General features: G+C 42.2%; 2 protein-coding genes and 3 long non-coding RNA genes across 6 annotated transcripts; 3 read left to right on the top strand and 2 right to left on the bottom strand.

Annotated features, from left to right (window-relative positions):
• The first annotated feature begins 12,236 nt into the window (after window positions 1–12,236).
• Window positions 12,237–20,460, top strand: LOC307036088. The gene is made up of 2 exons (XR_013807268.1): window positions 12,237–13,278; window positions 13,676–20,460. It is a non-coding gene; the product is annotated as an uncharacterized lncRNA (long non-coding RNA).
• Window positions 18,637–26,900, bottom strand: LOC307036091. Its single transcript, XR_013807271.1, has 3 exons — window positions 26,672–26,900; window positions 20,512–20,668; window positions 18,637–19,099 (listed from the first exon to the last, which is right to left on the bottom strand). It is a non-coding gene; the product is annotated as an uncharacterized lncRNA (long non-coding RNA).
• A 127-nt stretch (window positions 26,901–27,027) lies between these two features.
• On the top strand, window positions 27,028–41,184 carry dcun1d5 (DCN1, defective in cullin neddylation 1, domain containing 5). Its single transcript, XM_079676094.1, has 10 exons — window positions 27,028–27,164; window positions 28,645–28,716; window positions 28,893–28,935; window positions 29,063–29,153; window positions 30,756–30,921; window positions 31,552–31,643; window positions 32,285–32,393; window positions 34,473–34,577; window positions 34,962–35,064; window positions 40,779–41,184. The coding sequence occupies exons 4-10, from the start codon at window positions 29,086–29,088 to the stop codon at window positions 40,832–40,834; spliced, it is 699 nt and encodes a 232-aa protein (XP_079532220.1). The 5' UTR covers window positions 27,028–27,164; window positions 28,645–28,716; window positions 28,893–28,935; window positions 29,063–29,085; the 3' UTR covers window positions 40,835–41,184.
• LOC307036090 lies at window positions 35,480–40,559 on the top strand. Its single transcript, XR_013807270.1, has 2 exons — window positions 35,480–38,476; window positions 38,509–40,559. It is a non-coding gene; the product is annotated as an uncharacterized lncRNA (long non-coding RNA).
• Window positions 41,185–46,280: 5,096 nt separating the features above from the next.
• Window positions 46,281–56,994, bottom strand: LOC307035297 (uncharacterized protein). 2 transcript variants are annotated; one of them, XM_079674429.1, is made up of 4 exons: window positions 56,944–56,994; window positions 48,589–48,731; window positions 47,651–48,050; window positions 46,281–47,044 (listed from the first exon to the last, which is right to left on the bottom strand). In XM_079674429.1, exons 2-4 carry the CDS (start codon window positions 48,728–48,730, stop codon window positions 46,819–46,821), a joined length of 768 nt encoding a protein of 255 aa, XP_079530555.1. In that variant the 5' UTR covers window position 48,731; window positions 56,944–56,994; the 3' UTR covers window positions 46,281–46,818. The 2 variants fall into 2 exon arrangements, with proteins under 2 accessions (XP_079530555.1, XP_079530554.1); XM_079674428.1 differs by lacking the exon at window positions 56,944–56,994 and having other exon boundaries at window positions 48,589–49,590.
• Window positions 56,995–72,089: the final 15,095 nt, after the last annotated feature.

Here is a 72,089-nt window from a genome sequence, read left to right as displayed (position 1 = left end):
TAATTTATTGATAATATATAATATAATCAAATATAACAATCAAAACGAAATAAGTAGTATTAAGTATTAGGGCTAAGAAAATATTGTACATGTGAAATAGTTGTATGTATTGATTTAAATTGACATGCATACGCTAAGAAAAATAGTCCGTTGTTACTGTTTGAACTAACGTACCAACGGCACTGAACATATTACATATTACCTACCATATTACGTTATATACTTCTTACCTTCGATTTCTCTTGTTCTTCTCCTCATTCGTCTTTGTTTTTCTTCAATTTTTATTGTATTTCTTCAAGTTATTGTATTTCTTCAAGTTTTTATCTTGTTGGTCGAATGCACTTAAGCGTCAGCTAAATACAATGTAATGTAATGATCAAAAAACCCCTCTATACTAGTCTAGACAGCGTGGGTAAATTACCGTACAGCCAATCACAATGCGTGACGTCGTGACGTCGTGACGTCGTGACGTCGTGACGTCGTGACGTCACTGGTAAGAGACGGACCCCGAACACATATGGTACCCCGAACACATCTGGTACCGAGACCGGCTGGCGGGGAGGAGCCAGCAGAGGATATATAACGGCACCGAACGGGGGATGGGCCTTCTCTTCTTGCTCAGGAGAGCCAGATCACAGCTGTTTTCTGCCGGAACAATATTCTGTCTGTAACACTACCGTGCCTTTTTTAACTAAAGTATCCCATTTTAATCTTTTCAGAGACTCCATTTAGTCTCATTTTAAAGCTTCTCTCCTGGACGCGAGAATAAAGAACATATTTAACAATTGGGACCCGGACGTGATCTCGTTTCAGCGGGAGAGCAGTTGCAGTTTTCAAAGGAGCTTGAACAATGCTGGCAGACATACACTCGGGCCCATAGAGAAGGGTAAAGAAGTACCTGTTTATTCAAAATCTTCAATAGATTACATAGTGAACAATAGGAGTGTGTGTCTGTCTGATAAGTTGGACACCTGAGAAAGACTGCCTAAATTTAAGTTAAAACAAGCCTAAATTGATAAACATTGGTATCCTACCACGTGGCGTTGCTTTGTTACAGGCAGGGTGAGTTCAATTTCTTTTTTTTCTATTTAACCCTGCATGCTATTCGTTTGTCTGTTATTACATGTCGGCTAGAGGCCAATCACTTATATAGGTGTCTTTTGATCCTTTTACGTTTTACGTGAATGGTTTTAGGCCATTAAGCAGTCGGGACTGCTTGAGGCAAAGACACAGCCAAAGTTTGAAGCTAAGGTTATTGGAGTGAGTGTTTTGTGTTAACAACAGTGTGAGGCTGTTTTAAAAAAGTCATTTTTCAAGGAAAAGGCCTGAGGAGTTTGAAGCTTTCAGTGGTTACTTTATTTCTGTTTTCAAAAAGACATTGCGTTGTGGATTACGGCAGGAAGTGCGACATTCGTGCGTTAGATAGACGATATTTTTCTGATTGTGTTTGGATAGCGTCCCCTTTTGTCCCATAAATAGCGTGTTTAAACAGAAGAGATGACCATACTGGCTCTTAAAGTCAAAACATTTACGTACATGGGTAGAGGGCTATGACGTAAGGGTATAAGGCCCATTTATCATTGTAAACTAAATAGAAATGTTATTTTAAACTACAGTGTTGTGTGTTGAATTTACTAGACAAAATATCACCTCACCATTGTTTCAACTCCAGGTGTTTTTTCAAATCCCTTTGTTCTTCAGGTCAAAGGTTGGAAAACCAGTTGCCATCTTGTCTTGACCTCATGTTCACAGTGAGCCACACGGCAGTCGCCATTTCATGAAATGCTAATTGAAGTACTCTGTTTGCTTTAACACACTGAGGCTAGGAATTCCATCTTCTAAAGAACATCATACTTCTTGTTAGAGATAGAACTATTGGAAGTACTTCTGCTGGTAAATGTGTATTGGCGGTTTTGTGAATATTCTTGTTTGCAAATATGTTTTGGCGGTTATGTGCTGTGTTTTTTAACCATAGTATAATGTTCTTCCTATTTTAAAGATATTTTTAAGGAAACTAAGTTTCTCCTTGTTAAAAACGAGTCAGTTTTGCAACAGCTATTCCCTAGTGGATTAAGCTGGAAATTAAAATAGCGCACTCTGGTGGTAGTACAGAATTATTACCCAAATAGAAGAAACACCATAACATTGTGAAGTATAATTTTAAGTGTTATAAATAAACACATGCTTGATCGCCAAGACAGAATTGCAAGTGGTTTCTAATTATAAGAGAAGAAACTTTACATAATACTTTTTCAAACAACAATTTATTGAAGCTAACACAAGCGGTGACATTAGCATAATTTCATACACTTCGGTATGCACTGTACACAGGAGATTTGGATTTGAACCAAATTCATATTTCAAAGTCAAAACCATACACGGTACAACTTTATTTTAACATTTCATATTTTAATTTTGCATATTTTTGATATATTAATTAACTTTATTAATATTTTACCTTAAACAAAACAAAAACAATCTATAATTGAAAAAAATTAATAAAACCTTGAGCAAAAAAAAAAAAAAAAGATTTAAAGTTCGGACGAACAGCAACGAAGGTGCTAGTCAGAAGATTAGTGCTTCATCTTTGATAAGTTCATAAATAATTAGAGAACATGTCACCAAAACAAACTAAGTTGAGACTAGACGCAGGGCCAGGCTCAACAGCAGATATCAAGGGAAGGATACAAATCAGATCAGATGCTTAACAGTTTCCAAATCTGAGACAAAAGACATGGAACCACATGGAGAAATTTTTGGAACAATGGCAAACGAGAGGAATGTATCCAGCTGATGATCAACCAACACCAACGAAAGCCCATAGAAAAGCAGTAATTGACCATGAAAATTGAAAATACCTGCAAGAACAACAAGCATGGATCAAAGCCGGACAACCCTCTTGGTATGGACCTGCTAAAAGCGCTATAAACAGAGCTGAAAAAAGAAAATCTAGAGTTACAAGTCTGGTACTCCATCTAAAATATGTCAGCCAAGAATCAACGAACGGCATGGCATGTATGTTGCTCAAGGAGCAGTGCTCACAGCAAAGGAAGATAAGAAAGAAAAGACAGAAGAAGCTCCAGTAATCCAACCTTCAAAGCTCCTTCCAAGCCTGACAGATGCGCCTCCTCCCTACATGACAGAAGAATACAGTTTCTTTCAACCCCCAATACAAGCTCCAACTCTAGGTGTTTTAGGAGGAGTATTGGAGTTGGACGGTCTCCCCACAGCTACACGTGTCAAAGACTTGGAGTATGAGGTAAGACTCCTATCTGGTGAGCTCAACAGAAGATTGGAAGAACTAGGCATAAGAATGGAAGAGGAGCTCAACAGAAAGATGGAAGAACTCAGCAAACGTATGGAAGCACAACTCAAGAGAAGAGAAGGCGAAGGTTCTCCAGACACCACAACCGTAACTGAAGCTGGAACACTCAAGAAATGCTCAACACTCACGCTACCGGTGATAGCGGCTGGAGAAGGAGGATTGAAATACCAATCATGGACTCACAGAGACATGGAAGCATTAGCGGCAAAACTACCTCCACTTAAACAAGGAGGTCAGAAGTGGGTGAATGATCTGGAGAAATACACAGTCCAAGACCACCTGTGCTTGGGAGATATGAGGGCACTGCTTGGACGGATAGAAGGAAGACTAGAGGCAAGAGCAGTGGATTCCAAGGCCAAATGCACCAACTCTCCAGATTACATTTTGTTCAACAAAGTCAGGTCGAGGTATTGGGCTGCCATTCGTCAAATCTACCCAACAACACGGAGTTTACATGCCCTCAACAGCCTGAGAAAAGAACCGGGGGAAGACATGTATGCCTTCCTGAAGAGATGTGAAGGAGTGTGGGAGGACTGCACTGGAGAACGACATGACGTTTCACCGTCTGTCGTAATGCTGTGGAAGAACGCGGTCATTAACGCCCTTCCCCAATCAGTGCAGGCAAGCCTGGGAGATGTGGTGGCATTAGACGCTATACCCATTGAAGAATGGAGACAACATCTCATTTACCACAATATGAAATACCAAGCAACCCAGAGATGTCAAAGACGTACAGGATTTCCAAACATGAACCAAATGCCACAGACAGCCTGGTATCAACCACAACAATGAGGAAGCTTAGAGGACCAGACCATCAGGTGATGCATCTTCAGCACTAGAGTATTTTGAAATCCAGCTACATAGAGCCACATATGTCACCACAGGAGGGAGAGGTTGAATGTTATTTAAAAGATAGTGAGTAGAATATTGCATTTACACAGAGCATCCACACATTAGAAGTAGCAGAGTAGAACATTTAGCAGACTATTTTTGTAATTATGAGAAGGAAAATACATTACGAGTGATGTTGTTCCCCCACACAGAAAACTATTGTGTCCACACAACTAGTGAGGTCAAGAAGACGGGCTTCCACCCAAAATATGCAAGGGGCGGCGATACACCTGACGTGAAGCTGTCCAGACCTGAAAACAGAAACTTGATTCTGCTGTGGTGAAGTCTGGCTACAAAGGGAGGTGTCCGATAGGGTCGCTTGTCTCAAACCAGTGAAGAAGTCAACAAGAACCCAGCTGAACTAGAGAGTGACTGTTAGCGGGAGAACAGTGACGGAGCGACAGAGACTGGCCCAACATTTTCCAGCCAGTACATAGATAGACCCCGTCAGAAGACCGGGGCTGTGTTTAAAGGGGAACTTCATTTATTGTTAGCCAGAAGTGCAGTTTTTAATCAAACAATTATGTGATTTATGGAGTCAGATTACATTTTTCTCATAAACACAATTTTATAATCGGTCTGAAGTATCTGTTTTAAGGCATGAGCCGCAGATTAAATAACATAACACTGATTAAGAGCTTGGATGAAGAAGTTGTAGGGTTTTTACAACAGTTTCAAGAATCAGTCTTTATTTATTTATTCTTGAGTAACTTTACTGATTTATAGTGTAGTGCGTAAGGCAATATCTCATTTTGAGTGAGGGGCACCAGCCCTTCATGCAGGTCACTCTCTGTGAGAATAGTTCATATTTTCCCTCCAGTTTGGAGAAATATTTTTTTATCATATGTTAGTTCAGCAGTGTTCAACCAATCCTCTAATCCTAGAATTATTGAGACGCATTAGCAACACCAGGGGTATTGTTTTTCGCAGCAACGATGATGCATAATACCATGACAAAAGCCATTATTGAAACAAGTAAACTATTAGAAGTGCTAATGGAAAATGTTTTGTGAATATGCATTTATGCCATCAGAAAGCCATACATCATATGATATTTTTGTACCCCTTGTGGGTACACGGAGAAGTTATATTTATTTAATGCAACGTTATGGGTTTTACATGTCCTGTTCATAATACGCTAATCATTGCAATATTAATTAAGCATTTTATGCTCAAAGGAGGGAGTGTCATGATTATACAGATGTTGATTTCAGTGACGTTGTAGTTAATAAATAATAAAATGTAGTCAACAATCGGTCTCATAACAACAAGAGGTATGCCGAAGCTTGGGCCTTCTCCAAGGAGGGAGTGGTCCAGTTTTAGATATTAGACAAATAAAAGTGGATGAATATGTCAGAACTCTGAGTAATATTATGCAAGTTTTGTCTACACAGCAGGCTAGGAAAACTACAGAGATACCAGACGAGACACCAGAAGAGATTCCTGTTCGGCCAGGTGATTGGGTGAGGGTGAAAGTTCACAAAAGACAGTGGGCTCATCCCCGGTGGACGGAAGTGTGAAAAGTTGTAACAAACTTCACACGCGCTCCGGTTTAAAGGTAAAGAAAAAGGAGCAAATTGACACCACCTCACACATTGTCACCCTTCACCGGCAACTTCCAGAACATTATTGGGAGTTAGGACTGATTTGGCAGAGCTGGAACAAAACAATAAATAGAAATAAGATAAAAATAGAAACAGCTCAAAAGACAATTTGTCTATAGATTTGTATAGATTGTACATTAATGTGGAAACCTATTTTTTTGATTTACATCTGAAAAAGAGTCCAATTTTTTTATGTTATTTTTGTACTCATTATTTAAATTCTGTAACGGACACAACCAGGGATAAAATAGAGATGATGACAAGAACAAAGCCAAACCAATTGTGGGGTCCCCTAGGGATAAGAGGCAGAATAGCATTGTTGATTGTGCTCATTACACTTGGCACCTTTCTGGTTGGATGGGGAGTACAATATCAAGTAAAACATGGAACCATTAGTTCACTCATAGAGAATGCCCACATCACTAACAAGACTCCAGCTGTGTTTCAGAGACTTTCACTTATCCCCAGAGCCAAAAGATCAGCTGAGCAACAAGAGGAGGAGTTAGAAATACTCGGTCCCAAACAAGAGGCGGTTATAATCAAGATGATTCACCCCCCCTATATGCAGTGCTTGTATCAAATGATGAGATGGGTTTAAGTGATCGTGATATGTAAGTGATGGGGATTTACAGATTAGGGGAATCTCTAAATACACTGGATCCATGTTTTAGTCCGTACCAGAAACACCCCCTGTTAAGCTATGAACAACCGATCGGTGACCTGAGCACAATTATTGAAAATGATTGTTAGACACAGGCTACTAACCCACAAGTACAGCTTTGTATGTACAAACTCTATGAACAAGATTCCCCAGCAGATAGTGGTGACATTGCAGATATGTCCAGTCACAAAAGTTACTACGGTTCTAGATAACAGTGAGATTTAAAGTGATGGAGAAAATATGGAGACGTTCTTTTATAGTGTGTGAAATATGTGGTGCTTGAAACATGTAGGTATTTAAATTTATAGAAGAAAATGGTTTCCTGAAAGAGTTAATTGGAGTAAACATGTTACAGTGGGTGAAAGCAATGTTTAGGGATATGGTAAAATTATTAGTAGACATGAATTGTGTTAAGATGACATTTAACAACTAAGATAGATAGTATGATTTGGAAAATAGAGTGGAAAAGGTTGGATTTATTTATAGTCAAATCGCTTCAGCTGATTCAAAATGATGCAGCTCGTGTACTAACCAGAGTTAGGAAAAGGGACCACATTACTCCTGTTCTGGCTGCCTTACACTGGCTCCCTATAGAACACAGGATATAATTTAAAATTCTTCTTCTCGCCTACAAAGCCCTTAATGGGCAGGCGCCATCTTACCTTAAAGAACTCATTATACCCTATTGTCCTACTAGGGCATTGCGTTCCAAGAATGCAGGGTTGTTGGTTGTTCCTAGAGTCTCTAAAAGTACAATTGGAGCCAGAGCCTTTTCTTATCAAGCTCCACTTTTGTGGAATCAGCTTCCAGTTTGTGTTCGGACGGCAGACACCCTATCCGTTTTTAAGAGTGCGCTTAAGACCTTCCTTTTTGATAAAGCTTATAGCTAGGGCTGATTAGATTCAGCCCCTAGTTTTGCTGATATAGGCTTAGTTTGTCGGGGGACATCTTACTTCTTCCTTCTCTCTGTCTATACCTGTGTACTCTCATGTTCCGATTAACCCAGCTTCCCCAAATTTCTTTCTTTTTGGTGTCTATATACGCCGGGATCCGGAGTCATGGATGATCCTGCGGTCCTGTGTCATGGATTGCGAGTCCTGGATCTTGAGTCGTGGCTGTGGTCCTGGATCATAAGTCCTGGATGGATATACTCGTGGATTCATCTTCCTATTATACACACATGCATTTCCAAACATTTGGACTACCTATGTTGCAAATGTATTATCTTTTCAATTTACACACGGCATCTATTGCACGTCTGTCCGTCCTGGGAGAGGGATCCCTCCTCTGTTGCTCTCCCTGAGGTTTCTCCCATTTTTCCCTTTAAACTGTGGGTTTTCTCTGGAAGTTTTTCCTTGTACAATGTGAGGGTCTAAGGACAGAGGGTGTCGTATTGTCATACTGATATTCTGTACAAACTGTGAAGTCCACTGAGACAAATGTAACATTTGTGATATTGGGCTATATAAATAAACATTGATTGATTGATTGATTGATTGATTTGACCTCAAGTGTGTTAGAATTAACTATAGATAATGCGTCCCGAGATCTCTCTCTCTCTCTCTATCTATCCGCCTGTCAGACCGCTACGACCCCAACTTCCAAGCAGACAAAAGACCTCACCACGGAAGACTCCTCCTTCTCCATCGAACAGACAGAGAAGCAGAGCTGAACCATCTCCACCTGAGGAATCCAGAACTACAGGTGACATAAAAAGGCACACTCTCATCGGTCCCCCACAGGACATGAAGTTCCAAGCTGAGCCACAAGATTTGGGCACAAGAGCAGAGTGTGGGACATGAGAGCGGAATACGCCCTCCATGCAACCAGTAGAGACTGTAAAGGAGGAGAAGAAATGCAAAGCAGTTGGGCCACTCAAAAGAGTTACAGCGGAAGGATCTAAGAGCAGATGGACTGAGGAGAAGGTGGACGGAGGAGAGGAAAGGACGGAGGAGTTGGCATGGTACGGCAGAACGTGAGGGGGTCGTGGCTTGACAACCAGAGGGGGAGAGAAGGAAAACGGGAGTGAGTGAGTTTACACATAAACACACTTATTCACCAACGAGAAATACGTAAAGAAAAATATTTATTAGCCATGAATTAATCAATTGGTGAATTTATAAAGAAAGAAAGAGGAAACTATTAAATAACCCTAAAAACACACTGAGGGTAGAACATATTATTCAATCTTTTCATCATATGAACAAATTATTCTTTAAGAGATTTTTATTCATGTTTGAATTTGGGGAAGATTTAATTTGTTACAGTATAGACCTATAGTTTAAAGGGATGGTTTTAGTAACCACTCTATAAAAGCAAACAAATCTTTATTTGTATGGAAAATGTTAAAGGTAGAGCTAGTACCAAGCCAAAGATAGTATTCCAATCTAAAGTATTGATTTCTCCATTGTAGCATGGTTATTACCTCAGGAGGGAAGATTAAGGTGGAAATAACATTTGTTTTTCGTCCAAGATGTAGAGTTTTAAAAAGACACTGGGCAAAGAGCGATAGCGAAGTTTAATTTTTTTAAAACTAATGTAGTTGGGAGCAATACATGCAGGGCCTTGGAGCACTCATTGTGATGGTGCATATTTGTTACAACAAACATCGTTCAGGGAGAAGGGGTCGCTCAACCCACCCTGCAGATGTTTTAAATCTTACTTGCAGCTTCAGAGGGAGCGCACGGCACCAGAGTATGAGTTTTAAAAGACAAGCGCCACCACCTCCTAATGGTCATCCATTCACCAGATGACCTGACATTTAGAGATGTTATTTAAAGGAGAAACATATCTGCCATAAGTGTAAATTCCGGAATTGAATTACAAACCATTAAATAAAATGACTTCTGCTTTAAAGTCCTTGTTAAAGGAGGGAGTAATTATCACATGCTCGGGCACCCAAGGTTCCACACACTGTAAAAGGGGTTAGCATAGCTATTTAAGTAGACAAGAATTGAAAATAAATTAGTATAATGCGTTATTGATATTCCACCGGTTCTCACACCATTTCAAGGACTTTATCACTGCATTAGAACAGACCACCCAAAGTTACTGAGTAGGAACTTTTAAGTGATGAAATTCTACAACTGTTGTAACTGACCAAAATCTTCTCCCAGAAATGACTGTCTAGAAAGCCGTACCCCAGAGTAGAACGCACAACGGCCCCTTCTAGAGAACATATTACTTTCATACCTTAAATGGTATGAAAGGAGGGAGGGTAAATTTCTCATGAGGAGACAGTTACAAATGCTAGCAGAACAAGACGACCCACCCCCGTATACAGATGTTGATGACAATGATGAGTTAGTTTAAATGATATGGATGTTCGGAGATGAGATTGATCAATGAATGTCCAGCCGATGTGATTCTTTAAATGATATCATGTGAAGAAGTGAGCAAAATTAAAATGGAGTGAATCCATTTCAATTTACTTCATACTATTCCAAGATAGTATATTTGTATTATTCCAATTAATTTTACACTATTCCAAGATAGTCCATTTTATTTGACTTTATTATTTTATACTATTCTAATATGGTAGATTTCATGTTGTATAAATCATTGCTATTCTAAAATGGTTTGTTTCTTTTCACTTTGTAAAAACAAGTGCCTTAACACTGAGCGTGGTATGAGAACGGTTTCTGTGAAAGGAGGGAGGAAGAAATGTTCTGATGCCAAGCCATTGCTGCTATTTTGAAGAATGATATTGAATGCAAACACTAGAAGTTATACACAAGGGACAACTTTTAGGTTTTAACCAGGCAAATAATTTATTTTGTATTTTTGTAAAATTAAGCCTATTGAACCATTCCATTTAGATTGTATGTTTGTAATATGAGATATGTACTATGCGAAGTTCAGATGAAGAACTCATTGATTTCAGTATTATACACACCTTTGAGGTGTGTAAGGAGGGACTGTTAGAAATTAAAATCAATGTTTTGATGGTTTAATGTAGCTTAAACATACCGTCAGTTTAAACGCTCTTTTATACTGAAAAACCAGAAATTCTTGTGCACAAGCAGTTAAGCTTTTATTCTGAAAATCCTTCATCTACGGTTAGCATTTAGCATGTGGCTAATATACGATTTCCTAAAGAGGTGAATTGAGTAGCGAAATGACATGGAGTGGTGCAAACCGAAACCTACTGATTTAACACTACAACTATAGATGTCGAGATACTACCATGCTGAATATTAAATGAAAGTAGAGTTTATTTGAATACATTATTGTTTACAGACGAGAGTAGCATGTGACAACATCCGGAAACCAAACCAGCCGTGAAGTATTTTCTGTATCTTTTAGAGTATTGATTACAGCGTTTAGAATGTGTTACATGAAAAGTGATGAAAGAGAATATGAGGAGAAAAGGCGTGTTAAGCATATGTTGAAGGTGAAAAGTACCAATCCTCTGTTTAAATGCAACAACGGACATTAGAGGCGAGGCGAGCCGGCTGGCGGCGAGGAGCCAGCAGAGGATATATAACGGCACCGAACGGGGGATGGGCCTTCTCTTCTTGCTCAGGAGAGCCAGATCACAGCTGTTTTCTGCCGGAACAAGTTTCTGTCTGTAACACTACCGTGCCTTTTTTAATTAAAGTATCCCATTTTAATCTTTTCAGAGACTCCATTTAGTCTCATTTTAAAGCTTCTCTCCTGGACGCGAGAATAAAGAACATATTTAACAATCTGCATTTTAGTATGTTTGAGTTGAGGAAAGCAATTATTAGTGCTCGTCAAACCACTCCTGGGAAAGATGGTGTTTGCTATAAAATGTTGGAATATATGACGGATAACTCTCTAGTCATTGTGTTAAGGTTGTTTAATAGGGTGTGGGATTCTGGCCAACTTCCTTCGGTTTGGAAACAAGCGATAATAGTGCCCATACTAAAGACAGGGAAAGACCCTTCAGATCCATCTAGCTACAGACCTATTGCCCTGACATCGCATTTATGCAAAATCATGGAAAGAATGGTTACAGAAAGGTTGACATATATCTTAGAAAGTAAAGCTCTGTTATCACCATATCAATGTGGGTTCCGTAGGGGTCGGAATACAATGGATTCTATATTGTGCTTAGAATCAGACATCAGGAAAGCACAGACCAACAAGGAATTAGTGATTGCAGTCTTTTTTTATATTGAAAAGGCTTATGACATGCTCTGGAAGGAAGGACTACTAATCAAGTTAAAATCATTGGGAATTGGTGGTAAAGCATATAATTGGGTTATGAATTTTTTACGGGACAGGAAAATACAAGTAAGAGTAGGTGCAGAATATTCAAGTGTGTATGATGTGGAAAATGGTACTCCGCAAGGTAGTGTATGTAGTCCGTTGTTGTTCAATATAATGATACATGATATTTTTAATCAAGTTCATCCAAGTGTGGGAAAATCTTTGTATGCAGATGATGGGGCTTTGTGGGCAAAAGGCCGCAATGTAGCACATGTTGGAAAGAAAATACAAGCTGCAATAGTTGAAGTGGAGAAATTGTCAAATAAATGGGGATTCAAACTGTCAGTAGCTAAGACGCAAGTCATTTGTTTTACAAAACGGCATAAAATTGCTCCTGTATCATTAAAATTGTATGAGCAACCTCTTGAACAGGTAAATACAATAAGATTTCTTGGTGTTTGGTTTGATGGAAAGCTAACGTGGAGCAATCATATAGGAAAAGTTCAAAGTAAATGTAAAAAGGTCAACAATGTACTTCGGTGTTTGGTGGGACAGGAGTGGAGAGCGAGTATGTCATCACTACTGAACATATATTGGGCACTCATGAGACCTGTATTCGATTATGGGTGTATAGCGTTCATGGCAGCAGCAGAATCAAACCTTAAAAAGCTGGATGTCCTACAAGCTCAGGCCCTGAGGATTTGTAGTGGAGCTTTTAAAACATCTCCAGTATCAGCAATACAGGTAGAAATGGGAGAAATGCCTTTAAGGATAAGAAGAGTAAAGTTAATGTTGGCATACTGGGTAAACCTTCAGGGGCATGGTGATAGTCATCCAGCGAAAAGTATTTTGAAAGACTGCTGGGAGCACAATGAGTCACATTTAACAAGTTTCGGATGGATTGGTGATGTTAAAGCGGCAAGTATAGGATTGAATCAAATACAGTATTGCCCTACAGTTGCAATCTCGTCCATTCCACCCTGGTTATCCCCATTGCCAAGTGTAGACCTCAATATACAAAAAGAGTTGAAGGAAAAGAAAGAAATACCAGTATGGCGCATAGTCCAGAATTATTTTGCAAGATATCACTCAGACTCAACAATCATATTTACAGATGGCTCCAAAGATCCAGAGACAGGGCGTGCTGGGGCAGCAGTTTATATCCCAGTGAGTAATTCACATATAAAGAAAAGGGTAACAGACCATGTGTCAGTATACACCACAGAGTTGTTGGCATTGGTATTGGCATTGGAATGGATAGAGGAGAAAGGAATACATAATACTGTAATTGCATCTGACAGCTATTCAGCTTTATCGAGTATACGATCAGGCAGATCTTCATTTAGAATGGACATAATAAATGAAATATTTCTAATTTTGTATAAAATGCAAATCAAAGGAATAGCAACTCGTTTCATCTGGGTTCCTGCTCATGTTGGTGTGGAGGGTAATGAACAGGTGGATATTCTGGCCAAACAAACACTCAGAATTACGAATATAGACATTGAAGTTCCGCTCAGCAAAGCGGAGGTTAAAACATTCATACATATATATTCGCAAACAACATGGCAAGATCATTGGGACCTTAGTGACACAGGAAGACATCTTTATAACATTCAAAGGTATGTGGGTGATGGAAGGAAGGTGGGGTTTAAAAGAAGGGAGGAAAATGTCATTTCTCGGATGAGAATAGGTCACACAGGTCTCAATCATACATTAAGGGTAATAGGAAAGCATCCAACCGGAAAGTGTACACACTGTAGCCAGCCAGAAACGGTTGAACATGTTTTGCTGCATTGCAGGAAATATAGTATTCAGAGGAATGTGCTCTTCCAAACACTGAAGAAAGCAAAATACATTGACTTTTCGCTATCAGGGCTGTTAGGGAAAACATCAGGCAATATGTATTGTGAGCTTATTACGTTTCTTAGAGAAATTGATACATTTAAAATAATCTAGAGTTTTGGTTTTATTTATTTATTTTTGTTAGTTTTATTTTGTTTATTGTTTTCTGCATAGTCTCTTGTCCATACTCCAGTCCAGTTGGTGGCGGTAATGCACCTAAAATTTGGTTTGCCAACCGCCAATAAACACTAAAGAAGAAGAAGAAGAAGAAGAAGAAGAAGAAGAAGATGCCAGGGGTGGCTCTCACGGGAGGAGGAAGCGTATGTGTGGTGAATGCGGGTATTCAGCGGGATATTTAAGTTTCCTCAGCATGTCTATATATGTTAAAATGCAACGGGGGAAGTAACTGAAAGTAACCGTATGTGGATATTGCATCGACCAACCTCGAAGCACGTCTCCCTGGAGAGGACGCGCACAGTGAGAGAGATTCTCTCCAACACAGGGTGAGATCGCTCCTTTGTGCCACGCCGATCATCGTGTTTTCCTTTTTTGTGGATTATAGCCTGAAAAGACCTACAAACATTTCTGTCTTTGCCGCCGACGGGCGCAGGAGCAACAGCCTTTTTTTTGTATCAATGAACTACACTATGGCCTGGATTAGGCAGTAAAGACAATTTCAATGTATCGCGAGTGGACTTTTTGTTGGGTTTTATTTGTTTTGTTTAGCTCGAAAAACTGTGAATACACTTGAATAACGCAGAAAACCTGTCTTTGTTTATTTTGTTAATGTGTGCATATAGACTTAATACATTTCCGTGGGGAGTATTTTGTGGGAAGAGCAGATTATCCGTTTATTATTTCTGTTTACCTTTTATAATATTATTTCATTCAAGAACCCCTTGTGCGTTTAATTAACACAACTATTTTTAGATAGTTGAACGTTACATGTCTGTCCCATAGAAGAACATGACAGCGCAGCGCAACTATACTACGGACGTGACTGCCCTGGCAGTGACATCAACATAGCCTGCTTGTGCTACCACACTTTCCCCTCAAAATATCGTTAAATAACGAAACTTGGAAATAGTGCCAGTCCATACAAAGTGTAACCACAATATGTAAATATGAAAGCAATCTTTAAAAAATAACAGCGTTGGTTTAATCTATGACTATTTTGACCATGTTCGTGCTGTTTTTGCCATAGAGAAGCATTGCCCCGGAAGTGCGCTTTGAACTATCCCGGCATACATAAACCACGTGACCAGCCAGCGGCGACATCAAAGAGTGTCGTAACTCGTTCTCTCTATGACTCCGGATTCGTCTAGTGTAAATATGACGTCACGTTCTCATTGTAACTCTCGTTGTAATCGGAGCGGCTCGGAAACAAATCTACAGCAGTAACATGATGCAACATACACATTCATGCAGTAGCAATATTAATAGAGAAACATCAGACATAATAGTAAAACACTGAAAGGGAACATTTTATTGCACCAGGAGCTACCTTGGGACTTTTACTGCGACAACGTTGACTTGCCTGTGAATAAAAAATAAACCATAGTGTTGGTGATCTACAGTGTTGTCATTCTTCTTTGAACACCAGCAAGACCGCTAACACCCTATTTCAACAATCACACTCTCTGTAATTGACATAATTAATAGATAGTTTAGCTTCTCGTCATCATTTGCTGTGGCCCTCTGATGTTAACGATCGTGACTGAAAGGCTGCCTGCCAAACGTAAACATTCAGCCACGTGACATTCAGACAAACTCTCGCGAGAGTTTTACACAAGACGGATAATTTCTAGCCATAACCCTGCCTGCCAACGAGCTGAAAGTTCCAGAGCTAGCTGAAGCTACCAAGCTAAGCTAACATGCTCCCCATCTGCACACTGCCGTGGCATTTTACGTTTCTAAGGTAAGCGGACATGAAACTATTCAGCAAAACTATAAATAATAATCTAAGTTATTGAGATTTTGGCATAATACTTCAGAGTCTTAAAATCCCTTAACGTTTGTATGCAATTGTGCTAAATTCAACACTGGAATCAAGCAAATATTAATATGTTTGCATGACATTAGTTATTTATATTTTTATATCACTTAAAGAGCAACTTCGAGGTTAAAGACATCTGTGAATAAATGTGTAGGAAAATGATGAATACACTAGATTTTCAAAAAAATATACAGAAATATACACTACAGTGACATCTGGTGTCGTTTTTGTAAGAAATGTTCTCTTCCGCATAAAAAAGCCTCGGCACGTGACCTCCCGCGTGTGACATAACACGGGGGACACAAGGGGGAGAGCGGACGGTGTAACGTATTAATAAACATGGATCCCAATGCTAGTTTCGACACAGAAGAAGTTGAACATGAATATTCGAATGCATATGACGGACTACAACCTTATAATTATGAGCCTGCTAGGCGTCCAAGAGACCAGGAGCAGCCAAAGATTAGAAGAAATAACGGCCATCGGAGAGAAATTGAGCTGTGGTGTGAGGAGAACCAGTGGAGAACTGGGCAGCTATCTTGGCGAGTGACCGGCTTTAGCTACAGAATGTTAGCTAACGTCACATCACAACATTGTAAAGTTAGCTATCATATATCAGGCTATAACTAAAGTAGCATTGATAATATAGTAACGTTACTGGCAGGACTGTTGATACTGATCCATAACCGAAACTAATGCGCAAGTATCAGCCGTATCTCGCGTTACCTAATGCAACTCCACACTACGGTGCTGTGTACCGGAGGAGAGACGCGAGATACGGCTGATACTTGACGATTTGACGGAGAAAGTTTGTGGAGCCTCCGTTGATATGTCGTTGTAAATGGCTTGATGGAAAGCAGGTGTGTAGTCGGGGAGGGTGCACAGCTGATTGCAGCAGGTGAGTGGAGGTTGAGCCGGCAGCCAGGAGTGACAGCCACCACGCACACACAAACAACACAGACAGGGGGAAACAAACAAACAAACAAACACAAAGGAGACGGCTGGAGCAGTACAGCCACCACAGCGTTACCTAATGCAATGTCTTACGGTGCCGTGTACCGGAGGGGAGAGAGAGAGACCAGCGAAGGGGGGGGGGAGAGAGAGAAGTAATACGGTTTCCTGATAAAGCTGTGGAGAGTATGTGCTGCAGGGAGGTGGATGCACAACGCACCCAGGAACGAATGCTAGCTCCGGTCCTTTTTACTGTGGACTCGATGTCCTGACAGGCTGGTATTTGTGCAACCTGCACAAACACAATACTGCACCATGATTACAAATGGTGAAATACAATGTAAAACTACCGAAAAATACCAGCTCCTTAAAACACAACCGCTCTACTCAACGCAACTCTACTATACCCGCGGTCAGAGAGCGGAGATGTGTCCCCTGCGTGATGTAATATGACGCGTTTTGACGTATGACCTTAAAAAAAAGCCGTTTTTAAGAGCAGAGCTCAAAATTGCTCCTTTCCCTCTGAATTCCTGCCCTTATGTCTCGTCAAACATATCAAATCCTGCATTCACTTTTTTAATTGTAATTTTCAAGCAAGTTTAAGCATAAATGTAGAATAAATAAAAACCTGCAAGATGCTCTTTAATTATACGTTTAATACATTTAAGTCAAGCTAAGGTACATGTGATGCTAGCTAGTTAATGCTCTTACCTGTGACGCCTCCTCCAAACAGCATAATAACCAGACTGTATCATTAAAACTAAGTATCAGTTCTAGATCCTTGACTTTAGACAAACAATTCAAAAGACAACATGTATTGAAAGACCAATCTTTATTTGAATGTGCCTCTTAACCTGATATATTAGTTATACAGCAATAGTATCGACAATCTAAAAAAACTGAGCAACTCAACAGTCAACTTTTATGTTTCTTATTGTCTAAAGCAGTGGTTCCCAAACTTTTTCTGTCAGGCCCCCCCTTTGGAGAAAAAAAAAAGTCGGGCCCCCCCAACACAAGTCAGGCTCAGTGGCGGTGCCAGAGATTTCTTTTGGGGGTGCTGTGGGGTAGCTTGACGTTTCATAGAGGGTGCTCAAACATTTAGGGTTTCCCATTAATGTACCGGTCGCTACAGTGGAATTTTCTACTACAGCAATCCCCACGCATATACACAACGTACCCGCAACTTTTACAATGAATGCTCGATAATCAGCTCGCCGCATATAGGTGTAAGCAGGGTTAAAGTGATATTTTTATAGGTGGTGTGTGGGCCTTACATAGGGGGGTCCAGGGGCAAGCTCCTCCGGGAAGATTTATTTTTAAATATTTAAGTTAAATGCATCAATCTGGTGCACTTTGAGAGCAAAATGAAGAGATCTATGGATACATCTCTCAACACCCATATGAAACAGAACTGTTAACAGATTTACTTTTTCTTTATGGATAGTTTACAAATCACCCTTTTTAAACGTTATTCTTTTTTTACTGTCGTATAGTATTTCATACCTGTTTTTCATTTACTCTCTTATTTTTTTATAACTATAATGATCATATAAATGTGTGCCTCGGAAATAATTATTTACATTAATGGTGACCAAAACGTTTGAGACCCACTGAGATAACACTGAGAGTCCTTTAGTTCACTGAGCCTCTCAGTCTGACAGGAGAGGACTCTCCTCCACTTTGTTGTTGAAAAAACTCCTTATATCCGTTAGCGTAGCTCGCTAGCACCAGAAGCTAAGAACAACGATCTCCGGTACCGGTGCGCTCTCTCTCGCTCGCGCACACAAAATGGCTCGTTTCACACACACACACAGAGCCGAGCTTTAATGAAACACAGAGACCCAGACGTAATAGTACTGTACTGTATCATATTATTTTCGAACCATTTTTCCTCCTGGTCTCTCGCGCCCCCCCTGTCATGCCTCTGCGCCCCCCACACTTTGGGAACCACTGGTCTAAAGCATTTGTTGTTTTCATTTTTCCCCTCTCATATTCAGTGTGGACGGATTGAGACAGCGTGGTGTCCAGGAAACTGCAGAGACTTCAGGGTGAAACCTCCGTGTGATGGACGTCCAGTCTGTTGGTTTGGAGAGGACTGAGGGTCTTTCCTCTGCAAGGAGGACCAGGCCTGATGGAGGAGCCCATGCTGGGCAAAGCTGATACCAACTGCACAGGCCTAGTCTGTCACTTTATTTGACTAAATGTGTTTATTTATACATTTAATAGTTTTACACCTTCTGTCCATATGTGCTTTTTATTTAAAACATGTTTGATTAAGTTTTGGTTCACATTTCAATACATTTGATTTGTATTTGCACTCCTTTTGTCCATTATTCTTACTGAAAATGTTACATTACACATTCACATCTGACTGAAGATTGGCCCCATTTATTTGTGACGTTGCAAACTCTGCGGTACAAGGCACAAGTGATGTGAAGCTCATAAACCGAGGCGAATAGAAATAATTAGCTGATGGAGTGTAGATGTGGAAATAGGTGCATTCGATCAGCTGACTGTTTTTACAATAAAAGTAGTTTTCTTAGTGTACTGGTCTTAAAATCTCATAGCATCAGCTTTTAATTTTCCTCTTGGATGTTCTTCTTGACCCTCAGAGAAGGAGAACATGTTGTGTCTTTCAGGCATGTCCTTTCCTAACAAAAATTACAGGAAACATAAAACATATTATTGCAGAACAAGTGTGTTATTTATGAAAGCGGTGTGTTTGTGTGTTTAGGGGCTGTAGATATAATTATTTTCAGGGGTGTAACGGTACACCTACCCGTACCGGAATTATTATTATTAACTACAATTGGTTACGCGACTGGCAATACATCAAACCTGCACACTGAAAAGGCATCACCCGAACGTGAATATCACTGGTACCAAAAGAAAAAAAGACTGAAGTGCATACCCAACTCCCACTAGCATTTAAGCCGCCACCACTCGCAAAAAGTTCAGACCGAGCCAAAGCTATTACAAACGCCAAATATCCTTATGTTGCCATGTTAGCAAAGCGCTACCTGGCTGTATCTGCTACCTCTGTCCCTAGCGAGAGGGTGTTCTCCACAGCAGGAGACATTGCTAGTGCCAGCAGATCTGCCCTTTCTGTAAGCAATGTGGACAAGTTAATTTTTCTTTAAAAAAACATGAAAATACAATGACAAGCAAGTCATAATGTCAAACTGACTGCTTAGGTACGAGTAGAGTACAGTTCAAATGATTATTTCAGTTCATCGAAATGCTGCACCTTAATGTTTATTTTATTATATTTTGTATTTATTTGAGTGAATATTCAGTTTAATAATAATTAAAACCCCAAAACTAATAGTTTATGTTTTGTGAGTACTAGTACAGTAAAGTTCAAATACAGATTATGTCAGTTCATCGAAATGCTGCACCTTAATTTTTATGTTATATTTTGTATTTATTTGAGTCAATACATTATTCACAGTTTAATAATAATTGAAAGAAAAAAAATCTGTTTTGTGTGAAAAAAAATTCTGCTTTACCGAAAACGTACCGAACCGAACCGTGACCAAAAAACCGAGGTACGTACCGAACCGAAATGTTTGTGAACCGTTACACCCCTAATTATTTTGCAATTTTAATGTTTTTATTTTATTTCAACAGTGAGCTACAAAGACAGAGTATGAATGAAAAGTATGAAGTTCATCAACATTGAAATATATCTTATTATCAAAATAATATTTAACTGTTATCAAAACGTAGTGCAACTGTAGAAGCTTGCTCTGTTGTCTCACTGAAAGAATAACTTTTACCACTTTTTTTGAACAATATTCAGAGATAAATAGTAGCAGTTTTCACTATGTGTTAAATATCTTTGCCTTTAATACATTAAATTAGAAAGCTGACAAAATCATATTGCTTGTTAACATCTAAATGTAACTTTTTGCACAGAAAAAACCCTCAACTTCACTGGTGTGTAGGTGATCTAGTATTGTTTAATGGAATGTATATCAGTGTATTAAAGTCAATACTTCATTCATTTAAACCAATATCTTTCTTGATTATTTGTACAGTGTGAAAAATAGAGTTTTTGTACCTGTGCTGAAGTTCACTGCTGTGAGGAGTCCAGTTCTGTCTCTCACTCTCTGGTCCAGCCTGTCTGCATCACCTGGACACCTTAAACCAGGGGTTGGCAACCCGCGGCCCACGGGCTGCATGCGGCCCTTTAAGCCCTCTGCTCTGGCTCCCTTGAGCTTAGACAAAAATAAGAAGGAAATAAAATAAAAGTATTTGTAGGACTATTTATATTTTGTTGCATGGTTGAAAATGTTTCGTATCTTGTATTTTGAGGTGATACTGTGACACATAAATAAAAAACAAAACGGTTTTAATTAGGTCAAATAAAATATGCGTCACATCCTGCTACGGTCCCGCGCCAGCGCCTTTTCCTGCGGGTGAATAACCTGACCCCCGGCTTGATGAGCGAACTATGGATAAATCAAAGAAAAGTAGCGGAGGAACACAGGATTTAATTCTGCGTGGACAGAGATATCTGCTTTCACAGCAAACGATGCTGGTTTACCGGTATGTTTGATATGTAGAGAGAAGTTGTCAAAGGTGCTGCAGCCTTTACGTATCGAGGAACAACACGGGAGAGGAAGACAGCTGACAATCTTCAGTCATAATTCAATGGGGTATGTAATTTATTTCAGAAAACACTTTTTGTTATATTCCATGGAATGCTCTTAACGTCCCGATAGCACTGAATATATTAAATGCTTTGACAATAAATACATACAAAAATTAATCTCTGGAAGCCGTAGCGCTGTAAAAAGCACGACCAATCATCTGAGCCGGCCCGGCTAAAATAACTGGATGGTCTACCTGCCTGTCAGCCTTCCATCTGTGCACAAACTTACCTCGTGGCCTCATCGATGATGCACGTTCGTGTGTGTTGGAGGAGGGACTCTGTAAGAAAGTCTGAAGGAAGAGGCATATTTTTTCCGGTTGTGTATTTTCACATTCTAGCGCACTCGAGCTGGTTTCTCCATTCTTACCTACCCTACCTTTAACTTTTTTTAGGGTGCAGCTATATGTTTTTTTTATTTTAAAGTGGGCCCATTTTAATTATATATTTTTTTCCTTCAAATGTGTAGAGGACTCCCCAAGTGCTGTGTTTAATTTATTTTAAAGTAGGCCTGTGTATTATTTTTAATTCTCCTTATAGGAGTTCTTTGTTTCTTATTGGAGGTTAACAGTTTTATATAATGTAATAAATAGCCTAATAAATGCAAAAAAACTGTAGTTTTTGTCTGATATAACATTAAATACAACTTTATTAGCTATCAAGCTATGAAATATGTTTTGCGGCTCCAGACAAAATGTTTTGGGGAAAAATGAGCAAAATGGCTCTTTTGGTCAAAAAGGTTGCAGACCCCTGCCTTAAACAAACAGATATATATGTAAAGTACCATGTGTACAAACAATATAACTGATTCTCTTCTGTTGAATAAACCATATTGTAATATCTAAGTAATCATCTTGAAATATGACATTAATAATTGTAATATACACACATCTTATTGTGAGGTTGGTTTCACATACACTACTACTTCAACATTAGCTTGTCTACATACTTGAGCATAGCCAATTTAAATTAACCTTAGCGATGCATACAGTTCCTACCTACATAATAAAATATCTCTCTAAGTTACAAGGATGACCTTATTTTATCAACCTCAAACAGAAGCTGTTTGTTCAACAGTATTATCCCACTTTACGCTTAACACTTCTCTATTTTGTTTTAACCTTTATATATACAGTCTATGATTTTAACTTGGAGGCTACGATTAGCATCGTTAGCACCGATGTAGCTACCACTCGCTTACACGCTAACCCAAGCCTTAACATTCATTACGTAGATTAAAATCATTAACACATAAATAAAGCACTCGAATTTCACTGACCGCAAAACCGCATTCATGCACGTCTGTTTTAACCGCAGAGCGAGTCACAATAGCCCGATATATAAGCATGAAGAACAAACAACCACGGCCGGCTTCAAGTTGTGTTTCCTGGATGAACTGACCAGGCAGAGTCCCTGTAGCTAGCTTCACGGAGCAGCTAGCAGAGAGACAAGAAGCTAGCAGCAGTCACTTGACAGAGCCGTCACTCAATGTGACCACGCCCTAATTTATGCAAAAACGTTAAGACCTAATATAAATGAAAGGGTCGCGTTAGAAAACAATTCACTCACAGATTCATAATCATGAAGGTGGAATCTAACTATATCGATCATAAAATGTATTGAGCCAGGGGTAGAAACATGTTTTTTTCTGCTGTAAAATTGGGCATTTTAACATTGGGGTCTATGGAAATTACTCCTTTCTGCAGCCATCGCCTACCGGCCAATATATGAACTGCAGTCATAGGCGGAGTTTGACATTTGCGCTTGGGGGGGCAAACCTTTTTTACTGACGTCACTCAGTACACAGTCCCAACTATTTCGTGCTCACCGCACTGAGTATGACTTTTCCACATACGAACACAACTCGTCCCGTCATGCACGCCTCATGCCCGCCGTACACACACACTCATATGGAAGGGGCGGTCACTCCCCCCAACAACAGTGCATTACATAACTGTAAAAAACGTATCAAAACTGTGCTTATCTTATACTTATTTGATAACTACTATATCCCTTGGTGTCCTACCTTAGTTCAGAAGTAGACGCCGTTTTTTACGTTCCGCATACGTCCACTATCCCCTCAGGTGACAGCTGTGCGGTTATGTCGTCCTCAATGTGAAGAACCGCAAGTGAGGAAAATCGTGTTCCTCCCAGCCAGTTCCGAATTCTCCTCATTGCAGAAAAACTTCTCTCAGAGGTGGCAGATCCGATTGGCAGAGTCAGTGCCAACTGGAGCATCTTGTATAGATTTGGATAGCTCTCCTTTTTAACAGTCTTTCGGAGATGCTCAAGTGCAACAGGTGCGACAGCAGAGGCTTTAACAAGGTCCATCTCTGCTCCAAGAAGGAGAGGGTGAATTTTGAGCAGCTGTGCGTATTTTTGGACGAGAGGTTCAATTCCTTTTTTCTGACATTTAAACACTGCTCCACATGCTCTTGCCAGCTCTATGGACTCTCCCGTGAATCGTCTGTCTAGTTCGTTGATGAGGGTGTCCAGCACAGGGAGATAGAGGTGCTGCTGATATCCAGCTGTATCACTCTGTGACATTTGTGCGCCACTTTCATCAGTTTCTCTTTGGCCCAAAGTAGTTGTAACCAGGAAACTGTCGAGGGAGGTCGGGGGTTTTGTAACCCGTTTTCTTTTGGGTGCAAGGGGACCCGGAGTCTGACACTCAACATCTGCATCCCCAGGTACTGGCACGTTGTTGTCCCGGCAGAACTGTTTCACTGATCCCCACATATTGCTCCACGTATCTGCTTGTCTCTGAGATTTGAAGTGCGCCTTCAGGTTGTCGGTAAGCGCTGCAGCTTCGGAGAGTGTGCAGCTGGAGGACTGTAGGGCCTTGTGCGTAACATGAATCACACGCAGTATGTCTTCCAATACAATAACACATGTAATGAAAGACATTCTGGTCATGTGGGCATAAAGGCCACTGGCCTCCACAGACCACTTGTCTCCCTCGTCACTCATTTCTCTCAGGCACCCTATAATTGCAGAGTAGTGAGTTTTAACGGAATTCACAGATCGCCACTTGTACGCCCATCTTGTCTCACTTGGCTGTATTATTTCAGTTTGTTTCAGATTCAGTGATTTCTGCATTTCAATGAATCGATGATGGTTTGACGGCTCTGCAAATACAGAGTAGAGTTTGTCAATGACGTTCAGGAATGTTTTCACGCTGCGGTTGACAGCACAACACTCCATAAGCACCAGATTTAGTTTGTGTGCCATGCAGTGCACGTACACTGCGTATGGGTGGGTCTCTTTGATGCGCTGCTGCACACCAGAAACGTGACCAGACATGACGGAGGCACCATCGTAACTCTGGGCAACAACTGGGATATGTTTCAGTCCACACATCTCAAGTCCTTTGTTTATTGCTTCCACAATCCCAGCCGCGTTGCGAGATGCTGAGCAATCAATAAAACACAAAAAACGCTCCTTGATTTCAAGCTGCTCTGCATATCTGATACATACTGATAATTGTTCCGTTTTGCAAGACCTGGCCTCATCTGCAATTATAGAAAAAAATCCAGTATCCTGCACTTTCTCTTCAATTTCTGCACGAACTAAGTTAGCGCATATGTCAATGACTTCGTTCTGGAAATCCGGGCTAGTAGCATTGAAATAGTTGGACTGCATGTTTTTAAAAGCAGAATCATACTTGGAGAAAAATCCACAAACCTCAAGAAAATTTCCACGCGACTCTGACTCGCTTCCCTCCCGATGCCCACGAAAAGGCAATCCGAGTTTGGACAACAGCCTCACAATATCAACAATTTTGCACAAATAAGATCTGTTCTTCTCAACAGAATCTTTGTGGCTTCGGGAAAGTTTCGCTGCAATAGATCCAGAAGATGCAGTCACTTTATAGTTATCCCATTTAACCATGCAGTTCAGATGGGCCTTGGATTGTGCATGTTTCTCCAGTTTGCTGCTTAGTTTTTTCCAGTCACTCAGGCCCTTTCTAAAGGAATCCTCCACACCGCTGTCAGTCTGGAAGTGGCGGCATGAAAAACAGAAGACGGCATCAATTCGTACTGAATATTCCAGCCAGGGATAGTTCTTGTAATAGTACGTGGAAAATGATCGTTTCGTTTTCCCAAACATTTTTGAGGGGAAATCGGATAAAGTAGGCTGCTTGGGACAGCTGTGCTTTTCCCCAAGATCATCATGACCCACTGACGGCCCCGGTGCCGGTGGTCTCCCTGCTGTGGGGTTAATGTTAGCTGGTCCTGCTAATCCAGAGCTCTCCGCTGTGGGGCTAACATTAGCTAATCCAGAGCTGCTCGTTTGCGTGTCTGCCACTTGACATTGTGACGGCTGCTGGTTGGTAAAGTTAGGCTCAGTCGGTGGCTCTTCTGTTGTTGAAGCTGAAGACGAAATTGGACGTTTTAAAAATCGCCGAATATCCATTACTGCTAATTCAATAGCTGAATCACTTGGATACAAAAAAAAGTGAGGGAACTTTTGTCCTTAACTTCACACGTCACACACACACACACACACACACACACACACGTCACAACCCTTTATATATACAGTCTATGGTCACAACATGCGACTGCTCAAAAATGAAATTATTTCAAACAAAAGATGATATTATTCAGATTTGTATTGTAACAATCATTTTATTACATCTATTAAAATATTTATATATACAAAATATTTGTATTGGAACAGTTTTAGATTTAGTAATGATATAACATATTTCAGCCACCAGGGGGGGCAATGCCCCCCCTGCCCCCCCGCAAAATCCGCCTATGACTGCAGTGTGTAGCACTTCCGTATTGGCGTCCCGGCTCTTCCCCAGAGTTTGCCGCTTGGTTCACACCGGAATAAGTCCCTGGGGCTGGATTCATGGATGTATAATAAGAACATATAATGTATGTATGTATAATAAGAAGGTGGATTAGGCAAATGAAGCTGACGTCACTTCTTCTTCTTCTGCTTTGGGTTTACTGGCAGGGCCGCAAACAACTTCACGCCGTATACTGCCACCCGAAGTCCCCGGCCGGAAGTCCCCGGAGTTGGGGACTGGCTTCAGTAGAAGCTGCTGGGACTCCCAGCAGCTTCTACTGAATGCTTCCGAGTAAATCGCCAGAACGCCGACCCCTCCTCATCTCCACCGCTCCCATGTTTTATTTTGTGTTGCCATAAGTTAGTCTCTTTGCGTTTCTGCGCTTGGCTAATGCTAATAATGCTAATGCTAGGATAATAAAATGACGGCTTCACAAAACTTTTTTTGAGTTTTACGGAGCGTGGTTTGCAAAAAAAAAGGTTCCTATTTCTCCCACGAAAGTCCCTGCTCTCTAGCAGGGACGGAAAAGGGGGTAAAAAGGTTCTCATGAACTCATTTTAGTTCCGGCTCTTTTTGGTGTGAACGCGACATTTCGGAACTATATCGGAACTAAAGTGGGAAAAGTACTGCGGTGTGAACGCGGCTAAAGAGTGTCGTAACTCTTATCTTTCTAGGGCTCTGCCCTGGGTAAATTACCGTACAGCCAATCACAATGGGTACAATGCGTGACGTCATTGGTAAGAGACGGCCCCCGAACACATATGGTACCTTCTTATTATACATCCATGATGGTACCCCGAACACATCTGGTACCGACACCGGCCCTGAGTCCCATCTAACCGACAGTACACAGCCCTCACATTATTTGGTTCTCATCGGTCAGTGTATCGGAGTCCAGAAACACATGTGAATGCTAAAAATAAAGGACTGTTTCTTTAAGAAGAGGCTGGTTCACTTTCTTCAGTCCGGCCGGTTGTTCGATATAGCTTTTATATTTATCGTGGAATACTAAATGCCTAAAATAAAACATTATTTACTTAAATCATATTCTAAATATCGTTTTCTAATAGGGTCGACGTAACAACGTGTGAATGCAAAGAATTTCCTCGTCACTGGAACGTTTATTTCTCTTACATTTACCCCCCATAAAGCAGCAGTGGTATCTTCCGCTGCCCCGGAAACGCCGGCGACAGCAGGATAGACCGACCCCGGTGTTGCAAAGCAGGTGGAACTGATTTGTCAGCCAAAGAGTAAGAAATAGGTAAGTGGTTGGAATTTGTTTAATGACTTCCTCTATGTCGATTAGTAAGAGCAATAATTATGTACTTCGTTATGAATGGTAGATTTCATGAGCCTTTGACGCCTGGGTGTTAACAAATGTGCTAACGTTCGCAGTGTAGCGCCGCTAGCTTACAGACAAAAGAAGTGCCCCCCAGCGCAAAGTGAGCCTTTTAACAGAACGAACATCACAATGTGTGTGAGGCTGTCCGTCAGGTTCCTCTGGTGCTGAACCATATCGAGGTCTGCTCTGAATTTTGAAACATTAGTTATCCTAACCTCGGTAGCCATGTTAAGCTAGCATCAACGGAAGAGTCCCACAGCCGTTTACTTTGAGTTTTAAATCAGTTATACCACAACATTAGAATAATACAGGTCAACAGGAATTATTCAAACCAAACAGATACAGTTTAAGATATTACATAGCAAATTACTGAATAGCCTAAGAACTCATAAAATGTACAGTTGCATTAAACAGGTCCGTGGTCAAGAATTACATTTTAAAATAACTTCAGACAACATTACATGTTATAATAGCTCACATAATAACTACATTTATTCTGTGTAAACTTTAAAGTGAGATTTTATTTTAATGTACTACTTAATACTTACTCGTATTATTATAGTCAATAAATAAGCCATTGAACCTAAAAATCTGAATTGATTAATTCAACTTAAATAATTATTATCACCAACATGTTGCAAGAAGTACAATAATGCCAAAGATCTACAACAAAAGTGTTATATTATTACAGAATATTATTTTATTTCATCACTAATGAACACATGTCAGAGCACTTTAATACTTTAGTTTCTCAATGTGTACTTTTTATACTACTGGCTTTAGTAGCTTTTCCTTTTAAAATACATCATCATTTATTAGGTAATATGAATAATCTGAAGTAAAAAGTGAAATATTTCCTGCGGAGATGAAGTAGAAGTATATAATTGCACGAAATACAAGTACTTCAATATTGACTAAGTACTTGAAAAAAGTTCCTCGAGTATCGTCCACCAATGGATACAATAATTGTATTCAATAAGCAAAATATGTGTGAACATAAAATGGAATTAAAAAAACCCACTAAAACATGCCAGTGGTCCTCATGACAGGGGGGCTGTTTTCAGCCTCAGGAATTGAGATTTCTTCCATTTTTAAATCATATTAAAGTGATATTTGGGTTCAGGACTGACCTAACAAGATACCAAAAAGAAATCACATTGGGCTTTGACATTTTCTTACCTTTTTTTTTATATGCCATAATCTAGACACCATCTTTTCATTTTGATGCTGTTTCTGCTCTGTAGGTATGTTTTACATTGTGTTAATGAGACTCTTTCAAAAACCTGTGACCACATTCTCAGCTAGGTTGGAACAAAAATACATGTTAAAATGTATTTTATTTTTGTTATCAAATTCATCAATCTATGAGTACTAATAACATAAGTATGTCATTATTCAGGTATTAACTTGGAGCATCCATCAGTGCCGCCTGACAGGCATCAGCTCAGCATCAGTTACGCTGGACAAGCTCGTAAGTAGTCCTGTTTTATTTTTAAATATATATATATATATATATATATATATATATATTTTTTTTTGAGTTCATTGCTCAGCCTCTGTGCTGGTATGTTCTGGTTACCCCTGACTGGATAACATATTTCACAGCGTGTTGCTTTTTACCTGATATTGTTATTTATTTTATTCTAGAATCCCTTAGATTTGAATGGCCAAGGCAGCCAAAAGTACACAGGTATGACCTTCATCCTCCACATTTCATCATATCTTTAGATGGATAATTATAAATTGTCATAACCACTTGTGTAGGGCAGATGTTTATCTCATAACCCCCTGACAAGATGTTTTTTTCTTGTTTTTAGCGAAGCCTATCAAAGGTTCAGTGATGCCTGTGAAGAAAAAGAGGAAGCTCCCTGATGCAGATGATCATGAGCGCAAATGTAAAATTACGAGGTAAATGGACTCAATAGGCCCAGGAACTATCAAACTATTCCTGGGAAAAGTACTCCGGTTTGAAAGCGCCTAATGTGTCACATATTTCATGTGATACATTAGGTTTTTTCACACCGTAGTACTTTACTTTACTCCCCCACTCTTTTTGTCACTTGCATCTTATTCTAGGGCTGCAATGAAATTAATTTAGTTCATTGTTGATTATTCTTAATTTTTGTTTGTACGATTAAATGTTCAGTCCAAGGTGATGACAATTTGTTTTTTGTTTGTTGAGCCTTTACAGTACCAATTATAAAGAATATGTATAAATCCTCATATTTTTGAGGCTAGAATATATCTTTCCTTTTTTGCACGAAGCATAGTGAGCAGCCGATGACTCGGAGGCTCTGGGGGGGGGCGGGGTGCGCTCTGGCTGAACAGGACGTGGCTGGGTTATCTTTCATCTGGCAGGGCACATACTGAACCCCTCACCTTCTCACTTTCCTCGAGAGTTTGTGTGTCTGTGTCAGAGTACTTATTTGCCGGTCAACATGTCCGTTAAAGCTGAAATCTTCCGGACAAAATTAGAAAAATGCCGGTCAAAGGTCGTCTTTGTCATTTATTGAGCTTTAAAACAAATTGATATGATTCAATATTAAACAAACTAATTATAGTAGATGAACTATTCAAAAGTGTACAGTAACTTACAATAACACGGGAATAATAAACGGAGCACTCTCTCCCTCTCCTGACAGCCCGTCAGTGTCATGCAGTTCGCGGATCAGTAATGAGTGACCCGACAGTAAAACTAAACATATCTATAACTAGATTAGGTAGTTTGAGAGGTCATTAAAATAGCTACGTGTGATATTCTAACCAGAAGTGTGTGTTTTGTCCGCTCACCGCTGCATGTGATCAGTCAGAGCTGCGTGTCGACTCGTCAGCAGCAGCTGATCTCTCTCTCCCGTCAGATTAGACTTCACTCGTGTTTATGTCCATATCGATCAGATCTAGATAGTTCTAGCTAATGATAGGACTACCTGCTTACTAAAAGACACCTAAACAATAAGCGTTGCTATGCAACCGGGTGAGGCCGCAAAGTATAGCGCAGCATTATGCATTTGTTTACATGCCCACCGGAACCCCGAGGCATTACCAACAGATCAACGCACAATCAACCCATACAGGACATCTCTTTCTCCACATTAAGTGTTAGACATTAGAATGGACTATTCTTGTCTGTCACATACTGTTTTGTCTGTCACATAAGTGGCGGATCTGATGCGGTATTGTGCTAACTAAGGGGAAATTATTTTGACCGGAGAGATTTAGATTTGCCGGTCTTCAGCATATTTTACCGGTCAAAGGCCAGTAATTACCGGCTAACGGGAACTCTGGTGTGTGTGTGTTGATGAAATGTAAGTGGTGAGCCACTAATAGCCCCCCCTTCACTGCCTCAGCATAGAAAACACAGCATGTATGCAGAGATGAGGATGTGTTTACTCCTCAAACCTCTTAGTACGGTAACGTGTTGCCTTCCACAGACAAAGGAACATGGTGGGTATAACGCACTTCAAAGCATGTTTATTAATTGAACACCTACGGGGTGTTTGTGTGTTGTAGTTTCACCAGGCCTCAGATCCGGGGGGCGCGGCCGGTCAGCGGGGACAAGCTGTTCTCCAATAAGAAGTGTCTGGCCTGGTTCCACGCGTACGCCGGCCCCGACAAGGTGGTGGGCCCGGAGGCCATGGAGAGGTTCTGTGAAGACATCGGAGTGGAACCAGAGAATGTGAGTCCTCCGGCTGCTTAGTCCTCAACTGGGCCCAATGTAGCATGCTCAGAGTTAACCCAGGACTAAACTTAGTCCTTCCTCATTCAGAGTTGAGTGGAAGCATTTAGATCCTTTACTAAAGTAAAAGTACTAATAGACTGAAAATACTCCACTGCAGGTAATAAAACCCCTAAGGTGCTAGCTAACCTTGTACCATTCTGCTCTTATGAATGATATCATTAGATTTTTATGAGCGGTGTAGAAGCACGATTTAACTTTTGGATTCATTTAGGGCGGTGCTCATTTTTATCTTTCTTTTATAGGAATGGCACCTGTTTTTTTCCGTTTATGGATTGATCTATTCATTTAGATTTTCTTTTTTTGTATATGTGAAAAATACTCTGACTGGAATCTGTTGCATTTTGGTTATACTCTTTAAGGTCAAAATGTAGTTTTAATAATATTTTTATCTTTTTAGTTTGCCATTTATTGGCAAACAACCTATTGACAAATGATGTGAATATAATAATTTGAAACTAGTTTTGTTTCTTTTAATTCTACTGCATTATGAGAGTTGTGTTGTTTTTATAACCTCGGGTAACTCTGTGTTGGACGGTCCAGTGTTGATGGAGTGGTTCTCTCTTGCAGATTATCATGTTAGTTTTAGCCTGGCATCTAGAAGCATCAAGTATGGGCTTCTTCACCAAAGAGGAGTGGCTCAGGGGAATGACGTTATTACAGTGAGTGACTTTTTCTATTTTATCTTTCACTTCATATTTAATAAACAATCTAAGGCCCTGGCTTGGAAATTGTAGTTTTCACTGTTTTCCACCAGATTGAGCCAATTCTCATGTTTACCCTAAGGGACAAGCACATGTTAATTTCCGGTTTCATGCAAAAAAAAAAGTAAATGTGTCGAATTACATTTTATTGCTAATCATGACATTTCCCAGACTAAAAATAAATAAAAAAATACCCCCTGCATTTACTAAACATTAAACTCTGTTAAGATGTACCTCTGCAGTGGTACATCTACCTAATTTTGTGACCTTCCTCTAAGGACATCATTGCACATTTTTAAAGTGGCACAGGGGTTAATATGTATGTTACGAAAGAGATAATTTTCATTATTTTGTATCAATTCTTTCTACATTGTGTGTGTGTGTGTGTGTGTGTGTGTGTGTGTGTGTGTGTGTGTGTGTGTGTGTGTGTGTGTGTGTGTGTGTGTGTGTGTGTGTGTGTGTGTGTGTGTGTGTGTGTGTGTGTGTGTGTGTGTGTGTGTGTGTGTGTGTGTGTGTGTGTGTGTGTGTGTGTGTGTGTGTGTGTGTGTGTGTGTGTGTGTGTGTGTGTGTGTGTGTGTGTGTGTGTGTGTGTGTGTCAGGTGTGACTGCACAGAGAGGTTACAGAACAAACTGGACTACCTGCGCAGCGAGCTCAACGACTCTGCGGTCTTCAAAAGCGTCTACAGATACGCCTTTGACTTTGCCAGAGTGAGTTTGAGTTTATTTCTTTGTTTTATTTGTTTATTTTTTAAAGAAGGAAAAAAAAAAGTGTCTATAAGCAAAAATGTCCCTAACTGTTTACCACTCAGCCTTAGTGTGCCCCCGTACTACACATACAGTGGGGCAAAAAAGTATTTAGTCAGCCACCAATTGTGAAAGTTCTCCCACTTAAAAAGATGAGAGGCCTGTAATTTTCATCCTAGGTACACTTCAACAATTAGAAACTGAATAGGGGGAAATAATCCAGGAAATCACATTGTAGGATTTTTAATGAATTAATTGGTAAATTCCTCGGTAAAATAAGTGTTTGGTCACCTACAAATAAACAAGATCTCTGGCTCTCACAGACCTGTAACTTCTTCTTTAAGAGCCTCGTCTGTCCTCCACTTAACTTAATTAATGGCACCTGTTTGAACTCGTTATCAGTATAAAAGACACCTGTGTCACACTCCAAACTCCACTGTGGTCAAGACCAAAGAGCTGTCAAAGGACACCAGAAAAAAATTGTAGACCTGCACCAGGCTGGGAAGACTGAATCTGCAATAGGTAAGCAGCTTGGTGTGAAGAAATCAATTGTGGGAGCAATTATTAGAAAATGGAAGACATACAAGACCACTGATAATCTCCCTCGATCTGGGGCTCCACGCAAGATCTCACCCCGTGGGGTCAAAATGATCACAAGAACGGTGAGCAAAAATCACAGAACCACACGGGGGGACCTAGTCAATGACCTGCAGAGAGCTGGGACCAAAGTAACAAAGGCTACCATCAGTAACACACTACGCCGCCAGGGACTCAAATCCTGCAGTGCCAGATATGTCCCCCTGCTTAAGCCAGTACATGTCCAGGCCCGTCTGAAGTTTGCTAGAGAGCATTTAGATGATCCAGAAGAGGATTGGGAGAATGTCAGATGAAACCAACTAGAAGTTTTTGGTAAAAACTCAACTAGACGTGTTTGGAGGAGAAAGAATGCTGAGTTGCATCCAAAGAACACCATACCTACTGTGAAACATGGGGGTGGAAACATCATGCTTTAGGGCTGTTTTTCTGCAAAGGGACCAGGACGACTGATCCGTGTAAAGGAAAGAATGAATGGGGCCATGTATCGTGAGATTTTGAGTGACAACCTCCTTCCATCAGCAAGGGCATTGAAGATGAAACGTGGCTGGGTCTTTCAGCATGACAATGATCCCAAACACACCGCCCGGGCAACGAAGGAGTGGCTTCGTAAGAAGCATTTCAAGGTCCTGGAGTGGCCTCGCCAGTCTCCAGATCTCAACCCCATAGAAAATCTTTGGAGGGAGTTAAAAGTCTGTGTTGCCCAGCGGCAGCCCCAAAACATCACTGCTCTAGAGGAGATCTGCATGGAGGAATGGGCCAAAATACCAGCAACAGTGTGTGAAAATGTTTGACCTCTGGCATTGCCAACAAAGGGTATATAACAAAGTATTGAGATGAACTTTTGTTATTGACCAATTACTTATTTTCCACCATAATTTGTAAATAAATTCTTTAAAGATCAGACTGTGATTTTCTGGATTTTTTTTCTTTCTCATTTTGTCTCTCATAGTTGAGGTGAAAGGATGAAAATTACAGGCCTCATCTTTTTAAGTGGGAGAACTTGCACAATTGGTGGCTGACTAAATACTTTTTTGCCCCACTGTAAGAGCACACCCTGAATATAACACACTTATAATGAAAGGTGAACTTCTTTGATCATTAACTATACAAAAAGGAAAGAATAAAGTGTGTGTGTGTGTGTGTGTGTGTGTGTGTGTGTGTGTGTGTGTGTGTGTGTGTGTGTGTGTGTGTGTGTGTGTGTGTGTGTGTGTGTGTGTGTGTGTGTGTGTGTGTGTGTGTGTGTGTGTGTGTGTGTGTGTGTGTGTGTGTGTGTGTGTGTGTGTGTGTGTGTGTGTGTGTGTGTGTGTGTGTGTGTGTGTGTGTGTGTGTGTGTGTGTGTGTGTGTGTGTGTGTGTGTGTGTGTGTGTGTGTGTGTGTGTGTGTGTGTGTGTGTGTGTGTGTGTGTGTGTGTGTGTGTGTGTGTGTGTGTGTGTGTGTGTGTGTCAGGATAAGGACCAGAGGAGTTTAGACATGGACACGGCTAAGTCCATGCTGTCGTTGATACTGGCGACCACGTGGCCTCTCTTCCCTGTCTTCAGCCAGTTCCTGGAGGTAAATGTGTTTCCTGTTTGCTTGCTTCATGGAAGCTTACATAATGTCCTTTTTTTTTTTTAATGTGTTCAAATCCTCTATTGATGTTTAATAATGATGCTTTTAAAAAAATACAAAATTAGATTAATCTTCATAATATATATCGTAAACGTGCCACAATTAGTCGACTAATCGCCTGAATTGACCACTATTGGTCGACAAATCTTTAGTGGAGGACAGCCCTAGTAAACACATGCTGTCATCTTTTGAATAGGCTTTTTGACTTTTCATGCTCTGGAGCTGGAAACGTTTTGGCTATTAAATGTTTGGATTTTGATTTTACAAGTCTGAAGAAATCCTTTTGACGCCACCACCAAGACACATTTTCCAATCATCTTTCCACAGCAGTCCAAGTACAAGGGGATGAATAAGGACCAGTGGTATAACGTCTTGGAGTTCAGCCGGACCATCGACACAGACCTCAGTAACTACGATGAAGACGGAGCTTGTGAGTGTTAGAGTTCTAACTTTGATTGATCCACTAATTCATAGTGTGCCACTGGTTACGGTGCCGCGTGCCAATGTTGGCATGCGTGCCAGGTAGGGATGTCCCGATCACCTTTTTTTGCTCCCGATCCGATTCCGATCATTTGATTTTGACAATTTGCCGATACCGATTTTTCCCGATCCGATCTTTATGCAATGCATTAAGAGAAAAAAAAGAAAAAAAGCATTGAAGTTGTCCCTTAAGGTTATTTTTTTATTTAAACTGGATATTCTATCCAACATGGATATAGCCTCTTTCTTTCACAGCAGCATTGGATCAGTTCAGTTGTGCAGCATTGGATCAAAACAAAATAAAGCTTTCAGTACTCGTTAGCTTACTGCTACAATTAGATACTGCGCCCTGCCCACTCGCCCACTCTGTTGCCAGATTTGAGAGAAATAAGCAACCAGGTCTATGAAAACAAGCCCCAAAGAAGCAACACATACATGATGTTGTGTCATTTGAAACCAAAACTAAGGCCTCAGGATGACTTTAAGACTTGAACATGGTCATTTTTCTTTTGTAACATTGAATACAACATTTAAAAAAAAGTATTTATAAAAAAGAAAAAAAAATCCCGATCCCCAATTTTTTTCTCCCGATTCCGATCTTTTCAAAATCACGTGATCGGCTCCGATCCCCGATCACGTGATCGGATCGGGACATCTCTAGTGCCAGGGGTTGCCGACCCCTGCTGTAGACAATCCCCACAAGAACACACACACCAATTCCATGTGTTGTATGTAATTATGAACAAATATACTAAGTCGGACATCTTCATTGACATTTTACAATCTTTCAGGGAACATCCTCTAATAAGCTCGCTAAACAAATATCAGTTCACAGAAATGTTATTGAACTTTTCATGGCAGCAGTCTCAGGACATCTGCACTCTCAGGACAGGAAGTGCACGCTAAGAATTCCAAAATAAAATCGCCACTATCAGTACAGCGCCACTTTCCAAACAGGAAATGCACGCAAATACAACATAAAATCGTATCGTGACACTTATTATATAAACGTGCGCGCACACACACACACACACACACACACACACACACACACACACACACACACACACACACACACACACACACACACACACACACACGGGCAAAAAAGTATTTAGTCAACCACCAATTGTGCAAGTTCTCCCACTTAAAAAGATGAGAGGCCTGTAATTTTCATCCTAGATATACCTCAACTATGAGAGACAAAATGAGAAAAAAATATCCAGAAAATCACATTGTCTGATCTTTAAAGAATTTATTTGCAAATTATGGTGGAAAATAAGTATTTGGCAGCGACGTGCAGTCGGGGGAGGCATTGCATACTCCAATGTAACGGAAAAACAACTAAAGAAAAACTAAATAATAATAAAATGTCTCTACTGATCTATGATGTAAGTGTGATTTATGTATGATTCCAATCGCTTTTTAAAGTCAAAATCAGCCAATTTGCCGAGCTCCGCTACAACTACGGGTAGCGATGAGAAGTGAGGCAGGGACGAGCTCTGCCTCTCGTAAGCCCACAGTAATTTGCTGGAGCACGGGCGCTAATTTAGCGTGGGCACTTATTTTGTGCCCGCGCTCAAGCCAGTTACTGTGGGGTGAGGTGAGGCACAGATGAGCTCTGCCTCACCTCAGAATGCGTCACCCTACAGAAACTGGCTGGAAAGCGGGCACTAAGCGCATGCCTGTTACCATCTCACTGTAGGTCACCAATGTAATGTTTGTAGATCCCTTTATTACATTTATCCTCGCCATCCATAGTCTCCAAATAACTTATTTAACGTATATATGATATTTAGGCTCGCTGGTCTCATCATATAACGGCAATGAAAAAAGCAGCAGGAGAGGCAGCCATAACCTCTGCCGCACTGAAGGGGGCGCACGTGAGCCCACAGGTTCTTGTTGCTACTGTTATTCTACGCAGAGACGGATAGACAGAAACAACAAACTAGACTTTTGAAACTACATGAAGATAAGGAGGACTTTTACAAAAAACTAATAGAGATTGTTGTCCAGAAGGAGAGCATGGACTTAATCTTCAAGTCAAGGTAAGAGCACAATTGTAATGAAAATGGGCTCTTACTAAGAAAGAACAATCCAATATTTAGATTTTGGGTATCCTTTTGATGAACGGTCTGTTTAAAATGAATCAAAGCATCAGACTAAAAAAGCTTTTGAAAATAACCGTATATTTTGATTAAGATCAAAATATAATATTTGTAAATCTGACTCTAAAAGAGTCAGTGCCTCACCAGCCATGAACCTCACCGCACGTCACTGGTATTTGGTCAATAACAAAAGTTCATCTCAATACTTTGTTATATACCCTTTGTTGGCAATGACAGAGGTCAAACGTTTTCTGTAAGTCTTCACAAGGTTTTCACACACTGTTGCTGGTATTTTGGTCCATTCCTCCATGCAGATCTCCTCTAGAGCAGTGATGTTTTGGGGCTGTCGCTGGGCAACACGGACTTTCAACTCCCTCCAAAGATTTTCTATGGGGTTGAGATCTGGAGACTGGCGAGGCCACTCCAGGACCTTGAAATGGTTCTTACGAAGCCACTCCTTCGTTGCCCGGGCGGTGTGTTTGGGATCATTGTCATGCTGAAAGACCCAGCCACGTTTCATCTTCAATGCCCTTTGCGGATGGAAGGAGGTTGTCACTCAAAATCTCACGATACATGGCCCCATTCATTCTTTCCTTTACACGGATCAGTCGTCCTGGTCCCTTTGCAGAAAAACAGCCCCAAAGCATGATGTTTCCACCCCCATGTTTCACAGTAGGTATGGTGTTCTTTGGATGCAACTCAGCATTCTTTCTCCTCCAAACACGTCTAGTTGAGTTTTTACCAAAAACTTCTAGTTGGTTTCATCTGACATTCTCCCAATCCTCTTCTGGATCCTCTAAATGCTCTCTAGCAAACTTCAGACGGGCCTGGACATGTACTGGCTTAAGCACGGGGACACGTCTGGCACTGCAGGATTTGAGTCCCTGGCGGCGTAGTGTGTTACTGATGGTAGCCTTTGTTACTTTGGTCCCAGCTCTCTGCAGGTCATTGACTAGGTCCCCCCCGTGTGGTTCTGGGATTTTTGCTCACCGTTCTTGTGATCATTTTGACCCCACGGGGTGAGATCTTGCGTGGAGCCCCAGATCGAGGGAGATTATGAGTGGTCTTGTATGTCTTCCATTTTCTAATAATTGCTCCCACAGTTGATTTCTTCACACCAAGCTGCTTACCTATTGCAGATTCAGTCTTCCCAGCCTGGTGCAGGTCTACAATTTTGTTTCTGGTGTCCTTTGACAGCTCTTTGGACTTGGCCATATTGGAGTTTGGAGTGTGACTATTTGAGGCTGTGGACAGGTGTCTTTTATACTGATAACAAGTTCAAACAGGTGCCATTAATACAGTTAACAAGTGAAGGACAGAGGAGGCTCTTAAAGAAGAAGTAACAGGTCTGTGAGAGCCAGAAATCTTGTTTGTTTGTAGGTGACCAAATACTTATTTTACCGAGGAATTTACCAATTAATTCATTAAAAATCCTACAATGTGATTTCCTGGATTCTTTCTCCCCATTCTGTCTCTGATAGTTGAAGTGTACCTAGGATGAAAATTACAGGCCTCATCTTTTTAAGTGGGAGAACTTGCACAATTGGTGGCTGACTAAATACTTTTTTGCCCCACTGTATATGGACACCTTGTATTGTATTTACTATCAGTACAGCCGCAGCGCCACTTTCCGAACAGGAAATGCACGCTGATACAACATAAAATCGTACTAACACTTATTATCTATATATATATATTTTTTTATTGGCGATATAGATTTATATATATATATATATATATTTATTTATTGCCTATATAGATGTCTTATTTATATATATAAATAAATATATATCTTGTATTTTAGTTACACCCGCTAGACAACAGTAGAGGGTTCGAGAAACAACCGTGTTTGCCGGGTGCACCGCGGCGGAGGTGGGGAGGTTCCAGCTGGGAACCTCCACCCCGCTGCAGGACCTGCGGGACCCCTGAGTCAGACGTTGCGTCTTGGTCACGCTTCTTATCGGCTGGCCCGGGAAGGAAGAGACACGCAGAGTGGGGGAAGTCCCCCACCCCAACGCAGCACACCCTCCCGGCCATCAGTCGAACCCGCAGTTCGGAGGAACTGACCGCCAGAGCACCGGCACTAGGCCGGGCCAGCGCGGAGGCCCTCCGACAGTGGGTCGCGTTTGCCACTTGATCAGTGAGAGGAGAAAAAAGCAACAAAAATAGTCAAAATACGTTAATATATGGATGAGTGGAGGGGGCTGGACACAGATCGTCGGGGGGGACACCCGAGACCGGGCAGTGTCCCTGGTAGAAACCGGGTGAAATAGCCTACAAAATTATAAAACCGGGGAAAAGTGAAAAAAAAGTGTCAAACAAGTCTTTCGGGGGGGCAGGGAAAAAACGTGTTCGTCAGAATCGTCACTTCCTGTACTGACAGTGCAGGTGTCCTGAGAGTGCAGCCTTCACCGGAACTGTCCTGAGAGTGCAGGCCTGCAGGCAGACCCCTCTCGAATTTTTACAAGTGGGGTGTTTGTATTGAACAGGTTATTTAACAGTGGAATTAAACTATTGGAAAGCACGAAAATGTGTGTGCATTGAGATTAACCATTAAGATGACATAAACATGAAGTCATGAACACTAACCCAGACATTAGTTCAATCAGAAGAGACGGTTTTGATGTAATAATACATATTTAATGCGCAGATACACAAATGAATGTGACAGTAGTTTTGGCGATTAGGCCCCGTTGTGCAGGAAGTATCATTCGGGAGGGTAGAACCAATCCAATGAAAACGCCCCGGGGTCTAGACACTGGTGGTAGTGAATGGATGGTTGGGTCGGTCTGAGGAGGAGTGGTTTAGCTTGACCCTGGATTCGGAGGGGGTGGAGGAGGGTTGCGTTGAGTCACCTGAAATGACAGCTGTCAGAGGGGAAAGAGCAGAGTTTAAAGGGTTTGACTGCACGCTATGATAGGCTCTTGGGAATAGAGCGAAGTGATTGGCTAAGCTGAAGAGTGACGCCTCCGGTCACTTATTGAGAGGAGAGAGAGTAGAAACATGGAGGTAGAAATACATTGATGAGTAAAGATGGTCTTCCTGGTTGAACTTGCGCTGAGCTTCATTTGTCTAACTTGAACCTAAGAAACTTGTAGCCTGTCTCTGCCTTCCCCCTTATTCCACAATAAGGGGAATGTCAACACAGACACCTGTCAACCCGCACTCTGCTGTTCCTCAGCGCCGGTATTTGAAATCATGTACGCAGCTCACGACGTAACTAGAAGTCTAGTGGACGGTATCAGTACTACAGGTAAAAAAAAATCTACATACTTTTATTATTTAAAAAAAAAAAAAATTACGTTGTTTATAAATTACTCTGAGGGCCGCAAAAAGAGGAGGTGGGGGCCGCCATTTGCCCATCCCTGAATACTGAACCCCAAATTGCTCCAGGAGGCATGTCTGCAGTATAGACGGTATGGATGGATGAAAGCGTCTGCTTGATAACATCTGTCCAAATGTCAAAACCTGATCATGCAAGTATGCGCTGTCTGGAAAAATTCCCATTCAACAGCCCCCTAAAGCAGGGTCCATGTTAATATCTGTTTCTCTGCAGGGCCGGTGCTGCTAGACGAATTTGTGGAATGGAAGAAATGCTGGTCAGCATCGTAGCAGACAACTCAACACCGAAAGAAGATGGAGAGAGATAAACAAAAAACCCATTGTTAAAGAAAAAGATCACACACACACACACACACACACACACACACACACACACACACACACACACACACACACACACACACACACACACACACACACACACACACACACAAGCATCCTCCCTGTATGGGGCAGCCCTTTCTCTCACTGAGTCGACTTTTATAGTTTTCATTTGGAGAAAAGAAAATGTTCTTAAAATAAGGAGAGATTTGGAATTTGTTTTCTTGTTAACATTTTATTTTCCATTGTGTCTTGTTTATAGATGTTTTCACAGAAATAAAAAGGAATTGGAAGTATGACGAGCTGCTTGTGGATAATTGATGTTCACAGAAATAAAAAGGAATTGGAAGTATGACGAGCTGCTTGTGGATAATTGATGAAACTTGTTTAATTCACGTCTCTTTATAAGTACTGACTGAAAGTAACTAAAGCCAATACATACATGTATTGGTGTAAAAGTACACTATTTACCTATGAGTTGTAGTGAACTAGAAGCATAAAGTAGCATTACATTTAAAGAGTAACTTCCAGGTTAAAGACACCTGTGAATAAATGTGTAGGAAAATGATGAATACACTACATTTTCAAAAAAATATACAGAAATATACACTACAGTGACATCTGACGTCGTTTTTGTAAGACATTTTCACACATAAAAAAGCCTCGGCACGTGACCTCCCGCGTGTGACGTAACATGGGGGAAACAAGGGGGAGAGCGGCCGGTGTAACGTATTAATAAACATGTATCCCAATGCTAGTTTCGACACAGAAGAAGTTGAACATGAATATTCTAATGCATATGACGGACCACAACCTTATAATTATGAGCCTGCTAGGCGTCCAAGAGACCAGGAGCAGCCAAGGATTAGAGGAAATAACGGCGGGGGGGGGAAGAGAGATGTAATACGGTTTCCTGATAAAGCTGTGGAGAGTATATGCTACAGGGAGGTGGATGCACAACGTACCCAGAAACGAACGCTAGCTCCGGTCCTTTTCCTGTGAGGGAAACTGTGGACTCGATGTCCTGACAGGCTGGTATTTGTGCAACCTGCACAAGCACAATACTGCACCATGATTACAAATGGTGAAATACAATGTAAAACTACCAAAAAATACCAGCTCACTAAAACACAACCGCTCACCCTTTGTGATGTAATATGACGCCTTTGACGTATGACCTTAAAAAAAAAAGCCGTTTTTAAGAACAGAGCTCAAAATTGCTCCTTTCCCTCTGAATTCCTGCCCTTATGTCTCGTAAAACATATCAAATCCTACATTCACTTTTTTAATTGTAAATTTCAAGCAAGTTTAAGCATAAATGTAGGAAAAAAAAACCTGCAAGATGCTCTTTAATGATGTAGACCAGCGTTTTTCAAAGTGTGAGGCGCGCCTCCACTGGGGGGCGCCAGAGAGCTTCATGGGAGGCGCAGCGGGAAAAAAAAACAACGAGAAAAGGTGAAATCTAGCTATTTAACTTCAGCTAACTTTATGCAAGCGGCAACATGGATCGATTTTTTGTGAAGTTACCTAAAGTGAGAGAGGAGACAGCGTCTGGCAGAAAACGTCACTTGCACACTTTTGGCTGTCTGTGGAGACCGAGTTCCCCCACTTCACCACAAAGGCTGTGAAAGTGCTCATTCCCTTCACCTCTGCCTACCTGTGTGAGTGCGGGTTTTCCGCATTGACTTTGATCAAAAGCAAGTACCGGTCAAGGCTGCAGCCAGAGGATGATCTGCGTTTATTCCTGTCTACATTGCATCCTGCATCATCCGCCTGTGCGCATCAAAGACGCACTCATTGTTCCCAGTAAAGGAGGCAAAGTTGACGTTCAGTGTGTTGCCGGGAGCATATAAGGATTTATCTACTACGTTTTAAAATGTTAAATGTTTTTTTTTAAATGTTTAAAACATAAAGATAACAATGTTTGAAAATGTTAATTTTTAATGCTTTAAGTAGGTGACGCTACTCAGCCAATCAAATGGGTGCAGTCAGTGAGTCAGCACGATAGATTCAAACACACACACAGAGACGAGACAGGAGGAGTCATTTCAAATGGCGGAAGGTAGACAGCAAAACTGAGCATTTAATTACACTTTCTCTTCCTGGACCTCTTTGAAATGCAATTATAGCAACAACAATAGCAATAATAATTGGGAGGGGGGGCGCGGCCGTTCTTAAGTTCTCTGAGGGGAGGCTCACCTTCCCACACTTTGAAAACCAAAAAAAACAAAAAAGCTGATTCTCTTTCTTAAAAAATGGAAATAAGGAGCCCCTCTGAGAGATGTGCTCACAGGGGTCGGCAACAGGCGGACCGCGGTCCGGACCCAGACACCGATAATCAATACATTAATAGGGGATTTTTCGGCGCCTCCCGCTTTTTTAAATCAGATTTGGGTGACTTGTGTAATTCGTGGAGAACCGAAGAGTTTTCGTGTGGGTGGGGGAGTCCGTCCATCATTCCGACAACTTCTCACTTCAAAAAAGAAGAAGAAATCTAGACCGCAAAAATAATGAAACAAGCGAGTACCTGTTTTTCCTGGCCAAGGACAGGTTCCTTGAAAACAACACGAGCGTAACGTGTCTTCACGTGGTATATAGCCGCGTTCACACCGGAGTATTTTTCCCACTTTAGTTCCGATATAGTTCCGAAATGTCGCGTTCACACCAAAAAGAGCCGGAACTAAAATGAGTTCATGAGAACCTTTTTAGCCCCTTTTCCGTCCCTGCTAGAGAGCAGGGACTCTCATGCGGCTCTCTTGTGAGAAAAGAGCTATATTTCTGACTGACTGGGCGGATTGCAAACCACGCCCCGTAAAACTCAAAAAAGTGTTGTGAGGCCACCATTTTATTAACCTCGCATTAGCCCAGCGCAGAAATGCAGAGAGACTCATTTATGGCAACACAAAATAAAACATGGGAGCGGTGGAGATGAGGAGGGGTAGGCGTTCTGGCAATTTACTCGGAAGGCTTCAGTAGAAGCTCTACTGAAGCCAGTCCCCAACTACGGGGACTTCCGCCCGGGGATTTTGGGCGGCAGTATACGCCGTGAAGTTGTTTGCGGCCTGCCAGTAAACCCAAAGCAGAAGGAGAAGAAGTGACGTCAGCGGCTTCATTTGCCTAATCCAACCCCAGGGACTTATTCCGGTGTGAACGCGATCTGTACTTATTTCATCAGAACTAAAGAGTTCTGATGAACTAAGTTCTCATGAAACTTTGAGGGAAAAGTACTGCGGTGTGAAAGCGCCTTATGTCTCGTCTGAAAGGAGTGCTGACAGAGAGCACCGGAACGCCGCTCCAGTTCTTCAAATAGCCTATTGCAGTACCCATAAGAAGCCGTACACACCACAGTGTTTACGTGGCTGTGTCTTTAGTTGTAAGCACAGTGGCGATCTGCTGTTATCCGCATCTGGTTAGCTAGCTATGCTAACAAATTTAAAGAGCTTTTCTATAACCAGGTGGAAGAGAGGGGGTCAAATAACCTCAGCTCAGTGAGGTTAAGGCACACCTTGATATGATCATTATAGTTATTAATGAGACTAAAAGAAAAACAGGTATAAAATACTATATGACAGTAACAAAAAAGTTGTTAAAAATAACAAGAATAGAGTTTAAAAGGGGAGTGATTTGTAAAATATCCAAAAAGAAAAATCTGCTTACAGTTCTGTTTCATATGGGTGTTGAAAGATGTATCCATAGATCTCTTCATTTTGCTCTCAAAGTGCACCAGATTGATGCTTTTAAATTCAATATTTAAAAAAATATATATCTTCCAGGGGGAGCATGCCCCCGGACCCCCCTAGAGGAGGTTAGGTCCCCCCCACCCCCCACACTTAAATCATGATAGGATACTAAATAAATTTGCACACATCTTGTGTCCATATCTTTCTGTTTTTGTGGTCATGCCACAACCGTGCACGTTCATGCATGCATGCATACGCGAGTCATGGTAAGATATCTGGATTCAGAGGTTGCTTTTTCTTTGCACAGCATGAAAGAAAGGCGAAATGAATGGGCTGTGATTTTAGTTTTTTTAAGCAGAGGTTAAGTTCAATAATTTGTGCGACCCTCGGAGGATGTTGTAAAAATTGAAAGGAAAAAGGTTCCCCACCCCTGCTGTAAATAATAATAAAAACCCTTGATTTATAACTTAACATCTCTGTCTCCTATTGATCTGAGTATATTATAAAGAATAATTGAAGCATTATAAAACGGACAAGTCAAATAAAGCAATCTGATTGGTTCTTAGCCGTGATATACTGAGCGTATACCACGGGTAGAATTGTAAGATACTTTTCACAAAAAGTCAGTATCCCTCCGCGTCTGAGAAAAACAGTATACCGTTGGGCTGAAAAGCAAAACTGGAACAAGAAAGCAGCGGAGAAGTAACGGGGCAGAAGCCCTCCTTTTTGCCCTCCTAAGGGGGTTGTGGACCCTCCGTTTCGCGTCGGGCTGAACCACGCCCCTTAGCTGTGATATAATGAGCATATACCACGGCCTGTCGTGAGCTATTGCTTAATTATAGCACAGGCCTTTGTCAGATGGTATATTACGCAGTTTTTTTTCTGCTTCGAATAGTTCTCTTTTTTTTCACCATACCTGTGTTTGCATCACTGTAACCAATGAGCAACTGCATGTGTATGAGAATGGCCCTGACACCATTTCAGCCCAGATTTACAAACTCCTGGCAGGACAAGCTCCAGCTCAATTCTCGCACTGAATTAAAACAAAGTGAGTGAGGGACTGCAATATAAGAGGGAAAGAAAGAGAAACTTTAAAACTTTGTGACATCCCAAAGTGCTCAAAATCTGAAACTGATTTTGATGGATCAATAGCATCACATTTTAAGAACTGTGCAGTATGACTTTTTTAGGTCTTGAACCTTGAGGTTTGGCCGCTTGTTTTGTTTCAGGTTTGCAACCCCATGGTCGTTTTAAAAAAAAAATATAATTTTAAAAGTATTTCTCCTGTAACAGAAAATAGATTATAAGGGATCGGGGCACAGAGCTTTGCAGTCGGGTGCATGCAGGTATTCAGGTAAACAGGTGGATAATTCACTCACAGCTGTTTATTGGTTGGTTGTGCTTTGAAGGCTCAGGGGCCACTGAGGTCAAATGGCATCATATTAACTTGGAGAGTGCGTACTAGAGCAAGGGTGGTCTTTCCACCAGGGAAATCTGAACATATTGCACGAATCTGCACAAAGGGGAAATGTGTCCTAGGCACACAGACAAACCTTTAAGCAGCATGCTTTCATTATTAAAGGCTAATTTCCCTAAGAATGTAAGATGTATGTGAGTTACAACATGAACAACACATTTTCCTTTAAAATGACTTCACAGTTATATCTCCATGTGGCAGCCTCCCCCCCCCCCCCCCCGGTTCTCTGGTGCCCAGCGGCTCTGCCGAGGCGGCGGCCATGATGGTGTTGAGGCGTTTCAGAGAGAGGGGGCGCTGCTTGAGCCGGAGGGTGGGGCCTGGCTCCTCTGGGGCCGGCTGTGGAAGGTGAGCGAACCTCTGGCCGTCCTCGTCATACTGGTACAGACGGAGGACACGGCTGGGGCGGCCTGCAGGGGGCAGAGTTTCTGCTCCTCCTCCTCCGTTACTTCCTGTCTCATCGTTATTGCTGTCTGTATCTTCGTCCTCCCCATCTCTACTTCTCTCCTCCTCCCCCTCCTCTCCATCCTCATTGCTGCTATTTTCCTCCCTATCTGCCTCCTCCACCTCTTCCTCCTCCTTTCTCACTTCTGTATTTTCCTCCCCTCCTTCTCTACTTTCTTTCTCCTCTCCATCTTTACTAGCCGTGTCTTCATCTGTTTGGGTTTGTCTCTCTCCATCCTCGCTTCGATAGAAATGATTAAACTGCTCTTCCTTGGCCTCCCCATCACACTCTTCATTATTTCCCTTCAAACCTTTTCCTTCCTCCTCCTCTTCCCTCATGTTGTCACATCCTTCCAGCTCAGTTTCCTGCTCCTCCTGTCAATTTTCCCAGAAGCTTCTCTGAGGTTTGGTGGGGGGGTAATGGTTGAACAATGAGCAGAGTCGGCGTCGCTGTCCCACGCCTGGTTTTCGTACATGGGCGATAGTGTTGCCATGGTGACCTCAGAGCCAGTTGTGCGTTGTCGTTGTGATTGAAACCTCATGGAGAGGTTCCCTAAACACCTGGAGAGGACATGATGGAGATTACACATCTTTTCAGAAATGAAGCCGTTTGCTTTACTCACTTTGACTGTTGTAGATTATTTTCTTTATTGACCAAAAGTTAGCATTACAAACTGCCTTATTTGCATAGTTAAACATCACTTTTTAGAAACCTCAAAAATACAAAATATCTATCAGCGATCCATTTGGGAAGTTACCTGGTGATGTTTATTATTTCACGTTTTTTACAGCCCTGGCAAATTGTATGTCATGGTTTTTTTTGGCATTCATTGGTCCTTTCATTTCAGCATTCAAATGAGTTCTCAGAGTTCTCTGAGTTAGGTAGGGAGGCCCTGAGAAGAGAGGGAGGAAGAACATCTAATCTCATGGTTTCTCTGTCCTGTGTTTATGACTTAGGAACAATAAGGGAAGACAATCTTCAAACTTTGTTCACTTGGACTCAATAATTGGCTCATACAATTTTGGAGGTCAAAGGTCAAGATAAAAAAAAGGTGTCTTGAGAAAACATAATCTGGCAAAACATTTATTTAAAATTCTGAGGATGAAAGAATAATTACCAAAAGTGTTATGAATCTGTTCCCAGTGTAAACAAATGCCTGGACTGACCTGAGGACAGGGGTCATGCTCAGAGCTCCAGCACTGAAGCCAACCACGAACGTCAGCAGAACTGAAGCCGCCACAGCTCCTGCAAAGTGAGCGTCTGAAACACCTGCCTGCATCTCTTCCAAGGACCCGACGTCCCTCCTGAACCTGAACTCATCACGCTCCTCACCTCTGCTGTGTACCTGCTCCTCTTCATCACTGCGCTGACCCACACTCAGCTCGTAGGGCCACAGTGCAGTTCCCTCTGTGTGCTGCAGGAGGCAGTAGTACAGGCCGCGGTGCAGGAGGCTGGGGTTGGGGACCTTCAGGCTTCCATCATGAAGCATGAAGACGGGGTCCATGTTACTGTGGAAACCAGGGGTCTGAAGGTTTCCAAAAGGGGTGTGCCAGTACTGAACCACACCTGCAGAAAGGGTGAGCACAAGCAGGAATGAGTCCTCAAACACAGAAGGAGAAGGAATGAGTTTTGCACTTCCAGTTTCCTTGTCTAAAAGTCCATCGTTTTTATTAAGATTATTGGAAAAAGGTCTGTGGGAAACAGTTTAAGATATTTTCAATACCTTAGTAAATACACAACTCATCACTTTTAAAGCTTTTAAGAGTCTTAAAGAAGGAGATTCCTAATAAAAGTTCAATGTGACTTCAGGGGTTTCCAGGCCTAACGCTGGTGCAAAAAAACAGATGCCTTTTCTGATACAAAGTCACTTCTCCACCTCTCTCCGATAAATACCAAATCACCTGGTGCTGAAACTGCCTTTAAACACTCAAATCAACTAAAACAAGGACACTGACATAATGATGAAAAACATTTATTTTTAAATAATAAATGTTTAACAATAAGAAGCTACAACCCATGGAGCACAGGTCACATGGTACAGCGGGGTGAATGATGCTGATGATACACTCGTGCTGAGAAGCCTGTGTCCGTCCTCTTTACTGACCTGCTTTCTTTCCGTCTCCACAGTTCAGAGTCAGCTCTGCCTCTGGTTGACCTTTGACCCTGCAGGTTGGTGCAACGCTCACAGAGCCGCGGCCATCAGCGGCGCACAGAAAGGCAGTGAAAGTTAACCACCTGGTGAACATTCTGAACATACATGAAACAATTCAGTTGTGTTTATGGTTCTCAGTGAATTACTCTTGCAGCATGAAAACTCTGATCCAGCTACGAGCTCTGTTAAAAGCAACTCCAGAGAGAGTTCCAGACACACAGAGTGACGGTGCAACATTCATCACACAAACAGGACTTCACTCTCTCGTGGTTTGATCTTAAATTACACAGTGTGCTAACATGTTTCACATTATAACTTTATAGGGAAGAAATATATATAAAAACGTAATATCACAATGAAATTAAATGTATTGTGGTGCCGAGGAAAGGGAGTCGGAGGCAGTGTGTTTAGAATGGAGTTCCTCTCTTTATTATAGGTTAACATCCAGAAGGTAATACACGTCTGCTCTGCATGACAAGCTAGCAGGACTGAATAGCTACGGGTGTTCCCACTAAAGGGTACGTGTAGCAACACAACAAGCAAGGTGAATTATGGTCCACAATATGGTGTCACCACAGTATTTTGTATTACATTTTGTATGTAAATATGCAAATTAGAAGTGTTCTCAATACAACAATTTCACTGCATTTGTGTAACAGAAATCTGAACATTTCATAAAGACAGGTTAAAAATTCTTGTTTCGTTGTTGTTGACGCATTAGAGTCAAAGGATGAAACAAAAGGGATTTTTGGACGTATATTTGTATAACTACATACCAACACTGACAACAGATATAAAAGGCTCAAAATCAGGCATTAACAGAAAGGACTGAACAACCTATGGTGTATGTTAGGGCTACTGAAGTGGAGATTTAGGCCACAGAACAATAATAATTAAAACTGTGGTCGCACATGTGCGCGCAATGATGAGCGGGCCCTCGCGTCCGTGCGCCTGTCGGGGAGGGCAGCCAGTCGTCCCGGCGTCAAGCAGACGCGCGCGAGTCCTGGAAAATGAGCCGTTTCTCATTTCTATAATTTTCGCGTCCCAGACTCCCAGGTCCTCCGGCAGCGACCCGGAAACGGATGTCGGCGCGCCGTCTCGAAGGAAAACAAATTTCTCTAAAGGCTCGTCGAGGATCGATCATCGAGGAGGCTGTCTGGAGGAGCCGTAACCGAGGATACACTGATTTAGAGGAGAAAGGAGAGAGGAATCTCTGGAGGAGCTATAACCGAGGGTACAAAGATGTAGAGGAGAGACGAGTCTCTCTGGAGGAGCTATAACCGAGGGTACAAAGATGTAGAGAGAGGAGAGAGGAGTGTCTCTGGAGGAGCTATGACCGAGGGTACACTGATGTATTCTCCGGAGACGATTTCAGCCAATAGTGATGTTTAAAAGAGGTGTGACGCATGGCTTGACTCAACCAAGCACAGCTCTGCAAACTGTTCCCGTTTTGATAAGTTATTTGAGATGATCAAATGCGCATCAGACTTTCTGCCCTTTACCGTTTGTTTACTCACTAATCACATATCCCCTGGATGTTAGGCTATTTTGTTTTTAATACAACTGCTTTCATTGTGAGGCGATGTTTACAGTGAGAAAAGCTGCTGAGGTCAGTGCAGAAAGCAGAACAGTGTGTATAATATATATCGCCCAATAATATATGTGACAGGCCTACATTTCACACTTTATTTGTAGGCTTTAGGAGATATCTACAAATAAACAGTAGATATCTTTCATGAAACCATATAGTGCTTCACATAATAAAATATACAAGGGCTGTACCCTGATATTTAGTATATGTTTTAGGAGCTCTTTGTATTAGTTGTACAATGTGTGTGTGTGTGTGTGTGTGTGTGTGTGTGTGTGTGTGTGTGTGTGTGTGTGTGTGTGTGTGTGTGTGTGTGTGTGTGTGTGTGTGTGTGTGTGTGTGTGTGTGTGTGTGTGTGTGTGTGTGTGTGTGTGTGTGTGTGTGTGTGTGTGTGTGTGTGTGTTGATGTGGCAGGCAGACAGGCAGGTGTCAGTAGGTTATCTGACATATAAATGGTCAAAAATTGTACATTCTCCGTTAGCCTACGAGCTCCCCATTCGAGCGAAGGACTATTCCATCTCAATGTAGCATGACATTGGATATGCGCTTAGCTTGTCCTGGATTGGAATTTTTCCAAACATTTCCCTAGAAGGAGTTTGCAAAAATGTGCTTAAGATGCATGGGAAACGCACATATTTGAAAATTGCCGAGTTTTTGGGGGGCGGGGCTAATGGAAGGAAATTTAAAATATGTCCAGATTCATAAGAGCAATGTGTATACTGCTTTTCCTGAATATTGGAAAACCTATATGCGAGTAGTTTGGAGTAATTTGGAGTAATTTTTGGCATGTAAATCGTCAAAAATTGTGTATTCGTTGTTAGTTTACGACCTCCCCGATTGAGCTAGTAACTATTTTCTTCGCAATTTAGCATTACATGGGATATGGGCTGAATTTGTCCTGGATAGGATTTTTTTTCCAAAATGTCCCTATGAGGAGTTCGCAAGAATGTGCTTAAAATGCAAATATTTCAAAATGGCCGACTTTCTGGGGGGCGTGGCTAATGAAAAGCAATTTGAAATATGTGTGAAATTATAATAACAATGTGTATACAGCGTTTCGTGAATATAGGAAAAACTATATGCGAGTAGTTTGTAGTAATTTGTGACATGTAAATCGTCAAAAATGGAACATTCTCCGTTCGCTTACGAGCTCATAGTTTGAGCGATCAATTATTCCTTCGCAATTTAGCATCACATTGTATATGGGCCGAACTTGTCCTGGATTGGAATTTTTCCGATCATTCCCCGAGGAGGAGTTTGCAAAAATGTCCTTAAAATGGATGAAAAACGCACATTTTTCAAAATGGCCGGCTTTCTCGGCTAATGGAAGGCAATTTGAAATATGTCCGCAATCATAAGAGCAATGTGTATACAGCATTTCGCGAATATCGGAAAAATTAGAGTAGTTTGGAGTAATTTGCGACATGTAAATCGTCAAAAATGGTGTATTCGCTGTTAGCTTACGTCCTCCACGATTGAGCTATCAAACATTTTCTTCTCAATTTAGCATCATATTGGATAGGGGCTGAACCTGTGCTGGATTGGAATTTTTCCGATCACTCCCCTAGGAGGAGTTCGCAAGAATGTGCTTCAAATGCATGAAAAACACACATTTTTCAAAATGGCCGACTTCCTGGGGGGCGGGGCTAATACAAGCTATTTACAAATATGTCCGCAACTCCATGAGGAATGTTTGTGCCAAAATTCGTGAAGTTCTGAGAAACTATATGTGACTACCACACAATAGGGGGCGCTAGTGAGCAGTTTTTTTTGAAAGATTACGTTTTTTTTTACATTCTCGAAAAGGTCGTGGGCTTTGATGTGTCTCCCAAGTTTTGCATTCCGAAGCACATTTTAGGACATCGTCATAAAAAAAAGTACAGGCCACGCCCACATTTGTCCTTCGTTGTGACACTTTAAATATAAATTCATACTCATCCCCCAGATTATGTCTAAAATAGAAATCAGTTCATGATTTATACATTCAGAGAAAGAGACAGAGACAGATGATGTGGAAGGCAGAGTAGCTTATCTGACATATAAATGTTGGAAAATGGTACATTCTAGCCCTTGAGCTTCCCGTTCGAGTGACTGGTTATTCCTTCGCAATTTAGGATCATATTGGATTGCCCCCTATAGTCCAAAATGAAAATACTTTGGTGTGCCTATTCCCCAAGACAGACTGAACCTATCCACCAAAATCTGTGGTGAATGGATACATTGTTGATGAGTTATGAGCGTTTCTTTCTAAGCCCCGCCTTTTTGCGACTACGTTTTGGTTCACGGTGGCAATATTTATCGTCTGAACATGCTCATTTTCTTGGGTAATGTGTCTGACCCTCCACCGATGCTGTATAACAATTTTGGTGTTGATAAACAGAACATTTTAATTGAAGTTAATATTTCACTGTTTTTGTAAATGATGCTAATTTTAAAAAAAGTTCCAAGAGGATTATTTGTAGAGCAGGTCCACCCGGATATGTGTGCAAAATGTCAGGTCATTCGGAGTTACGGAGCGACTTTGTAAATGTATTCCAAAATGGGATTTTGATAGGCCTCTCTGAAGAACCAGCACCTTACCGTGGTAGAGAGGTTTGTGTGCCCTGATGAACCTGGGGGCTGTGTTGTCTGGAACCTTGTGTTCCTGGTAGGGTCTCCCATGGCAAATTGGTCTCAGGCAAGGGACCAGACTAAGATTGGTTCAAAAGACCTCATGAAAGACGACACACGAAGTGAGGATACCCGGCCCGGAGGAAGCCCGGGGTCCCCTTCTGGAGCCAGGCCCAGAAGGAGGACTCGTCGGCGAGCGTCTGGTGGCCGGGCTTGCCACGGAGCCCGGCCGGGCACAGCCCGAAAAGGCGACGTGGGCAACACCTCCGCTTCTCCGTCCCGCGGGCCCACCACCTACGGGAAACAGCGATGGGGTCGGGTGCGCTGCCAGAAGGGTGGCAGTGAAGGCAGAGGGTCTCGACGGACCAGACCCGGGCGACAGAAGCTGGCTTTGGGGACGTGGAACGTCACCTCTCTGGGGGGGAAGGAGTCGGAGCTTGTGCGGGAGGTGGAGCGTTACCAGTTGGATCTGGTTGGGCTCACCTCTACGCACAGCGTCGGCTCTGGAACCTTACTTCTGGATAGGGGTTGGACTCTATTCTTCTCCGGAGTTGCTCAAGGTGTGAGGCGCCGGGCGGGTGTGGGGATACTCACAAGTCCCCGGTTGGGTGCTTCGTTGTTGGAGTCTACCCCAGTGGACGAGAGGGTTGCCTCCCTACGCCTGCGGGTTATGGGGGGGAAAACTCTGACTGTTGTGTGTGCTTATGCACCCAACAGCAGTTCAGAGTATACGGCCTTCTTGGAGACCCTGGAAAGAGTCCTGTATGGGGCTCCTGAAGGGGACTCTTTAATCTTGCTGGGAGACTTCAACGCACATGTGGGCAATGATGGAGACACTTGGAGGGGAGTGATTGGAAGGAACGGCCCCCCTGATCTGAACCGGAGTGGTGGTTTGTTACTGGACTTCTGTGCTAGTCATGGATTGGCCATAACAAACACCATGTTCGAACATAAGGATGCTCATAAGTGTACGTGGTACCAGAGCACCCTAGGCAGAAGGTCCATGATCGATTTGGTTATCGTATCATCGGACCTGAGGCCGTATGTTTTGGACACTCGGGTAAAGAGAGGGGCGGAGTTGTCAACTGATCACCATCTGGTGGTGAGTTGGGTCGAGTGGCGGGGGAAGCCTCTGGATAGACCTGGTAAGCCCAAACGTGTAGTTCGGGTGAACTGGGAACGTCTGGAGGAGGCCCAAGTTCAGGAGGCCTTCAACTCACACCTCCGGCGGAGCTTTTCGGGCATTCCTGTGGAGGTTGGGGACATTGAACCAGAGTGGTCGGTGTTCAAAGCCTCTATTGCCGAAGCCGCGGCGGGGAGCTGTGGTCTCAAGGTCCTAGGTGCCTCAAGGGGCGGTAACCCTCGAACCTCCTGGTGGACACCGGTGGTCAGGGAAGCCGTCCGACTGAAGAAGGAGGCCTTCAGGGATTTGTTATCTCGGGGGACTCCCGAGGCAGTTGCAAGGTACCGACAGGCCCGAAGGGCAGCAGCCTCAGCCGTGGCCGAGGCAAAGCAGCGGGTGTCGGAGAAGTTCGGAGAAGACATGGAAAAAGACTTTCGGGCGGCACCAAAGTTGTTCTGGAAAACTGTCCGACACCTCAGGAGGGGGAAGCAGGGAACCATCCAAGCTGTGTACAGTAAGGATGGGACGTTGTTGACCTCAACTGATGGAGTGTTAGGGCGTTGGAAGGAGCACTTTGAGGAACTCCTGAACCCGACAACTCCGCCCTCTATGTTAGAGGCAGAGCTGGAGTATGAAGGGGGATCGACACCAATCTCCCGGGGGGAGGTCACTGAGGTCGTCAAACAACTTCACAGTGGCAAAGCCCCGGGGGTGGATGAGATCCGCCCAGAAATGCTGAAGGCTCTGGGTGTTGAGGGACTGTCATGGTTGACACGTCTCATCAACGTTGCGTGGAAGTCGGAAACAGTACCGAAGGAGTGGCAGACCGGAGTGGTGATTCCCCTTTTCAAAAAGGGGGATCAGAGGGTGTGTGCCAATTACCGAGGCATCACACTACTCAGCCTCCCCGGGAAAGTTTACTCTAAGGTACTCGAAAGGAGGGTCAGGCCGATTGTCGAACCTCAGATTGAGGAGGAACAATGCGGATTCCGTCCCGGTCGTGGAACGACGGATCAGCTTTTTACTCTCGCAAGGATCCTGGAGGGGGCCTGGGAGTATGCTTATCCAGTCTACATGTGTTTTGTAGACTTGGAGAAGGCGTATGACCGGGTTCCCAGGGAGTCACTGTGGGAGGTGCTGCGGGAGTATGGGGTGAGGGGGTCTCTACTCAGGGCCATCCAATCTCTGTACTCCCAAAGCGAGAGCTGTGTCCGGGTCCTCGGCAGTAAGTCGGACCCATTTCAGGTGAGGGTTGGCCTCCGCCAGGGCTGCGCTTTGTCACCAATCCTGTTTGTAATATACATGGATCGGATTTCGAGGCGTAGTCGTGGGGGAGGGGGTCTGCAGTTCGGTGGACTAAGGATTGCACCACTGCTTTTTGCAGATGATGTGGTTCTGATGGCTTCATCGGTCTGCGACCTTCAGCACTCACTGGATCGGTTCGCAACCGAGTGTGAAGCGGCTGGGATGAGGATCAGCACCTCCAAATCTGAGGCCATGGTTCTCAGCAGGAAACCGATGGACTGTCCACTCCAAGTAGGGAATGAGTCCTTACCCCAAGTGAAGGAGTTCAAGTATCTCGGGGTCTTGTTCTCGAGTGAGGGAACAATGGAGCGTGAGATGGGTCGGAGAATCGGAGCAGCGGGAGCGGTACTGCAGTCTCTTTACCGCACCGTTGTGACGAAAAGGGAGCTGAGCCAGAAGGCAAAGCTCTCTGTCTACCGGGCCATTTTCGTTCCTACCCTCACCTATGGTCATGAAGGATGGGTCATGACCGAAAGAACGAGATCGCGGGTACAAGCGGCCGAGATGGGTTTTCTCCGCAGGGTGGCTGGTGTCTCCCTTAGGGATAAGGTGAGAAGTTCGGTCATCCGGGAGGGACTCGGAGTTGAACCGCTCCTCCTTCGCGTCGAAAGGAGCCAGTTGAGGTGGTTCGGGCACCTAGTTAGGATGCCACCTGGGCGCCTCCCTAGGGAGGTGTTCCAGGCACGTCCAGCTGGGAAGAGACCAAGGGGTAGACCTAGAACCAGATGGAGGGATTATATCTCTTCTCTGGCCTGGGAGCGCCTTGGGATCCCCCAGTCAGAGCTGGTTGATGTGGCCAGGGAAAAGAAAGTTTGGGGCTCTCTGCTGGAACTGCTACCTCCGCGACCCGACCACGGATAAGCGGGAGAAGATGGATGGATGGATGGATGGATTTTGATAGGTGGCGCGAGCAAGCACGTTGGAATATTTTAACCCATTGACTCCAGAATGTTGCAATTTTTACCGGTCCTGGCGTCCGTGCAAAATTATACAACTTTTTGAGCATCCTAAAGCCCTCAAAAACAGGAAAGATGGCGTATAATAATACCACCAATAACAATAGGTTCCTCGCACTTCGTGCTAGGACGCAGTTGGGTAAAGGTAAAGGGGAAAATCTTTAGCTAATTTATATCACTATGTAACTTCCCCAATTGATGACATTCACAAAAACAATCTTTTCTCAGAGTTATGTTTAAATATTAAAATGCAGCTTTGTATAATGCAAAACTTCTGGAGAATTTAGGGCAAATCCTGGACACAAAAAGTAGTAAGATTTACCTTTTGGATGTTTTTTTATGCTTTGTTCCACATATCTAAAGTATAGTCACTATAGAAGTGCAAAGATAAAAGAACATTTTGAAAGGGGACATGTTGAAGAGGTAAAATAACCCAAACTCAAAATGTATCAGACCATGAATAACAATGTTTTTGCTCTAGTGTCTCGCCTATGTTGCGATTTCCATTTGTTTAGCTCTCATCTAGTGAGAAACCCCAATAGATTCACCTTTCAGTGTCATAGTGGGCTGGCTGACCACAACATGCTGTACCTGTTTTAAGGGAATTAACCATTTAAGAAAAATATAAAATCCAAATTAAAAATGCACTTCTCTGAAGTACCAGACAAAATGTGAGGGATGTTCAACAAATAAAGAATATATATCATACAGAGTGCGATATTTACCTCTGACAGCTTGTGTTCTTCTAAGCGCAGCTGTGTTTCCTTAGTGTGAACATATTGTCTGATGGAAGAGTCTCCTCTGCAGAGTGTAAAGTGCAGTCCTCACATGACAGGATGATGATGATGTTAAAGATTAATAGCATCTCAGAGGCAGAGACACAGTTTATAAAGTCAACTTTCTACTGTTCTACAGCAGGTCTCTATGTTAGCTGGAGCTAAGGTAGATTTAACATGATAATGTGCCCTCCAGTTTCCCTCTGTGTAAAGAACATTTGATAAGGTGTCCTTTAAGGTTCCCGTCCAGAGAAGAAGGCATGTTAAATCTCAGCCACTGTGATATTCCAGTGGAAAAGCATAATCATTTGGGGTGCTGTTTCTGAAGAGAAAATGTGAGGAAGTGGCCTCAAAATGTCAGTGCAGAAAACATGACAAAGTGTCTTTTACATTTGAGAAGACATCAGAGGGCACTGGTTGCATTTCCAGTGGAGAACACATTATAAACTGCCCTTTAGGGAACCCTACCAGTGGAGAAAACATGAAAATACACCTTTTGGACGCAGCCCCCCTGTAAAGAAAACTTGAAGAAGTCCCTTGCAGGGCCGCCCCTGGCCAACCTCGCAGCGGCAAAACTGTGGCGCGCTTAGGTCATGGATGTATAATAAGAACAGCCCCACCCAGTGTCAGCAGAAAGTATTAAAAATAATGATTACAAAAAAATGCTAAAAAAATATATATACATAAAATATATTTTAAGATCATGTTTAATCATCTGATTCGTCTGTGCATTGCTGTTTTAGTCTGTGTTCTTCTAATTAGTGTCTACAGTTTGTGCCTATTGAGCTGTTTAGAGCCATGTTGGACAAAACCCGATCATGCCCTCCCTCTCACTGTCTAAGTGAATGGTGACTGTAAAAACTACACTGCACATGCTCAGAGTATTGCCCTATTTAATGTGTTTGGCAAAAAAGTAATGACCATAGGGGCAGTGAGCTGCCATCCCCACCATACGTCATCTCACATAATTCAGAGCTGATTGGCTGTAAGTACGTGTGCCGCGAAAAGTGTGGTGTGTGAAGAGGAGACGAGAGAGGTGCAGTGACGCGTCCTAAAATCCAGAAGTAAGCTGCGCATGGCTTCCCTCGACAAAAAAACAATGAGATTTCTCCATAGGATTTTAGAAAATAGCTCGAGATAAGATCTGTGGGAATAAATAAATGCACCTTTTGTTCAGCCGGATAATATCCACATGTCTACTCTACTTTCATAATTTTTTTATCATAAATCTATCGATTAGATTTATGATAGACTTTTGAAACTACAAGAAGATAAGGAGGACTTTTACAAAAAAGTAATAGAGATTTTTGTCCAGAAGGATAGGCAAATGGACTTCATCTTCAAGTCAAGGTAAGACTACAATTTTATTGAAAATGGGATCTTACTAAGAGAGAACAATTCAATATTTAAATGATAAAATTACATTTTTTGGGTATCCTTTTGTTGAACTGTCTGTTTAAAATTAATCGAAGCATCAAACAAAAAAAGCTTTTGAAAATAATATTATATTTTGATTTAGGTCCAAATATAATATTTGTAAACCTGAAGAGTCAGTGCCTCACCAGCCATGAACCTCACTGCACGTCACTGCAGAAGCTTATATATAGACATCTAAGTTTGTTGTGCCCCACCACTTTTGTACATATAAAAATGCCACTGATCGTTATGTACTTTTATATTACGCTGTAACAGGATCTAGGATGATATCCAAGCAACAGAGCTTAATTTAGCATGATACTTTTTTGGGTTGTACATGAAACCACTTGGTAATAAATACAAATAAGTATTTTGAGTTATGATACATTTTGAGTTAAATCTTTATCTAAAAAAATAAAGCTGATGATGGATGACTGTGGTGGAGTTAAAATAACAATAGCCTATTTCTCTTTGAAATGTGATGGAGTAAAAGGACAGTTACTGTGATTATTCATGTTAAGTACCCCACAAGTAACTAAAACATATAGTACTTGAAGGAAAGGTGTAAAATGTTACCATAAATACCAATATCACACACTACAACACAGGCTATAACACCTCTTGTTGTTAAATACCAACCATGTGCAATATATTTTTAATTGCATTTTCGTAGAGCTTTGACTTTTTCAGCTGAATAAATATTATAACTCTAGATGGTTTTGTTCAGCATTGCCAGCTTCACTGTTGAGCTTTATGTTGTGCCCAGCATTCTCCTGTCCTGTGCTCTGAAATCAAAATGTGGATAAGCATAAAACAAAAATAAAATAAACACATTACAACTTGTTTTTTGTTTTTTGAAAAAACCCAAGGTTGTGCCTTTGTGTGTATACATATACAACACACAGGCTATATACATATATATATATATATATATATATATATATATATATATTTATGTATACATATACAATTATAATTAATACAATTAATTCAACTGTTAATTTGATAAGAGCTTTGAAACATATATCTTTATTTATGTATAGGGAATGAATCAAATGGATTTTGATATTAACGAGGCGGCAGTTAGCAGCTAGCGGCTAGCTAGTAATTAGGCTAATGTTAACATAAATCTTTATGTACTTTTATATTACGCTGATGTAACAGGATCTAGTGATATCTAAGCAACAGAGCTTAATTTAGCATGATACTTGTGTGGGTTGTACATGAAACCACTTGGTAATATATAAAATAAAAAATAAAAGTATATATACATAGGCGGTGCATGAGGCTCAGGTTTGGGAAGGCTGAATCACTTTTTTTACCTGACGCTGCCCGCCTCCGGCGTCTAGAAAAGAGATCAACTCAGTGAAAGCACCGCCTGCTGACCAATCAGAGCTCAGTATGCAGAGTTTAAATCTATCAAGTCATATGACAGGATAAAGGAAATACAGTTTAAACTGCCGTATGCAGAGAAGACGCCAACGTGTCGCACTTATCATTCATATCACATCATCAATCAGATCAGCGATCTAATAATATATCATATTTCCTTATCTGAGCCAGCTTCTCGAGCCGTATCTGGCCGTTCATCACCTACATCAGGGGTCGGCAACAGGCGGACAGCGGTCCGGATCCGGACCCAGACGCCGACCTATACGGACCCGGACCTATAATCAATGCATTAATAGGGGATTTCAATTTTGAAGGGGCGATTCTATTTTAACCACTGCCGACAGGGGGCGAAAGAGACGAGTGAGCGATACAGGGAGAGAAACACAGAAGAAGAGATGAAAGCGCGGCAGATAGAAGCGGAGAGGAAAGTGTGAAGAGAATAATTAGCGATACAGGGAGAGAAGCGGAGAGGAGAGTGAACAGGAGAGTGAACAGGCGTGTTAGCGGCAGACAGGGAGAGACAAATAATTACACATGGCGCTCTCCAAGAAGAGGAAAGTGGACAGTGAGAACAGAGCTTTTAACCCTGAGTGGACTCACTCATGTTCATCCTGCCCACTGGGAGCACAGAACCAGTGTGTCTCATTTGTTCAGAGACCGTGGCGCTCATTAAAAGTGCCAAAACGCCACTATGAGACGAAACACAAAGTGTTTGACCAAACATTCCCTCTCAAGTCAAAACTGAGGTCACACAAAATAAGCATTCTCAGAGCCCAATATGATCAGTCGACCAGGATCAAAATGAAAACTAAATATCGTTCCAGGGCAAGCTAACCGAGGCTAACCAATGAGCACCTGCATGTATGAGAATGGCCCTGACACCATTTCAGCCCAGATTTACAAACTCCTGGCAGGACAAGCTTGAGCTCAATTCTCGCGCTGAATTAAAAAAAGTGAGTGAGGGACTGCAATATAAGAGGGAAAGAAAGATCAACTTTATAACTGTTCAACTGTTATGATGTGTAAATACTGATATTGTTCTATAATCGTCTGAAACTGTTAAGTCATGATGTGAAACGGTTAACAAAGAAGAAGGGAAACTCAAGCTGCTGCTACACTTTATTTTATTTATCTAAAATTAAGCACTTTTAAGATGCACATATTTTCAAAAGCTATTTTATTTATTTTCTCCATTTTATTTTTAAATGCAGCCCAAGGAGAACATTACACATATCCACAGTTCAATGTTAATTGACAATATATATTGTTGTTTTTGAGTTGTACTTTCTTGAGTGTCACATCCTGGCCCTGGCTGATCGCCTCACTCCCTCACCTGTGTATTTTCGCTCCCTGTTAATCACCTGTCTGGCCTCAAAGAGCCTCAGCTGTCATTACATTACATTACATTGCATTTAGCTGACGCTTTTATCAAAAGCGACTTACAATAAGTGCATTCGACCAGGAAGATACAACCTTGAAGAAAACAGAATCATATAAGTACATCAGGTTTCATAGAGCCAAACATTTCAAGTGCTACTCAACTGGCTTTAGATAAGCCAGTCCTTTATTAGTATATAAGTGCTTTGTTAGTAATTCAATCCCTCGAAGTGGAGTCTAAAGAGATGAGTTTTCAGTCTGCACCGGAAGATGTGTAAGCTTTCTGCTGTCCTGATTTCAATGGGGAGCTCATTCCACCATTTTGGAGCCAGGATAGCAAACCCACGAGTTTTTGCTGATGGGAACTTGGGTCCCCCTCGCAGTGCGGGTGCAGCGAGCTGTTTGGCTGATGCAGAGCGGAGTGCACGTGCTGGGGTGTACGGTTTAACCATGTCCTGGATGTAGGAAGGGCCAGATCCATTCGCAGCATGGTACGCAAGTACCAGTGTCTTGAAGTGGATTCTAGCAGTTAATGGAAGCCAGTGAAGGGAGCGGAGGAGCGGCGTGGTGTGGGAGAATTTTGGAAGGTTGAAGACCAGACGAGCCGCTGCATTGTGGATGAGCTGCAGAGGTCGGATGGCACATGCAGGTAGACCAGCCAGGAGGGAGTTGCAGTAGTCTAGGCGTGAGATGACGAGAGCCTGGACCAGAACCTGCGCTGATTTCTGGGTCAGGTGGGGACGTATCCTCCTGATGTTGTAAAGCGTGTATCTGCAGCAGCGGGTTGTAGCAGCAATGTTTGCAATGAAGGACAATTTGTTTGACCTGGGTCTCTGAGCGGGGAAAGGACAGAATTAGTTGGGTGTCGTCAGCGTAGCAGTGGTATGAAAAACCATGCGGGCTAATGACAGACCCGAGCGAGTTTGTGTACAAGGAGAAGAGGAGGGGACCAAGAACAGAGCCCTGAGGGACCCCTGTAGCTGTAGCTGTCCCTAATCATCACTCCTCACCTGTGTATTTAGTCTGTGCTGTTTCCTTGGTCAGTGCCAGTTCGTCTTGTCTGTATAGCAGAAAGTGCTCCATGTTACTCTCCTGATGTAAGCTATTGTTCTAGCTGCTTAGGATTTTGTACCAACCTTTTTTTTTGTTGCTTCTTTAGTAGTTTTCCACCAACTTAGTTGGTTGTTTTTCGTTACTTCCAGTCAGTACATTTTTTGATCATTGCCTGTTTTATTTTTTACGTTTTGGATTAAACGCTTGACTAAAGACCTTTTTGCCTGCTTGTGCTCTTGAGTCCTATTTTTTGCTCGTGCCCGTACTTGTGCTTGATAGTCAGTTGTTGATTACATGCAGACGTTGATAAAGCTACAGGCTACTTCAATATATATCACACTAATTCATAAAGCAAGTTAGACATTTTGATGTTCCGGACCTTTGCATGGGGAGATTTTCTCTAACTGGACCTCGTTGAATTTGTGTTGAATGATGACCTACATTGTCACATATAGCCTACTATGCAGACGTATTATTTTAGGCAACACATTAAGTTGACGTAACACTCAACTCAAATGTAATAAAAGTCAGATCCACTCGTGTCTTAGTGATATCATAAAACTGTTGTACGCTTTCAAACACTCTGTAGTTATTTTTTAACCAGTTGTTCTGTATTCACCTTGCAGGTGCAACTCTGTGGCTTGTATCCTGGATTATATGTTTAAGTGATGGATATTTAAAGTTCATATTTGTCTAATATTTGTTTACTTTTAATTAATGAAGTATGACGCTGTAGGCTACACTTGTCCCTGTTTGTGATTGGTCAAATGTAGCTAACCCCGCCCCTTTCACGTGAACCCACTCTCAGCTGGAAAGAGAAACCCTGGCTTGATTTACCGAGTTGATAACCAGCGTCGTAGGATCGCTTAGCGAGAGCGCGTTTGTTAGGGTTAGTTAAGATATATTTGATCAGGATTTATCCTTTAACACCCACATAAAATCTATTTCAAGGACCGCCTACTTCCATCTACGTAACATTGCAAAAATCAGGCATATCTTGCCTCAAAACGATGCAGAGAAACTAGTCCATGCATTTGTTACTTCAAGGCTGGATTATTGTAACTCCTTATTATCAGTGTGTACCAAGAAGTCAGTCAAGTCGCTTCAGCTGATTCAAAATGCTGCAGCTCGTGTACTAACCAGAGTTAGGAAAAGGGACCACATTACTCCTGTTCTGGCTGCCTTACACTGGCTCCCTATAGAACACAAGATAGAATTTAAAATTCTTCTTCTCGCCTACAAAGCCCTTAATGGGCAGGCGCCATCTTACCTTAAAGAACTCATTATACCCTACTGTCCTACTAGGGCATTGCGTTCCATGAATGTAGGGTTGTTGGTTGTTCCTAGAGTCTCTAAAAGTACAATGGCAGCCAGAGCCTTTTCTTATCAAGCTGCACTTTTGTGGAATCAGCTTCCAGTTTGTGTTCGGGCGGCAGACACCCTGTCCGTTTTTAAGAGTGCGCTTAAGACCTTCTTTTTTGATGAAGCTTATAGTTAGGGCTGATTAGATTCAGCCCCTAGTTTTGCTGATATAGGCTTAGTTTGTCGGGGGACATCTTACTTCTTCCTTCTCTCTGTCTATACCTGTGTACTATCATGTTCCGATTAACCCAGCTTCCCCAAATTTCTTTCTTTTTGGTGTCTAGATACGCCGGGATCCGGAGTCATGGATGATCCTGCGGTCCTGTGTCCTGGATCGTGAGTCCTGGATATTGAGTCGTGGCTGTGGTCCTGGATCATAAGTCCTGGATGGATATCCTCGTGGATTCATCTTCCTATTATACACACATGCATTTCCAAACATTTGGACTACCTATGTTGCAAATGTATTATCTTTTCAATTTACACACGGCATCTATTGCACGTCTGTCCGTCCTGGGAGAGGGATCCCTCCTCTGTTGCTCTCCCTGAGGTTTCTCCCATTTTTCGCTTTAAACTGTGGGTTTTCTCTGGAAGTTTTTCCTTGTACGATGTGAGGGTCTAAGGACAGAGGGTGTCGTATTGTCATAGTGATATTCTGTACAAACTGAAGTCCACTGAGACAAATGTAACATTTGTGATATTGGACTATATAAATAAACATTGATTGAAGATAACTCAAACATATCCAGGGTATGTTGAACTGGCTTCGTACAGGACACAGGTGGTTGCATAGAAGCGCTAATGTCAAAGACAAAAACATAAACATCTCACTCCCAAACATTCACAAACGGGTAAATAAACATTTTAACTAACCCATTAATTAAAGAAATTGAATGTTTGGACGTTTTTTAACGTAATAAAGTGTACAATTATTTGCCGCCATTAACACTGCTCACCTTTCGTGGAGTGAATACAAACATTAGCGCCAAGATGGCGGCCGCACCCAGAACAACAGGAGAAATACGGTGTCCCACCATGGACAAAAAACAACAATTTGCTGCGCAACAGCAACACCTAGTGGCCTGCCAAGGCTGTTACCTTACATCTACCCCTTATTTAATTGATGGCGTCCCAGCCATCAGGCCAAACAAAATACAACAAAGGCCATGTAGCACAAACAATTTAAACAGTTGAAGAGAAACAAATATCCTTTCTGTATGTATGGCTGTCTTATAAAATGTGTGCGTGTTATACATTTTAACAGTCAGAATGTTGTGGCTTGATTGTGTCACCCCTGTCCTGCTTCTCTACTTGCTTTGGCCCTTTGCAACAACTTCCATCCCCTTTCTCTCCTCCTCTGGTCCTCTTCCGAACTCAGGACTTGTGACTCACATGACTGTCTCTTCGGGGCACACCGATTTCTTGGTGGATTTCTCCTAGGAGCCTTGTCAGGTGATTTGGTGTCGCTCACAGTCATACTTTCCTCATCTCCTTCATCCGTTTGTCCTTCATCCACATCCACTTCCTCCATTTGTTTGGGCTCATCGTGTACCACTAGTGTCCCAGGTCCCACATTCTCCTCAACTTCCTCTGTATGATCGATCTCACAGTCCTCTGCTGCATCCGATTCAACCTCTTCTCCTATCACTTCAGTGGCTCGTTCCACTGGAAGGAACATACACTGTGTGAGGAGGTTGCGGTGCACCACCCTCTCTCTCTCTCTCGCTGTCCTCTAATCGTATCACATATACAGGTGTGTTGAGTTGTTTCTCCACCACAATTTATGGACGTGCCTCCCATCTGTCTCCCAGTTTCTGCCGTCCCTCCACATGACATACTTTGACAAGGACTCTATCCCCCGGTACTTGACCCTTTGCTTTTCTGTCATAGTGCTTTTTCTGTTGAGCCTTAGCATGCAGAGAGGTTTGATTAGCCTGTGCATATGCCTGTGACAGACTGTCGTACAGAATTTGGACATAATCACTGTATCCACATGGATCACTTGCGGTGGAAAGCCCAAAGATCAGGTCCACTGGGAGCCTAGGATGTCTCCCAAACATCAGGTAGTATGGTGTGTAACCCGTTGAATCGTGCTGTTTGCCGTTATAGGCATGTGTCATTGCGTGACAAGCAATATGCTCATGCCAGCGGGGTTTCAAGTGTGGCTCCAAGGACCCCAGCATGTTCATGAGGGTTCAGTTGAACCTTTCGGTGGTCCAGTTGCCTTGGGGGTGGTAAGGGGTCGTATGAGTCTGTGTGATGCCAGTGCACTTACACAGCTCCTTCACAACTGTACTTTCAAAGTTGTGCCCTTGGTCCGCATGCAGCTTCGCAGGGAACCCAAACCGGCAGAACAAGTTTTTCCACAGTGTTTTAGCCACTGTAGAGGACTTTTGGTCTTTTGTCGGGTAGGCCTGGGCGTAGCGGGAAAAGTGGTCTGTAACCACAAGCACATTTTCTATGCCACCTTTGGACTTCTCCAGAGTCAGAAAGTCCACACACACCAGCTCCATGGGGGCACTGCTGTGGATACTGACCAGGGGAGCCCTGGAGCCTGCAGTAGAGGTCTTCCGGAGACAGCATCTTTCACACTGCTCACACCAAGCCTTCATTTTTTGAAACATTCTTGGCCAGTAGAATCTCTCCCTTAACATTTGCAACGTCCTCCCGAATCCTAAATGCCCTGAATCATCATGGAGAGCAGTCTTTACTGCTGTATGCAGTTTCTCTGTCAATACTAGCTGCTCCACTACTCCCCTTTGGCCGTCCTGGATGTGGCGGTACATGATACCATCCCTCACCATTAACCTCCTCCACTCTTTTAAATGAAGGCACACCTGCCCACCACCACTGACCCTCTCGCTGCGGCTTGGTTTCCGGTTCAAACTTTTGTAGTGCAAAACGGGGCCAATGACAGGGTCCTCCTTCTGCCCCACAGGGAGCTCCTGTTTTGTCATGGCAGGCAGGGATTCCGCCCCCACCTCCCTGTAGGGCTCACTTGACATGCCCGGACCAAGGTCTTGTGAGTCAGGGTTCTCTGCGGCAGTGTTCTCATCAGGGGGCCCTCCTGGTTCTAGTGTGGGCTGTGTCTCCCCATGCACTCTCACATTGATCCCCACCCGCTGAGGACAGGTTACATAGGTTTGTAGGACCTGTATGACCTCCTGGTTTGACATACGGGAGAGGGCATCTGCATTTGCGTTACATTGTCCCCTCCGATACTGGATGTCAAAGTGGAATGTAGACAGCCGAGAGACCCATCGCTGGCAGGTAGCATCCAGCTTTGCAGAGGACATCACATATTTGAGGGGGTTGTTATCCGTCTGGACAGAGAATGGACGCCCATAGAGATGGTCGTAAAACTTGTCTGTCACTGCCCACTTCAGAGCAAGGAACTGCAGTTTGTGCGCAGGATACCTCGACTCGGCCGGGCTCAAGCCTCTGCTCGCATAGGCTATGACTCTCTCAGCTCCACCCTGGACTTGAACCAAGACAGCACCAAGCTCCTGTCCCGACGCATCGGTCTGAAGCACAAAAGGTAGGCTGTAATCCGGATAACCCAGTAATGGAGCAGTCGTCAATTTTTTATTCAGGGTCTGAAAGGCTTCTTCACACTCTGTAGTCCACAAAAAGGGCGGCTCAGGACCCAAACTTGTCTTCCTTCCTCTTATTTTCTTCCTGGGGTCACCAGTTGTCAGGCGGTATAAAGGAGCAGCGATGCTCGAGTAGCCACCAACGTACTGCCTGTAATATCCAGCAAACCTTAAGAACTGCAACACTTCCTTCCTGTTTGTGGGCCTCACCCAGTCCCTGACCTTGCTGATCTTCTCTGGGTCTGTCCTGATCCCCTCCGTCGATACCAAGTGACCCAAGTACTGCACTTCCTTTCTCACAAGCTGGCACTTGGAAGGCTTTAACTTCAAGCCATGTTCATGAAGCCGATCAAACACCAGCTGCAACCTCTCCAGATGGTCATCAAAGGTTTTGGAGAGGATGATGAGGTTTTCAAGGTAGATCAAGAGGTGGGTGAAGTTCAGATCCCCAAAACAGCAGGTCATGAGCCTCTGGATGGCGAACGGAGCATTCTGCAGTCCAAAGGGCATCCTGTTGGCCTCAAATAACCCCATGGGTGTGCTGAATGCTGTCTTGTGCTTGTCTTGTTCCGCTACCTCCACCTGCCAGTAACCAGATGTGAGGTCAAGTGTGGAAAAGTAGTTTGCTTGCCCCAGAGCCTCCAGGGCCTCTTCTATTCTGGGCAGGGGAAATGCGTCTCTCGTGCTGTAGGAGTTTAGCTTTCTGTAGTCAATGCACAATCTTAATGACCCATCTTTCTTAGTCACGATCACCACTGGGGACGCATATGGACTCTTACTAGGCCTGATGACTCCTGTCGCCTCCATCTCTATCAACAACTTCCGCACATCTTGCCACTGTGAAGGCGGAATCTTGTGATACGGGAGCCGGAAGGGCTTGGAATCAACCAGGGGAATGTCATGCTGCATTGTTTTTGTGTGGCCGTAGTCCATAGGATGCTTGGAGAAAAAACACCTATGTTCCTTTCGACAAGATCTCTAAGGAGGGAGCGCTGGTGTTTATTCTCAACTGCTGCTTCACTTAGGTCCACCCCACAACTCACCACTACCTGGTCCAGACTCAGGCAGACTTCCTGACTCCCATTATTGCGTAATCCACTCAGCTTTTCGTCTGAAAATTCCACAACATTGTCCACCAGGAATGCATTGGCCAGGTGACTGTGTGGCTTAATAGTAATAGCATGTTGGGACAGGTTCATCACTCTGACTGGGGCGGAGCCTTTCTCTACATCAGCCAGGACTTTGGCAACCGACAGGTCCTGGGCAGTGTTAATTTTGGCAGCAGTTTTTGATTTAGTCTTAGTCTTAGTCTTTAGACGAAAATGGTTATTAGTTTTAGTCACATTTTAGTCATTTCTATCCTTCATAGTTTTAGTCTAGTTTTAATCGACGAAAACTCAAAACGTTTTAGTCTAGTTTTAGTCGACGAAAACTCAAAACGTTTTAGTCTACTTTTAGTCGATGAAAAATTACATTTTAGTCAACTTTTAGTCAAAATGTTTTCTCTCTTTAAACCAATTCAGTTAGGCAAATACAGGTATCTGAAATTGGAATCAATGTGACAGTATCAAGTGTTGAAATTCGTAAAGCAACATTTCACTCTCTTAACACTTTACTTGTGTAATATCTAGGGATGGGTATCGTTAAGGTTTTCTACGGTACTACTAGTCTTATCAATACTGCTTATCGATCCGGTACTTTTATCGGTATTCTTGTATTTACTTTTTGTTGTTTTTTAAAGGGAAAAAAAACTAACAAATTCTTAACCAAATTAATTGCTTTATTTAAATGTGAAATAAATTAAATATATATAATTATGTTAAAATATTGTACTGTACTTGATTAAAATGTTGAGGTACTTGTACTTTACTGGAGTATTTAAAATGTGTTGCTATTGTGTACTTCCAGTCCACAACATGCATTTAATAGCTTTAGTTACAGATGTAGCGATTCATTTCAGACAGTTTAAAACGCGAGGGCCGTGATTGGTACGTGATCTGCCCTCGCTCAAGGGAAAACCTCCAGCTTGACTTGAGACACCCCCCGTGATAGATAAATGTAATTATAATGAAGCCAGCTGCAATGGATCATTGATCCACCAGGGGGTGCAGTGGGGTTCCACACTGGAGCTCATGTGAAATAAAGTCAGATACAGTACGCTGGATGTACAGCGAAACTTTGTTAAGATCCATATGTCATGGATATCATACTACTGTGTTAAATAAGAGACATGTAATCATTTACAAAACATCACCCTGTTGTTATTTAACAAAATAATGTTGTTATTCGAAAAACACGAACGGGAGGAAATGCAGCCCGGCTCTCGATTTTTAATCCTAATTTAATCATCATCTTCACCACGATCATCTATGTTTATGTTCGCCGAATTGACATGAAATCACTGACACATATGAATATACTGTATTCAACTTCATTAAAACGTTATTAACGTGCCTAAACTCAGTAATTCACCAAAAATATGTATATTTTAATGGAACTTCGTCGGTCGATCCCGGTTATTACATGGCCACATTCTCAACAAAGTAACGACATGTTTAATTGAAATGCTTTTATGGATTTAGAAAATGTTTTTATTGATTTAAAAAATAGTTGTATGTATTGATTTAAATTGACATGCATCCGCTAAGAAAAATAGTCCGTTGTTACCGTTTTTTAAACAGTCTGAATGAAACGGCAGCTCTCAGCTGTGTATTTACACAACTAATGGCCCATCAACCACAGCTCTCTCCCCCCCTCCCCCCCTGATCTTTCTTCTCCAGCAGCAAAATTAACGGTAGGTTACTCTGAGTGACAAGCTTACAGTTAGACACAACACTGTCATTGCAAGTGACCCTCAGTTAGTTGACTTTTATGTTCAACTGCTAAATTCGTTACTGATAAAAAAGGGCTTCTACTGTACCTAATTACCTTAACACTAGAACCGCCAGAGGTTTTTGTATAGGCCTACCTAAACCCGTCAAATCCTGCTATTAGAATGCAATTTTTAACAACATAGGGTGCTACATAACACACTTTCGGGAAAAGTCACGGACTGGGAGACTTTAATATTTTATTGAAAAAAAAGTTACATTGCACACACACAACACACATCACACAAATTGACCCGATTGGCGGTTCTAGTGTTAAATAAACTCACTAATTAATGAAACCAGTTCAATACGCATTATTCTTATTCTTATCATTCTTTATGAGCGCAGAAATAGTCTTAAAATCAGATCTGTTTTTTAAATGAAATCTGACGGCAGGCAGTTAGCTCTGATCACCTATGATAAATGTGCCGCACCTAATCGTTGGCCATTCAGCCACAGACACTGTTCGAAATGGGGGGGAGCTAGGGGGAGCTTGGCTCCCCCGAAGAGGGAGGGAGCTCCCCTGAAGGCTGACTTTGAGATAAATAGGGGGAGCCCAAAACAATCGTGCATATTTGTGTCACACAGATTAGAAATGTTGAGTTTCTGTAAATAACAGTTCTTTAAATAAATAATAGTTATTGTTCATTACAGTTTCTGAATATTTGTTTTATATTTGTGAATATGTCTGGGTGTTGCCATCTGTACGTGGCGGCGCTGCATTCTTACTTACGTTGCTATGGTTATGGCGGTGATGCCGGCACGGTATTTGAAATGTTCATATTGATATTTTTTTAACTCTGGCTTTGTAATAAAAAATATGGCAAAACGAAAACAGCCAAGCGTCACAGCTTTTGGATTCACAAGCAAAGAAGCGAAGGAGTCTAAAAATGACAACGTGAACGGAAAACAACTTTTAGTTGGCCGGCTGTAAGCGGCGTTAGGGTCGAGTTTGACAGCTCCACACCGAGGGAGAGGCCTGCCGATGCGGAGCCTGAAGAGGCTTCAACAACGGCCACATCCGCCGGCATAGTGACACCGTCTGTATTAGTAGAAGAGTGTTTTTATAGCAATTGATCGTATCCGCGCTGCTGCACCAGTCAACAGAGCGTGCATGTGACATATTTAGTAGCAGGGTGTGCTCCCCGAAAGCAAATGGGTAATTTGAAAACTGACAGAGCTCCCTCTATACAAATCAAACTGTAGACGGTGTGAAAGCACCTATTGTTTTAAATAATGGTCGGAATGTGACCTGTGAGCCTTCTGAATTACCGTGGGACAGCACAATCTAAACTAAAATGTTCAATCAATAAAGTAACATCTTATCTTATCTTATCTTAATAATATCTTCATATTAATAATAATAATAAATCATACAGTATGTGTCCGAAAGGGAGCAGGAGGAAGCAAACACAAAAATATACAAAAGATATACTGCATATTAAAGCAAACGATTGTAAAGGTTAAAGTATGAGCATAACAAATAAAGAAGTGTAATGTAAACATTTACATTATAATATGATTATTTAATATATAAAGACTATATATTATTGAATTACAAGATTAGATATACTTTAGTTGATCTAAAATATTGATGTGTTCAAATGCTCTTCAAAACACAACTGAAAGTCCATGAAACTTGTCTTTCTGTATTTGTGAATGAAGCGCCATCTCCTGGTTAAAACCTGAAATTGAAAATCTGGCAACGCCCTCTTGGAAAATAGTGGGAGGGCTTAACATTCCTCTATACTGGTCTTTGGCAGGTCGTAGGCAGGAAGCTGTAAGCTGGAGTCCGAAATTCAGTGCTACATCTGTACTTTACAGATGTGGATGAATGATGTGAAATCTAATCAAGTGTTAAATCAGACTTTAGTTCCACCTGGAGTAAATTCACAAGCTACTCTGCAGTATACAAAGTCCTTCAAACTTGTAGGACTCCAGCATGTGACCCTTCTGAACTCTCCGTCCCCGGCAGATCTCTGTGTGCCGCTGCAGCGTGTCTGTTAGGCCCCGCCCCCCCGGGCCTGCACAC

Source organism: Notothenia rossii, assembly GCF_949606895.1.
Source record: "Notothenia rossii genome assembly, chromosome: 4".
NCBI lineage: Eukaryota > Metazoa > Chordata > Actinopteri > Perciformes > Nototheniidae > Notothenia > Notothenia rossii.
Note: the sequence above shows the minus strand (reverse complement) of the source record. Positions and strands in the feature narration are given on the sequence as shown.

Coding starts and splice junctions, on each gene's coding strand:
- dcun1d5 (XM_079676094.1), top strand. CDS start 29,086: ATGCCTGTGAAGAAAAAGAGGAAGCTCCCTGATGCAGATGATCATGAG. Junction 31,644..32,284: donor AGGGGAATGACGTTATTACA/GTGAGTGACTTT, acceptor TGTGTGTGTCAG/GTGTGACTGCACAGAGAGGT. Junction 35,065..40,778: donor CTACGATGAAGACGGAGCTT/GTGAGTGTTAGA, acceptor GTTTCTCTGCAG/GGCCGGTGCTGCTAGACGAA.
- LOC307035297 (XM_079674428.1), bottom strand. CDS start 48,739: ATGTTCAGAATGTTCACCAGGTGGTTAACTTTCACTGCCTTTCTGTGC. Junction 48,051..48,588: donor TGGAGACGGAAAGAAAGCAG/GTCAGTAAAGAG, acceptor CCCTTTCTGCAG/GTGTGGTTCAGTACTGGCAC. Junction 47,045..47,650: donor AGCATGACCCCTGTCCTCAG/GTCAGTCCAGGC, acceptor TGTCCTCTCCAG/GTGTTTAGGGAACCTCTCCA.